The sequence below is a fragment of the Canis lupus genome, chromosome 20 (genome assembly GCF_003254725.2).
Source record: "Canis lupus dingo isolate Sandy chromosome 20, ASM325472v2, whole genome shotgun sequence".
Taxonomy (NCBI): Eukaryota; Metazoa; Chordata; class Mammalia; order Carnivora; family Canidae; genus Canis; species Canis lupus.
Genome location: NC_064262.1, coordinates 21321160 through 21393248, shown reverse-complemented (window position 1 = coordinate 21393248; position 72089 = coordinate 21321160). Strand labels below are relative to the sequence as shown.

The window sequence follows — 72089 nt, the reverse complement described above, 5'->3', positions numbered from 1 at the left end:
TTCCCCTTTAGGTAAGATGTTGTTTTCTCTCCTCCTTTCAAGATTTTTCTCTTGTCTTTAAGTTTTGGACATTTAATTATGATGTGTCTTAGCATGGATTTCTTTGTGTTTACCCTATTGGGGATTCACTCACCTTCATGAACCTGTAGTTTTATGCATCTTGGCAAATATGGGAGGTTTCACACATTATTTTTTGGCTATTTTTTTAGCCCATTTTTCTTTCTCCTCTTCTTCTGGGACTCCATTGACATAAATATCACATCTTTTATTATAATATTGCAGGTCCTTAAGGCACTCACATTTTTTTCAGTATATTTTCTTTCTGTTGTTCAGATTGGATACTTTCTGTAGTTCTCTGTTAAGATTCATTGATTCTTTGGGCACCTGGGTGGCTCAGTGGTTGAGCATCTGCCTTTGGCTAACGTCATGATCCTGGGGTCCTGGGATTGAGTCCCACATCAGGCTCCACACAGGGAGCTTGCTTCTCCCTCTGCCTGTCTCTGCTTCTCTCTGTGTCTCTCATGAATAAATAAATATAATTTTTTAAAAGATTAATTGATTATTTTATCTGTCCCCTCCATTGTGCTGTTGTACCCATGCATTGATCTCTTTATGCTGGTCATTGTATTGTTGTTGTTGTTTTTCTAAAACTTCCACTTGGTTCTTCTTTTTGCCCTCATTTCTTTGCTGATAGTTTCTATTTTATAAGGTGTTCTTTTTTATTCATTTGCCTCAAGCATGTTTTCATTGCCCATTGAAGCATTTTTATCTTAACTGCTTTAAAATCTGTGATAATTCTAGCATTTTTGCCATCTTGGTGTTAGCATCTATTGATTGTCTTCTTTCATTCTCATTTAGACTTCCATGGTTCTTGCTTTGATGTGTGATTTTAAACTGAAATATGGATGTTTTCATAGTATTTTGTGATATTTTCACTCTTATTTAAACCCCTGTTATAGCTGAATTTTTTTGTATGGCTCCAGCAAGAAATAGGAGGAAGCAATGACTCCTTACTGCCAGGACAGTAGAAGCTCAGGCTCTCCACTCAGATTCTGTTGACACTAAAAGTGACATCCACATTATTGCTCATGGGGATAGAAGTCTAGGCTCCATTTGTGGTCTCCACCAACACCACAGGTAGTAGGGTTGGGGTGTATTTCTCATTACCACTTGGCAGGGATGAAAGTCCAAGCTCTCTGTTTGGCTTTTTCTGACATTATCCTGCTGGTGGATGGTGTTGGGAAGTTTTGTTATAATCCAACAAGGGTGAATGTCTAGGCTTCCCACTTGGTTTTTGCTGGTATGGCTGGGGTGGAATAACATTTTTCCTGTGGTGTTTGGCTGGAGTAGAGTGGTTATTTTCTAAAAGTTTTCCATTTTTTTAGGCTGCTCCTTTCTTGATTCTTTGACTAGAGAGTACTCTCTAATACTTTTAGCTTTTGTTTGAAGCTGCTCTTTCTTTCTTTCTTTCTTTCTTTCTTTCTTTCTTTCTTTCTTTCTTTCTTTCTTTCTTTCTTTCTTCTTCTTGTCTGTGTCCATTGGCATTTCTGGATTGCTAACTTCCTTCAGCTCCAAGGAAACCCAGAAAACTCACTTCCACCTTGTTTCTTGGGTCCTAAATTCCCTCTGTGGTCTACCTGCTTTCCTCTGCCTTTTGAGGATGTGTCATACACATGATAAGACTTAACTACATATATATAGTCTGGGAGTTTTCGCTGTATTTAAGTGAGGAAAGTGGGAGAAAACCACATCTTCTCAGAAGTAGAAGTTTATGATTCTCTTCTTCAAAGGTAATATAAAGCCCTCAAATAAAGAGCCTGTTTTTGAGGATCTGACCCCCACATTTTATATCAGTTATCAGCTAACTACCCCTTCACACAGATCTCAGAATCATTGGTAAGTAAGAAGCAAATAACTCAAGTCCCCTTCCACATGGCAGTCTCTCCAGTCTCCTGCTTATCACAGGTTTCCAATAGTAATCCATATTTTTGACACTACCCATTTAATTCAGACATCCTTCTGTAATTAAGGAGGACACGTCCTTGGTCATGGAACTATATTTTGCTGATGGAAACTTCCCATATCCTTAGAGGATCTTGTTCAGCACCAATGATATATGTGCTATTAATTTGTTAGAACTAGAACATCCAGCATTGAACACTTTTCTTTTAATGCCTCCAAATTTTCCTTTGAAAGTTAATTTGGAAGAAACACAGAATAGCTTTATCCACTTTCAAGTCTTTAATTACTTGTTCTTCACAGATTTTACCTAAATGATGATGGCGCCAGCTTAGAGTTACCTTCTGAGTTCTAGAGCTGCAGATCCAACTGGCCACTGGACGGTGTAGTCTGTCTCTTTAAAGTCAGTATTACCCAACCTAGTCCATTACAATGCCTTCCCTGTCCCCATCCATCAACCCTCGTCCTTGTCTAGTGTTCTCTGAGTAAGGAAATGGGTACCATTATGTAGGCAGCATCTTTGGCAACTCCTTCTGTCTTATATATACCCATGCTGTTTAACAACTGTTCTCCTAAAAAGAAAATATATGCATATATACTTAAGTTATCATAGATGTTATTGATATGAGGACTCTATAGCACATAGTTTACAAATAATAAATTACGCACTGCCCTGTTGTAAATTTCATATAGCCAGTTGATTCTTACAGGATGCTTTCATTCCTTTTGGCCAAATTCTTTGATCCATAGTCAACTTAGGGTTGCAGCTGAGTGTATTTCTGATGTGTATATTGGTTGATAATTCCCTTACATTAAAGAGTAAGACACAAGAGAAAAAACTAAGATGTATGTCAAAATTTAATTCTTTTTTTCAATGATGTGAATGACTTCTTTGCTGAATCAGATCATTGTTTTCACATACTGGAGGAATACTTCCTCAGTTTTGTGTAATATTAACAATGAAACATCTGCAGACTTGACACACTTTAAAAATCAATCTATATTATTAACATTTTCTCTATCACTTTAAGTCTAGAAAATCAACAACATATTAAAGCAATCCCTGATTTATAGTGTTTGACAATTACCAAGGATTAAATACTCCTGGTATGGCTGATTTCAAACTGCAGACATGACATAACAGAACGGAGAGTTGGAAAGATTTGTGCAGTAACACCTCATCATATGGTATTTCCCACAGAAACACAAAAGACATAAATAACATGAAGAGCACAGATAATAGTAAAATGTAATAAAATAATTAGGAATTCATTACATTTGAATGTTAACTTTATTTTAGTATAATTTATTTGATCTTAAATTTATATAATTTAATTTTTAATAATGTCTATGTGTAATAACTAAGAAAATTCCTGAAAACATGAAAATTAACTATTGGCTTTTGAAAACCAGTGAGAGGCAACTAGCTCCAGCACACTACTATAAGTAGGCCGTAATGATTCTACCCTAAAAAAAAAAAATCCCGGGATCCCTGGGTGGCGCTGCGGTTTGGCGCCTGCCTTTGGCCCAGGGCACGATCCTGGAGACCCGGGATCGAATCCCACATCGGGCTCCCGGTGCATGGAGCCTGCTTCTCTCTCTGCCTGTGTGTCTGCCTCTCTCTCTCTCTGTCTGTGACTTAAATAAATAAATAATAAATAAAATATTAAAAAAAAAAAAATCCCTTAAACCAATTTACCTTCATCCCTTTCTAGCATTATTGCCCTAGGCTAAATTGCCATGGCTTTTTAATTAGACCCCACACACAAACTCCTATGTTTCTACATCTGCATGTAACTCTTCCCAATTTTTTCCTCAAGTTTCAGCCAGAGTAATTGTTTTAACACCAATATGACTACATTGTCCATTACATTCATTAATTTATTCAGCAAGGGATTACTAAATTGTATGTTCAAGGCACAGTTTTAGTTGACTAAGATCAGTGTGAACATAAGGGCAAAAATTATTGCCTTATGGAAAATATATTCTGCTAGGAGACATAGACATGATACAAAACACAGTAAATAAATGAAATGTACTATATTATACCAGAAAGCAGTGAATGCTACAAGAGGGGGAAAAATGCAAAGCAAGGCAAAAGTGGAAATGGCAAGGCGGTTACCATGTTAAGTCTGGTCCTCAGGATATGCCCCATAAACAAGGAGGAATTTCAGTAAGGACTTCAAGAGGAAGGTAGGGTGGATCCATTTGGATTGGGGAGAAGGGGAGGAGAATAGCCAGTGAGCACACAGAGCCCAGTGCAGCAAGAGTAAGCAGAGGAGGGAGTGCAAAAATTGAAGTTAGAGAGCTAACAAGAACAGAATATAGAGGGTCTTGTAGGTCATTGTAAGGACTTCAGTTTTCATTCTTATTGAAGTAGGGAACCACCGCTGGGTTTTGAGTGAAGTGTGTCAAACTTTTTCAGTGGCTTGCTCTGGCTTAAAACACTTAAGCTGCTTTCCTTGTTCTTCAGATAAAGCCTAATGTTCTTCAGATGGCCAACAGACACATGGAAAGATACTCAACATCGCTCATCATCAGAGAAATGCAAACCCAACCATAATGAGATATCACCTCACACTTGTCAGAATGCTAATAATCAGAAACACAAGAAACAAGTGTTGGTGGGGATGTGCAGAAAAATACACCCTCATGCACTGTTGAGGGAAATGCAAAATGGTGTAACCACTGTGGAAAACAGTATGGAGGTTCCTCAAAAAATTGAAAATAGAACTGTCTTACAATCCAGTCATCTCAGTGTTGGGTATTTACCGAAAGAGTACAAAAACACTAATTTGAAATGATATATGCACCCCTATGTTTATTGTAGCATTATTTATAGCTACAAATAGCCAAACTAAGGAAGCAAAACTAAGGAAGCAGCCCAAGTGCCAATCAATAGATTAATGGATAAAGAGAATGGATAAAGGGTATATATACATATAATGAAATATTATTCAGCCATAAAGATGAATGAAACCTTGCTATTTTCAACAACATGGATGGAGTTATACAGTATAATGCTAAGTGACTTTCACTTATAATATTTGACATGATTTCACTCATATGTGGAATTTAAAGAGAAAGAGAGAGATAAACCAAGAAACAAAATCTTAACTATAGAGAACAAACTGATGGTTACCAGAAGGGAGGTGATGTGGAAATGAGTGAAATAGGTGTGGGGATTAAAGTATGTTTACCGGGATCCCTGGGTGGCTCAGCGGTTTAGAACCTGCCTTTGGCCCAGGGCATGATCCTGGAGTCCCAGGATCAAGTCCCACATCGGGCTCCCTGCATGGGGCCTGCTTCTCCTTCTGCCTGTGTCTCTGCTTCTCTCTCTCTCTCTCTCTCTCTCTGTCTCTTATGAATAAATATAATCTTTTAAAAAATAATAAAGTACATTTACCATGATGAAAAAAAAAAGAAAGAAAAAAGGCTAATCTTCCTGTGGCCTATCAAGCCCCAAATGGTGACACCCTGTGCCATACTTACCTCCTGCTATTCTTTCTCTCTCTCTGATCTTTTTCCTTAAGATCTATTGATAGGATGCTGCTTTCTACCTCAGATGGGATCCCTGTCAGGCACTCACAGCTATCTGACCATGTCATTCTTAATACTTTTCATACTAAATGATTGCTTTTAATTTTGTGATTAGTTGCTTATTGTGTGTATTGTCTACCTCCACTACTAGTCTTTCCTAGAAATATTCAAATAAAAATGTTGACTCTTTTGTTCACTGAACTATCTCAAAGAATTAGATCAGTGCATGGCACATGGTAGACACTCAAATATTAGTTGATTGAATGAATGGATGTTTTACGTAATGATATATTTCAGGTGTTCACCCCAAGCTCTGTCTCATGATACACACTCTGCAATTTTTTTTGTTCTATGAATAGGTAATCAAATGCACGACAGGTGGATGCATTAAAGATTGAGAGAAAAGAAAGAATAAATAAATAAATTGTTGATATAAATGAATGGTTGATGCATTTCTGTATTCCTTTTTTTTTTTTTTTTTTTTTTTTTTTTTTGCATTTCTGTATTCCTAATGCTGAACCCAAAGTCTGGCTTATAGTAAGCATTCTTTGATTTTTTTTTTTTAATAAAAAGATGATCAAGTGAATGTGTGAGTAGATGATTGAGTGAGTTAAAATGAATATATGAATGAATCACCTTGAATAAAGTCAGAAGAGTTCCATCCTCTAAGAAGCATATCTCTTCTGCCCAGAGTGTGTCATTGACCGGCCCATTAGTTCCCTACTTGGTTTCCTGCCATGGATATATTTTGAAGAACATTTTTATTAGCTTTGGAGTCACTTGCAAGGTACACTTGAATTCTCTTTTGGCTTGCCTGCGTTCTTGTTCACACCTGACCTGCCATAGTTTGCGGATCTCCCTGGTTTCCTTAGTTGGGCCACATTTCCAAGTGTCCCTTTGATCTCTGGCACATACTTTTGCTAGGCTTCCAATAAGGTGTTTTTAAACAGTCTCCAGATTTCCTGTGGCTTATTGACTTTTTAAATTATTCCTTTCATTTGTTTTTCCTAACCAGTGCCTACACTTGTTCTTAGATTCCCTTTATAAAATTGAGTAACCACATGATATATAAATTTTCTCTCCCAGCCCAGAATGGTCACAGTGTTGTGATCACTCAGAGATACTTTTTCTTCCAGGTCCTGTCCATCACTCAAAGCCAAGTCTAAACTATTTTCCCTCCTTAATAATTCTAATGGCATTTTTCTAAGAGGAGGTCATTTATCTTATCCAGTAAGCTTATATTTATATCCCTAATCAATATGTGAACGGTGAATAAATACGTCTTTAAACAAGTGTGGAGTATGCTGTGTATACATGCCATAGGATGAATGTGTTTGTGTGTGTATATATACATTGTATAATGAACAGGTACTCTGAAAACCATCTCATTTATTTCTAACAAGGAAAGCCTCTAATCATGATCCCTCTTCCAGCAGAAACCCAAATCAATTCAAATATAAGTTATAAAATGTTTTTGGTTCCCATATACAGAGATCAAATGCTAGTTTGTTTCTTTTTTGTCTTATGTTCACCTTCCAAGACCTATTTGAGGATAGAGTTCAACAACCACGTGGAAGTAGGAATCATTTAATATAAAGAGAAACTCACTTTCACTTTTTCTGACCGAGCATTTCATCAGTCAGGATTTTTCCTACCAAAGATGTTTATTTTCAACCATTTCTTGCTTTATTTGGCTAAAAGGTACGTTTTTTGCTACATTTAATAGTCATGTGTATGCTACCCAAAGTAGAGATCACAGAGTTTTCATCTGAAGATTTTTACCAGACTAAAGTGAACCAAAGAACATGTTAGAAATTCGACCCTGTGGTGTATATATACTTCGCGCAAATATTTTAGCAGACTGGCTAGTCTTCAAAACTTTTGTATGATAAAACACTTACATAGTCAATGTTTATTCAGATTATAGATTGTGGTGTGAATGTAAGAGATGGTGTTTTAAATAGTGAAAACTGAAAATGTACTTTTTTCCACTTCAAACTTTTGAATTGAGTAAGTTGTAGTGAAGAAGCTTTAAAAATTTGGTGATAATGTTTTCTACCCATGATATTGACATATGCACATAATTACCTTTTTTTTCTTTTTGAGACAATTTTATTATTTGTCATGTTGGCCGTGGTGCACCAATAAAGCCAAAATATCATATTAGAATTCATGACAGTTTTCACATTGTATTATCAATATGTGGAAATAATTGTCTGCTCTGAGATTAAATTACATTATTGTGTATCTTTTTCATGCCTAATAAATAATGATGGATGGCTTTTATTTTCATCACCACCTGCAACCATTTAGTCACCCCTTGATTGTTGGAGATAAAATAATAAAGGCAAGTGTTATGTTGCAGGCAGAAGAATGTAGTCAAAACAGTTCTATGTTCCTTGTTTCCATTTGGATTGTCTTAGTCCCTAAAGAGCAATGCATGGTGGTCTATAAAAGAGATCAACCTAGGGGAAAACATAGCAAACAGTTCACATAAATGAGGGGAGAAAGTGGGAAAATAGTTTTTTTCCAGTAGAACAATAATTATTTCTTGGTGCACGATTCTTAATCTGAAAATGAGTTTTTTGTTCTGCTGTGCAAATCAGTTACATGCAATTAGAATGCAAAGCAGAGGCACATCTTACTGTTTAGCCTTTTTAAAATAGAAATGAAAACAGCCCAGAAATTGTAGCAAAGTTGAAAATGCATGCTAGGTAATTTTGAAATCCAAAGACATAAAACCATGCATAATAAAAAGGCCACTCTAAACTCATTACATTTTTTGAAATTGGCAATTGGGAGGTTTAATTTTAAAATTCGAACTTGCATGTTTGGGAACTTATTAACTATATTTTGAATGGTCAGTTGCGTTGCCAACGTTCAGTTGTGTTTTGTTCGTCCTCCACTATACGGTTCCCATGCCTCAAAATTTGGTTTTATCTGTGTCTGACCTGTTCACATTTTTTTAATTGACCAATGTTAGACTTAAGTAAAACTGATTCATGTTTTTTGGTGAAACTTTTGAATTAAAATTATAATCAGCAAATGCTCTGAGTCTTCAGGGGAAAAGAATCACCTCCGAGTTTTATGATACTATTACATTTCATCTCTGAAGAATGTCAAGCTTTTTTATAAAATAAATGTACAGTGTTTATAATGGAAACTAGTCATTCGATCGTTTTAGTTACAACAGTGAGGTAAGAAAGCAAACTGTAGACAAAATCTTTTTGGATATTTGGTTATGAGTCACAGGTTGACTCTTTGCAGAACAGTTTCACATGTTTGGCTCTGTTTAAATCAAAAGATGACAATCTTCTCAGGCATAGCAGAGACTCAGACCAGAATCTAAAGGTAATCCTATGGAATGTCAAGTTACTGCAGAGAAATGGCTTGAACATAGACCAACAGTACATTATATGACAAACCCCAAGTGACCACTTAGGTTTGTGGAGTCTGTCTTTAGCTGGGTGTTCTATTAATGCTCTGCCCAATTGTTTTAGAACATTCATTTAAAAAGAATGAGGGACCTTTCCCTTGTTTATGGCTGTTTTGCCATCTGACTACCCATCTCCCTCTATAATTAAATGCTGTGAATAAAATAAAAATAAACATAATTTTATTTGTACCATTACTCACTGCAGAAATTACCTCTTTACATTTCCTAAGAGAATCAGAGAGCAGTCGTGCTTGCTTCCTTCACATTTGAGGGAGTTATACAGAAGTTACAGGTTTTCTAGATTCTCTGAGCCCGAGGGGAATTTCATGCATTAGCAGGCTTTGAGACATATTAATTTACGGTGGGTGCATATGTATTTATCCTTTCTTGACAATTGAGATTTTGCTTGGCCCAGGAGAACACCTTAAAAGACTAGTCCTGCAAAACAGGCATATATAAAAATCACCCAGAACTTATAACTTGGACATCTGTCTGTGAGCACAAAATTACAAAGTCACTCTAAAGAAAGTAAGATTTGGTACATGCCACACAATTCTTCTATAGTCTTTTTCCACTCCTCTCCATTGTTCTGTGGAAGTCCAAAGAACCGAAGTCTTAACCCAAATGTACCTAGCCGCAGACATCCTGGTCTGACTCCCTGGCAAACAGAGAGTTCTAGAATGACAACCCCATATGATAAGTTTTTTTTTTCTCTTAAGTTATCTCTTGTCTATTCTGATTTTCTTCAGCCTAAGTCTTCCTGACATGACCTATCAGAAGGAAAAGGAGAAAACAGAAAAGAAAAGAAGGGAAGGATGGAAGAAAGTGAAGGAAAGGGCAGGAATGGAAAAGAAAGGAAGGGAGCGTGGGAGGAAGGAGAAAACATGTGGAATAACTGTACCATGAATACACAAAATGGAAATGCTGAACTAGCTCCATTAAAATAAATCAATCTTAGTGCTGTAACTGTTCTTTGAATTTTTTTTTACTTTCACACTTTCTATCATTCTAGTAGTTTGCTAGTTCTAACAATGTTTCCTGAGGCTGTGCTACATATCTGCAGACATTCAGAAGTTTTTAATTCACACCAAAATTATTAACGTTCTCAGCTTACGTATTTGCAAGGAGACATATGAGCAAAATAGTGTACATCCAAGCATGCACTAAAATATTGGAACCTGGAAACTCCCCTGCTGTTAACAGTTGATAGTTCAGTGCTCTGGACTAATAACAGCAGTTACTCTGCACCTCTCAGAAAAACATGTGGGGAAAAAATATTTTTGACTAATATAATTAGTGTGAGAATGGCAATGAGCGTCAACATATTTGAAGCTTCTCGAGCACTCTTCACATTTGAAAAGTCATACACACAGTTTGATAACTTTTAGGCAGTGTCCTATTTATAAACATAATTTTTAACATCGGGGGAAAGCCACTTTGTCTCAAATATAGACAATGTTCAAAGCACTACCACCAGCAAAGTAATTTGGGATTAAGACTCTTAAAATAAACTCACTAACTGAGCAGTAAATATTTGTCCAACTGGATATTCTAAATGTTGAAATTTGTTAGTCATTGTGGTTGAACTAAAGCAGCACAATGAGATGGCTTTCACTTTCCCAGCAGTCGCCTCAAGACGTGTTAGTGTTTAACAACTAGTCCTGGGTTTCAGAAAACACTGTTAGGGAAGCAAAAACAGACTCTTTGGCTGGAGTTATGGAAGAAGGGTGGGACCTTATGAATTACACGACTCCATAAGATGTAGGCAATTTTATTTTGGCAAGAAATGCAAGCTTTGCCTTTTATTTTTACACTCAATTCAAGTCCATGTGCATCCATATCCTTCAAAAGAAGGGATTCATACTCATCTGCAGAGCACAGATTAATTAATAATTAATTGTTCCATTTTATCTTTCAGGTTACAGTACTTACTACCCATTTAGGAACTCTGTGAGCCGTAAAATGATCTGCCCAAAGGTAAGTGACTAGCATCACAGTGTAATTACACAAAGATGAGCTCAGGTCATGTCCAAATACATGAGAATAGAGGTCCACTCTTCTTGATGAATAGTCAAGATGATGTCATAGATCAGCTTTCATCCTTTGGTGGAATGTCTAGTGTTTTCAGTTGTCTTCAAAATATTATACAAAGCACCTAGAAAATAGTGCCTTCAGGGTGCTCCTTTCCCAGGTAAAAGAGTGTGCTGAACTCATCAAAATGTTTCATTAGCAAGACATTTATTTGGAAACTGTGAAACAAAAATGTGGACATGACCGGTGAAATTTATGGCACATTCCATTGGGCTAGTGGATTTTCCTTCACAATAGATGCTCCAATAACAGGCTCTAATCTGCCTGTCCAGACCAAGGACAATTTCATGTAGCTCCAGTATAGCATATTTCAAACTTTTCCTGAAGTTCAGGAATATATCTTTCAGAATCCGTCAGTACTTCAGAAGCATGGCTCGCCAAACCAATCAATCTAGTACAAAGTTTGTTTTTAGATTTCAAGTTCCTTGTTACTGCTTTGTAAGCAGATGTCTTCAAAGATATAATATGGTGAAGAGATTATGTGATTTTTGGGTGTAGCAATTCTGCCAGTTATAATTAAAAGGGCCAACATCCAAGTTTTGTTTTCTTTATAAACACTGCGGAGTGTGTCAGTGGCCAATCTAAAATTACCCACAGAAGAGTGTGTGCTCTCTTCTTTAGCACAAGATAATGAAGATGGTGTGTGAAACGCGCCATGGTTATAATAAGCTGATGGACTTGTGGTCCTACGCGCAAACTTGTCCAAGTGTAATTATAAGAGTTTTAAGAGAATTGTTGCTTCCTAAACTGACTAGTCAAGTGACTCAAAAGTTAATATCACTGAATTAACAACCTGACTTTGAAGGTCTACAATTGCACCTTAGAAGCTAACTACTTGGAATCCATCACCCTTTCTTACAGGGAAAAGACATTTTTTGAGATGGATCTCCATGCAGGGCAGCCTATTTAGCATGTTCTCTGTAAATTGTTTCTGGAAAGGTGAAGCATGTCTAAAAATGAAAAGCAACAAAGAGCTGAGCGTCCAGTTCTTTTTGCCCATGCATGAAGGAGAAGGAGCCAGTAGGAACCTACTCTGATGCGTATGTGGTTGGGAAGATGTGATTGCCAGGCTCTGCCTGAATCACAAGGGCAAGGAAATCAGATTGGGACCCAGAAAAGGACAGGAAACATCTCAAGATGATTACATAAGCATAAGCCTCTATAGCGGTAGTTTTCATGTACAGAGAACAAAATCAGGATAAAAGAATCAAGATATTAGCCTATAATTCTCACAGGGATTAGGAGAATGAGACAGATGACCATCAATGGTAGAACTCTGGGTAAATCAGGGAAGCTGAGAAAAATCTTTTCTCCTTTACGTTTTGGCCCTAATTCTTCATAAATTCCATGGACAAACTGTGATGTCATAATGTCTTCCCAGTAATAAGTCCCAGAATCCCAAAGCCTCCTATTTGGAGTCTTCCTTGGCGGCTGGTATGGATGAGTGACTTGTAGGTCCTTAAAGGAGACAAGATACAAGGGCCACTAAAGACAAAAATCTTACTCAAACCTGTCTCATATTTTGCTGCAATTTCACTTGCCTCGAATGTTCCCAGTGGCTTTGGGCAAATGTCTCCTGGGTCAAACGTACCAGATTGAACTACTAGGTGATTTGTAATTGTAAAAGAAAAAGGTGGAGGAAGGACATATTAAAAGTAATTACACTTTACCAAAACAGCCTTCCAATCCCAAAACCTTTTACAATGCTGAACTATTTTTAAATTTCCTTTTATTTCTGGGATATATGTATATTGATACGTAATTCTAATTCATTACATACTCTCTTCCTGTCAATACAGACACATGTTTCTGTTTAATCCATTCACCTACAGTGTAGTTTAAGCAGCCTTTTCAGACATAAAAAGGAAATCTGTTTATTTAGTATCTGAGTAAAGAGCAAAATCCTTACTCTAGCCTTGAGTAGGGGTGGATGGGCCCCTGCATTCTTAGCCCAACTCATCTTATACCATTTCCCTTCATTCTCTCTACCCCACCTACTCTGGCTTTCTTTCATTTTGTCTCACAGCCTCTGACTTCCATGTGGTGACTGCCTATCTCTCTCCCTTAGCATGGAATCCTTCCTCCTGGGCTCCTCCCTAAGGCAGGTACTTCTGTTTTCCTATCTGATTAGATCACGATTCTTGCATCATGTAAATGATCGTGGTTATAATTTTACGTCACATGATCGATTGTCTGATGTCTACTTCTTGGACTGGTGGCTCCCTGAGGAAAAGAAACGCGTTTATTTGGCTCATTATTATATCCCATGAAATTATCCCAATGCTTCGAATGTAGGGACTCAAAAATATTTCTGAGGGAGGAAAGAAATGTCCAGATAGGTTTTGATTATGTTTTCCTATGTTACCAAGGCCTGAAGTCTATAATATAATATCTGGTGGAGCTCCTAAGGAGTATCGAGGGGACTTGTTTATTATTCTGCCATTACTGGTCAGGTTAAGTGGCCCTAGTGTCTGTAACACACAAGCCCAGCATTTGAGCACTTTGACATAACAGAGGTTGATATTTCACTCTTGGCACCCCCAAATGAGGATTGGGAGTATGGATTTGCTCTGCTCCACAGAGTCATAAAGGGACCTGGATTGTTTTCTACACTGCTCATCCCCTTGTTAAGTCTCAGAGTCCTCCCCTGAATACTTGGTATCTATCAGTCAATAAACAAAGAAACAGAAGGATGACACCAGGAAGTGGATGTATCACTTCTTTCCACACTCTCTTACCCAGGGTACAGTCACATGATCGCACTTGATTGCAAGGCAGGCTGGGGAATGTAGCTTTCCTAGTGCAACACCTAGCTCTGTTTCTGCTACAATTAAGTAAGATAAATACAATTTGCCAGCAGTTACTAGGTACTTCAAGAATCATAGCGTCAGTGAGAAAAGGAGAACCGTGCTTACAACCAAACTCTCACGTAAGGCAAGTGCCAACATTAAATGGATTTAGTGGTATTGTGTCTGTCTAGGAATGTGCTACATGATTTGGTAAATACAGTTTTCCTACTGCAGAGAATCTCAAAACAAGTACATTTTGAAAATGAACTTTGAAGAATCAGCTGGAGGGTATACAGATTTTCATATTCACTTAAGGATTTTTCATTTTCATATTGTACTAGTTAATGTGCCAAAATGAAAATAGCTTTCCACAAAATGGAAGTTATACTATAAAGTTGGAATTGGTATTATCTATTGCTGAATTTCAATGGAATCTCAGAGTGATGTAACTATGAAAGCAGGATCCTCTCTCTGGATGTTTTCCTAAGATTGTGTCAAATAGATCAAGAAAACCAAATGTACACGAGGTTGACTTTTCAATCAACAGACACAAAAAAGACTCTGGTAGATAAACCAGCTGAAAGAGAGAATATACAGTAACTGACTGGCAGTATTGTAAAGACAACTTTTTATGCTTGACATTGAAGATATTCTCGAAGAATAATTTATCAGAAAGAAAATCAACTTGCTCTATACAACTGCCAAATTTACTGTAACTCTACCTAATGCGTTGACATCAACCTTACTATTTGGGAAACGTTTCTCTTTTAATTTACTTTTTTCTCTTTGGGAAAATGTGTGGCATGGACCTGTGTTGTTCTTCAATATAAAAAGAAGACATTAAATTGGATTTCAGGTTCAGTGACAGAGGCAGACTAAGATTAAATGCCCACATCATCTATGGAATCGATGTAATCACGTGCTAAATGGCGACATCCTTTGCCATAGAGAAATGCTTACCAGCTTTGTACTTCGTCTTTGTCAACCTGCAATTCATTGAATATCTTTTATTATCTTTGCTTGTTGCTACTTGTTGGGGAGGGAAGATAGTGTCCTTGTTAGCCAATATTTTCGTCCCTGTATCTCTCACTCTTTTCTTTTCCTCACTTTCTTAGACAATGAAAGGTGATGTCTAAACTTAGTTCTGCATTTCGCTAAACCTAAGATACTGTCAGTTGTAAGATGCGCCATTTTTATTTACCACTAAGACAGAAAACACAGGGCTGCTTAAGCTAGAATGTAATGCTTTCTTATCACCTAGAATTTTTATTCTTTGCTTACCAAAAGAACAGTTTTAGACTTAGACACATTTTTATCATATTTCACACTTGTACAAACATAAAAAGTAAAACATAAGTAAAATAAATTGGTTAAAGTGTTCCTAAAATCTCCACATATTTATAGTCCAACTCTTCTGAATTCATTTTTGACACAGTTGTTGATGTTTGTGTTTTTCCATACACTCTCATCTTCTGTGCCATCATGAACATTAGCATCCTTAAAAGAATGCTCCACTATTATCCCCAAGACTTTCTTCCAAGTTGCTGACAGTCTCTCAGACAGTAAGTTTTCATGAGCAAGCACAGGTGGTATTAGCTTTGCCACAACCACTGCCCTGCCAGCAGTGATGTTAAGATAATTTCCACAAAGATGTGGAAAAGTTTATCAAGAATTTGTTAAATACTACTGATTGTTTAAGGTACATATGCAAGCATAACCCAACAGCTTATCTCAATTCCCTAATATTGTCTAGTGTTTTTGGAATATAAAATATCACTAGCATTACATATATTTTCTTTCTTTCTTTTAGCCTTTTATAATAATATAGATGTTTAATGGTAAAGGACACTCTCAAATTATTTTCACAGAAACAATAAACTGCCCATGAAATTCATGTAGGGAATGTATATTAAAATATTTGTCCCTGGCCTTACTCAAACTTTTTAAGTTTAAAAATTTAATTCTCTGTAGCCTCTCAAAATCAGTGATAATTCATTGTGGGCATTCCTGACATATTGCATTACTGTATTCTTGAAGAGCTCTGAATAAATCAGGTGTTCTTAAATACAACCATATTTTCTACCACCTTAGATTTGTACTTCAGAATTTCTTTTCTTAATTTTTACTAGATCCTCACGTTCTACTCTCTCCCCAAGTGGGTCTTTAACTTTATCTCCCTCACTCTTGCCTCCTCTCTTTTAAAGATAGATAAAGTTCTGCAAACTTTAGCTTAACTGTACTTGGGAGCGCTCAGTGTTTGAAATAAGCTCCCTAGAAATATTTTTGTGAAGTCTTAAACCCCTGTGTATTGTGAATAATAAACAATGATTATCTGGTTTAGATTTGTTTTTGTTTTACAGGCTGGCTTACAAACTGAAGACATTTTGGTTTCCATTTATGAGTTAACACCCCTAAACATGTCCTGTCGAACACTGTAATTGTGTCCTAACAACTTTGCCACAAAAGCAAAGAATTCCTTATTAACTCCATTATTTTTTATTTGTTTTTTTCCTATGTGTTTGTGTTTTAAAATATATTTTCCATGGTAGTGGCTATGTGAATCTTAGAAATGCAACTAGACAGATGTACTGACCATGGTTACCAAGGGAGCAGTTTCCTTGGCGATGGCCAGCCGTCATCAAAGCAGACTACGTTCTGAGTCCTTCCCACGTGACTTGCTCTCACATGCTGTCAAACTTGAGTAGCTGAAGCAGCTCTTTGTAAATCATCAGCCCTCACTCACCCCTACTCACCCAGCACATCACTAATTTTCATGATGCATGCAAGTAAGAGCAGGTGGTAAATTGTTTGTGATGTTCTTTGAGAAGTTTTACAAGAGCCTCAGGCCATCATTCACCATGAAGGATTTCTGGTTTCCCCAACTTTCAGTTTCAACCCAGAATATACTCCAGTCACTTGAAGAAGACCCAAAAACGTATCAGCCAATGCCCTGAGGTCAAAGCTGCAAGAGATCCAATAACAAGGGAGAACTTTTACAGAGTAAATATTTTCTAGTGGTTAAAGGGAGAGGCTTGAAGAATCAGGCATTTCCTTAACCATGACTTCCAGTCAAGCTACATTGCCTCTTCGCCTGTATTTCTGCAAGACATGAATGAGAATATTAATACTTGTTGGTTTTGTGTTTGATCCTCTGATAAAAGTCTATGATTAAGATTGGTTGATTTTTCAATCCTAAAAAAGGTTTAAAAAAAAAACATTTTGTTACTGGAGTGCCTGGATGGCACAGTCAGTTAAACATGGGACTCTTGATTTCGGCTCAGGTATGATCTCAGGGTCCTGAGATAGAGCCCTGCATGGGGCTCCACACTCAGCATGGAGTCTGCTTAAGACTCTCTCTCCCTCTGCCCCTCTCCCCCAACCATGTTCTCTGTCCCTCTCTCTCAAATAAATAAATAAATCTAAAAAATACTTTGTTACATTCTTGACCCCTGAAAAATTTAAAGTGACAAGCTAACACTACAAAAAACTATTGTTTCCCAAATGAAACTTATAATATAGATGGTATGTATTTGCTGAGAGTGAGATCCCCATGTTACATGTCCTTATGTGTGCTGTGTCATTTTCTTTTTATAATAACTCCAGTTGGCAGACATTAATTTTCCTAATTTGTAGGTGAAAAACAGATCTTGGGAGAGAAAATAGTTTACCGAAGTCTAAACTAGTAATTAGTATGAAGATTTGAACTTTAGGCAGATTGACTACAGATCTCACTACTCTACAGCACTCCCTCATATATGTACAGACATCTTCCTTTGTGTGTCAGATTAACACACCACAGATTGCTTTTCTTTTTTTCTATTCTCCTGCCTGCATATATTAGGGTAGTTGCAACCATGTATAAAATCCAAGATTTTGATATATCAGCTTCAAGCTTTTATAAACATAGAAAATGAGTTTTTAATAAACTTCTAACTTTTCACCTAGTCACAAATTTTGGAAACAGGGAAATACCAGTGGAGACATTCATGTCCCTAAAGGTAGTAAAAAACATATTTACAATAGGAAGAATAGACCAAAGGTGCCTGGGTGGCTCAGCTGGTTAGGCATCAGATTTTTGGTTTCAACTCAGGTCATGATCTTAGGATCATGGGATCAAGCCTTGTGTGGGACTCTGAGCTCAGCTCAAGTGGAGTCTGCTTGAAAATTACCTCCCTCTACCCCTCCCCTGCTCATGTGCATGCTGTCTCTCATGCTCTCTCTCTGTCTCTAAAATAAATAAATCTTTTTTAAAAAATAGATAAGTTTTCTTAAACTTAATCAGATTGTTCATCCATGGCATTCTTTTTTCTCACACCAAAATTTCAGCATGAACTTTTCAATACCTTTTAGTTTCCGGGTCTGAGTATGAAAATGCTGGTGGGGGAAAAAAAGAACAGAAAAAGTAACAAAAATACTAATATTAGGAATTGGTTCTGAGTATACAAATATAGATCAAACAGTGGTTGTCATCATACACTACAGGTGTTCTTTGTAGACCTGGCTGGGTCAATGAAATAAGAAGGATTTGAGGACCACCTATACCTCCTTCAACCTGAGCAGGTTTGATGTTTTATATTAAAATTTTATTTGAAGAGAGATTTCTTAGGCCAAAACATTTTGAAAATAGTAGTCTCAGAGAAGAAAAAAAGATGTGATTTTTGTATCTCAAAAAAATATGTAATATATTAGAAGCCATTCTGTTTTTACTAGGGACAAGAAGAAGGGAAATAGAGTTAAATAACATTCCTTAAAAGGAAATGCTCCTTGATTCTGAGAGCATTGACTTCCCACAGAAATAGCATTTATGTGAATCAGACTAATTGAGACCTTCCCTGGGAACTTTACAGGTGACACAGAACTTTTCAGGATGTTTTCATTTTCACCGTTTTCACTTTTACCCTGCTCCGAATGAGTCATTCTGTGTTGCCAGCTATTTCCTACTTGGGGAAGTTCCTACATGCCCCACTCAGTTCATAAACCAAGAATTGGGTTCAAGTAGGAGAGAACTGAACCATCTTTTGAGAAAGGTCTCAATCAATCTGATTTGTGAATTGGTTATATATGATTTTAAATTTGTTTTTAGATGATCCTTTTCCCTTAGTTTATATCTTACTTTTAAAACCTAAATATGAAACTGTCCTCTGCCTTTCAGAGAGAATTTAGAAGCCTTTCCTGATTTGGCAATTGGGCACTAAGTATCAAGTATTTATAGTACTTTTTTTTCTTTATAAAAATGGAGGCTTCCTAACTATGGCCATTATAACTCCATCTTTAATAGCCACGTTGTGGTTTGGGGGTTGTTGGTTTTGTTTTTTTTAAGTGACACAACATGATTGATGTAATCTGGCACGATTCATTACCATGTCAAGCATCAGCAGAACATTTTGAAAAAATATTCATCAAAATCTATTACTGTAGAAATTGCCACTTGCAGATTCTTTTTCTGGCTAATTTCCTGCGTGGTGAAACAACACCTCGTTGACGTCAGAGCACATGCTTTTAGGAAGTGTGGTTATTAAAATAGGTGTTCCTGAAGTCCTGGCATTGCCTTAAGGTTTATCATTAAACAGCTAAGGAACATCAGGTAAAATCTTAAAGGTGTTTCTTCCATTTCCACACTACGTCTAACTAAAAGAAATACAGTGTTATGACTGGTGCGCCTGCCTAGGATCCTACTTCTTGATTACCAGGGATAAAAAATCCTTATGTTCAGGTTGGTTGCAACTTAATCAGACGATGACAAAGAGAAGCAAGGAGCTGAGTCATGGGCTCATTGGACTGTCCATTGCTGTTTTAGAGAAGATATTTGTTGCACAAAGCTCCAAGCCACAAGGCAAAAGTCTAATGCCTCTCTTTTTCCTCTCTAGTGGACACACACTTTGAAGTAGCTTCATTGTTTATGATGTGACTAACAGCGATCCAGATGGAAGTCAACCAAAGCCCTATTTACAAACACTCTAAAACCAGATCATTCTGACAGTCACAAACTCCCCAACGCATAATTCCTCATTCACCTGGTTTATGGTTTGGTGCCCTTCCTACATGCAAGACAGAGGAAGGGCTATAAGTCAACAGATATTCTAAACAAATACATTCCAGAAATACATTATTAGATTAAAACAATCTCCGGTTTCAATGTAAGATTATTTCATTTTGCATTTAAAACATTTTTTAAAAAAGCATCTCTCCAGGGGCGCCTGGGTGCCTCAGTCAGTCAAGCATCAGACTCTTGATTTCAGCTCAGGTCATGATCTCAGGGTCCTGGGATTGAGCCCCAAGCCCTGAGTGGGGCTCCACGCTCAGCAGGGAGTCAGCTTGAGGATTTCTCTCCCTTTCCCTCTACCCCTTCCCTTGCTCACACACACTCTTGCTCTCTCTCTTTCACTCTCTCTAAAAATAAACAAATCCTTACCAAAAAAAACCACTGTTGCTCCAAAAGTACTACTCACTCTATCTGTGTAAGCAGATTCATTAATTACTGCATGAAGCCTCATGTTAGCCAGTATTCAAACATCTCTTCAACTGGTTTTTAAAATATTTGGTGTTCAGCTAATTTCTTAGATTGTAATCCTATCAGTCAGAAATGGGTTCTTTTTTAATCCTATCAATCAGAAATTTCTTTATCTTTGCCATACCATGTATTGTTAAAATCTTATCATTTATAAAAGATGTGAACTAAGGTGAATGTTTCAAGATACATTTTTACACTTATGGGAATTTTTTTTAAGAAAGGCCTTTTGGAGTAGCTTCACAATTCATTTTCAAAAACTATTTTGGCATCAAAAATCTCTCCTGCCTCAATTTCATTTGTGTTACCAAAATACACATCAAATGTTTGCCATGACTATATCTTTTTAGCTACCCCACCCCCAATTTCATATTCTGTGTATCGAGTGTGGCATACAGAAAAAGCACTCATTCACAAATGTTTACTGAGCACAAAGTAGGTGCCAGTCACTGTTCTAGGTCCTGCTGACATGCAGCGAACAAGGCAAAGTCCTCCCCACTGGGCTTGTATTCTATGAGGAAGATAAGCAGTAACCAAAATGCATACATCAGTATATAACGTGTCAGATATGATGAGTGCTAGGGATAAAACTAAAGTGAAGTGAGTATATGGGGACAAGTGGGGACTCTCTACTTCTTTGGTCATTTATTCAAAATATACATTTGGAATGCACTGCACCCACTATGTACAAGGCACGACACTGGGAAGCAGGCAAGACAGACACAAGCCCTGGCTCATATAGCTCATCAGAGGAGTCATAAACTTAAATGTAACCAGATTATTATGCATTTCAAACCCTGGGGGGGGGGTATGGTAATCAGCCATGATGTGGTAAAATCATTACTTTCAAGTGTGCCCTATCCATGTTTCTTTTCCCATTCCATGACAGATATGTGCGAATTCTCCAAAATGTCCTACAAGACCCCTCTTCTATGTATCCTAAGCCCTTTTAATGCCTTGGTATTCCCCCTAGGTTCCACCATAAGTCCCTACACCTCACCTCTTGGCAAACAACCTTCTGTGCAGACAGCCAGTAAAATTGCAAGTACAGCCTGGTTGGTCCACTTGAGCCACAAAAAAACCAAATGTTCTTGTTGTTGAGTATAGCAGTCTAGCCAGGTTCCCTACTGTTCTCTCTTTACCTTATTGTCTCTCCCATTTCATTTTCTCAAACTCAAAGGGCACAGAGACAGAGAAAAAAATGTACTATACAAGCAAATGTCAGCCAGGAAATAGATTCCCAGTCTTTCTTCCTGCAAATACTTACCATCTCTACAAGAAAGTGTCCTGAAGCCCTCACTCTTGGTTAGGAAAATGGAGCATTCCACTTTCATTTTCCACAAGGAGGAAAGGAGAAAAGGCACAACCCTGTTCTCAAAACCTTTAATCTGGGTGGGCAGCCTGGGTGGCTCAGTGGTTTAGCACCACTTTCAGCCCAAGGCATGACCCTGGAGACCTGGGATCGAGTCCCACATAAGCCTCCCTGCATGGAGCCTGCTTCTCCCTCTGCCTGTGTCTCTGCCTCTCTCTCTCTCTCTCTCCCTCATGAATGAATAAATAAAATTTTTAAAAAAACTTTAATCTTTCAGACTCTACATTTTATACAAACAGAAAATTTTATATTATGATATATGAAAAGGAATAAGAAAAAGTAACACCTAATCAAAAGAAAACATAACCAACAGAAGCAGATCAATAGATGACACATTCATTGAAATTAGCAAAGGCTCTAAATACCTTATGCATACATGAAATGGTTTATAGGAAAGGATGGGTATAATGAGAATATTTCTATCAGGAAAATGGAAACTTACCCAAAGAACCAAATGAAAATTCTAACACAAAAAAAAAGAAGAAAAAAAGAATGATAATGCACTATTATTTCTGAAAGTTCATGGAAGAGGCTTAGTATGAAATTGAACACTGAAGGAGAATGGACTAATAAAGACAGGTAAATTGAAAGTATTCATACTGAAGACAAAGACAGGGAGAGGTTGAAAGAAATTAAATATATAGAGAGAGCATTGACTAACTATGGGAAAATGAACTAGTTGTATAATTGGAGTCCTGAAAGGGAATAAAGAGAAGACATGTTGTTGAATTTTTTCCAAGTGATGTGAAAAAATTCAACCCATAGATCCAAAAAAACTCAACAAACTCCTAGCCAGTATACATGCAAAAGAAATCACAGTTTAAAATAGATATTAGGTTAGATCTGATAGGTTTCTTCTCTGAAGCCCTTCTTCATGTCTTCAGCATATACATTACAAAATTTTAACAAGGGAATATAGTATACACATTTTGCAATTCCTTAAAAAAAGGAAATGCTTTTTTTTAAGAGGTTTTTTTTTTTTCCTCTGAGGCTACCATTCCCGGGTACTTATATTGTTAATTCCTGGGATGGTGATAGGGAAAGATAAATAAACAGACCACAAATTGGAAGCTTCATTATAGTAATGTGGAGAATACGCTTTATAAACACAACAAATAGATCAAGCAGGGTTTTTTTAAGATTATTTTGGAGAGAGTGAGAGAGACAGTCATAGGGGTGAGGGAAGATGGAGAGGAACAAGGGAAGCAGACTCCCCACTGAGTGGGGACCCCAACGCAGGGCTTGAGCTCATGACCCTGAGATCACGACCAGAGCAGAAACCAAGAGTCGGACATTTAACCGACTAAGCCACTTAGGCTCCCCAGATCAAGCAGTTTTACGTAAGCTGAGAACAAATGTACAAGTGAACAAGATGATAGGAGTAAAATACCAAAAAGCTTCTAAGAAAATAAAAAATTCAGTGTGACAGAAGGTCAGGATGCTGCAAAGAATGACTAAGAAAAGTATCATAGGCTAATTTGGGGATGGCTTTGTAAACCAAATGAAGGATTTTGAATTCTACCCATTTTTTTTTCTTTTGCAAAAAGTAGGATAGGGTAAACAGGGAAAAAAAAAATAAGGGATGGTCAGCTTTTTAAGAAAATTTAGTTTGCCAGTTATGTGGAGAACGAACTGGTATGAGGCCATTGGTAATGGATAACCAATTAGGAAGCTACTAAAATAATCTAAGAGAGTGGGAAGAAAAAACAGATGTAAAAGCTGTCTGTAGAATTTCTCTCAGTGGAAAGAACCTTCTAATGATGATTAATTTGATGTGTCAAATTGACTGGACCAAAATGTGCCGAGATATTTGTTCAAACATTATTCTGGGTATATCTGTGCCGGTGTTTCTGGATGAGATTAACATTTAAATCAGTAGACTGAGTAAAGCAGATTGCCCTTCCTCATGAGAGTGGCCCTCATTCAATCAGTCAAAAGTCTACATGGAGTAAAAAGACTGACCTTCACACAAATAAAAGGGAATTCCTCCTGCCTGACTGCCTGCCTGAACTCGGACTCCAAGTCTTTTCCTGCCTTCAGATTCAGTTTACAACATTGACTCTAATTGGGTCTTGAGCCTGCTGGGGTTTTGGGGGTTTGTTTTTTGTGTTGTTTTGTTTTTTAGATTTTATTTATTTATTCATGAGAGACACAGAGGAAGAGACACTGGCAGAGGAAGAAGCAGGCTTTCTACAAGGAGCCCGATGTGGGACTCCATCCTGGATCCCAGGATCATGCCCTGCACTAAAGCCAGATGCTCCACTGCTGAGCCACCCAGGCATCCTTAGCCTACTGGCTTTTAAACTGGAGCTTACCCCATTGGCTCTCCTGGTTCTCAAGCCCTAGACTCAGATTGGAACTACACATCAGCAGTCAGGGTCTCCAAGGTGCCAACTGAAGATCTTGGGATTTCTCAGCCTCCATGATTGCTTGAGCCAATTCCTTAGAATAAATCTCTTTCTGTAAGTATGTACATTCTACTGGCTCTGCTTGTCTGGCAAACCCTGACTAATATATACTTGTGTTGAGCTTCTGACCACTTTTGTTTGGAGAAGATATCTCTGAACACATGGCTGGAAGAGTAAGGCTTAGCTACAACTCAATTTGCCTAACTTACCAACCAACCAACAGAAATTTGGGGTTGACAATGAGAATGACTATGAGAGGTAGGAGTAGAACAAAGCAGAGAGGGAGGAAAGACCTATAACATGATGGCTCTTTTTATTTTAATCAATTCACAAGTCATGATGTGGAATAAACCGTGGGCCCCGATGCCAATTCAAAACTGCTGAGGATCCAAGGTCCACAGGATGCTGGAAAAGCAGCTTCCTGCACAAAATAAGCCTACAGCCAAAGTAGTATCTCTTGGGAAAACCCAAATGTCATTTGGAGAGAAAAGGAGGATTTTTTAAAGAGAGTTAGTAGCATTTGGTTAGGTCTCACAGGAATGTCCCAACTCAGCCCTCATTATTCATCCCTTCACCCCAGAGTTCAACTGTAACCCGCAAAAAGTTATGTTCAAGTCCTAATCCCTTGTACCTAGAATATGACCTTAGTTAAAAATAAGGTCTTTGAAGATGTAATAAAGTTAAGATGGAGTCATACTGGATTAGGTTGGTGTCCTTTACAAGCAAAGACTCAGAGACACACACAGACACACACACAGGGGGAGCACCATATGAAGAGAGAGGCAGAGACTGGACCGAAGCAGCTGCAAAGCAAGCTGTGCCAATGATTGCCAGCACCCACCAGAACCTGGAAATGGTAAGGAAGGATTCTTCCTCAGAGCCCTCAGAGGGATCATGGCTCTGCAGATGCCTTGATTTTGGATTTCTAGTCTCCAGACCAGAGCTGTGACAATAAATTCCTGGTGTTTTAAGCTACCACACAAACTGGGTGGAAACTAGTACAGAAGTATGAGTCTCTGAACCATATAAAATTGTTCTTTTCCTAAATATAGATGAATGTCAAGCCATTTCCTATAATTTAGTCTATTAGCACTTTTTAGAGGATGAACTATGCTAGAGACATGGCAATTCACATTTCCAAGGTCACTTAGGTAGAAATAGGCAGAGCCAGAATTGGGACTCAAAATCTAGCTCGAGAGCTCATAGTTGGATCATTTTGACACAGTCATTAGAACTCCAGAGTGTAAGTGAGTGATAAGTCTGGAAGGATTGGTTTTACTTTTTATGTTTGGTTTTGCTGTGCTTCTTTTTCTTGTACTATCATCACTGAGGAGCAGGGACCTATTTTCATCTAGATCTGATGAAACAGATGTTGATGAACATTGGAGAGAAATGGGAAGATGTTGTGATAGACTTGGCCTCCATGTCTACGGCATTACAGCTATTTTGAATCTGGTTCTGGTTTTATTCTATAGAGCCTTGTGGCAAGCCCTTTGGCTGAGTGCATTTGACAGTGAGACTATGCATTTTTCCAGGTGCCACATGGACTATAAATATCTGTTTCTTGGTTCAGATCCTTGGAGGGGCTTTATGTGGGAAAAAATACATATGTAGTATAGTCTCTGCACATCATCCACACACTGATGCAGCAAACTCTGAAGCAGGCCAATCATTAAGTTTTTCACAAAAAAACACCACCTCATTAATTCATATGTGGCCTCACTTGGCCTCCTCTGTCTCCCAGAACAACCAGAAGTTCTACCTGTTAGTTATGCAGGTTTCTTCAGAAAACCCCTGTGTACTCGCTTGAATTTTTGAGGTCAGTCAAAATTGACACTTATGGGAAGGTGATCTCATGCAAAATCTTTTTTCATGTTGGTTGCGCCTCTTCTTGCTGACCTTCCAAGACTTTTGTTACCAGTCTCAGGGGTTTCTAAACTTCCTGAGGTGGAGAATATTTTAACAATCATTTTGACTCCCCAGAAAAATACACACAGGGTAAAACATTGCTTATGAGTTCATGGATTTGATTAATATTCTGAAATCCATCTTGGACCACTTACCTTTAAAAGGGATTCTTCTCTTGAGCTTCAGGACCTAAATAAGTAAAAACAGTGTGATGATATGATGTGAAAAGTCGGGCTAGAAATTTTTTCACTTGCAAGTGAAAAAACCCACCCTTAACGAGCTTAAATGCTAGAACAAAACAAACTAGAACAACATGGTAGCAAAAGTACTGGAAGAGATAATGGTTCACATAAATCTAGGGGTAGCACTGGCGTGGCTTGATATAGGTTGCACATGATTTGACCAAGTTCCGCCTGTTGTTTCTGCTTCCTCTGGATTGGCCCTTTGCTGAAAAAATGTAGTCCAAGATGTCTGTCAGCAACTGTTGGGGCTATTTTCTTAATAGAAAATAGCCATCCAAAAGAAAAGAAAATATTTCTTCTTTTAATTATTGATTAAGCATCCTTGGTGTCAGGGATTCAACCATCTTGGTTAAGGTGTTCACTTGTAAACCAGTCACTACAGCCAGGAAGGGTGGGCTCACTTTGGCTTTCTCATTCCAGAACTTGGAGTGAAATCAACTTTCCCAGGTTTAAATGGGCAAGGAGAACTTAAATAGAAGTAGTTCCTAGAAGGCCAAAAACAGCAAATGTCTACCACAAGGATACAAATCAGGGTTGATATCTGAAATTTATACACGAGTCATGGTTGAAAAATAACTCATTGGTTCCCGGATGTGGATGGCCATGATCAAATCATGTCCCTGAGTCCCAACAACATGTACCACAGTGAGCCAGTATCAGTTGGTCACTGGTGAGGAGTCTGTACCCTTCCCTTCCACCAGTATGTTTTAAAAAGATCCCACTGAAGTCATTTATATATTTCAGAGTACTTAATGTGGCCCAATGGGCCTGCAGCAAAAGATGCATTTTGAATTATCTAATGAGTAAATGGGGCATTTAGTTAGACACAGTCTAATTACTTTAGGTCTTTGTAAAATATTAATTTAAGGCAACTGCAACATTAAGGAGTAAGTTTGCCAAGTGGTGCTCAGTGATTTAGCTTTGCGACTGCCATTAATATCAATAGAAGTCTCGCTGCTCGCTTGCCACCCATTGCTTTGGAAATGTACCCTAAGGTATAGAAATCAGCTACTGTGAAATTTTTTTTCAATTAATGTTCCAGGAGGAAGTGTGGCATTTAGTTTTTGTATACAACTGTATCACCTTTGCTGATGGGCCATGGTCTCATGGGGGCTGATTGAAGTCCATAATCTCAGGTTCACCTTCCATGCTCTGCCGTATTGCTGTTGCTGAATGCCTGGTGGCAATGAAATCCCCAATTCAAGGATACACCTGTAAGAATAAAACTGATTTTTTTCGACATGTGAACATGATTTGCTTTGGAATTAAAATACCTTTTGGAGAAGATACATTGTGAAGATACCACTCCAGATTCGTCTGCGTGTTTTCCTAAAGATGACAGGTAGTAAGTGTAAACCACGTGACATGAACCCTGAATGACTCTGAATTGCCACTTACAGAAGAGTACATCTGAACCCTGGAGTTACCTTACTCTGGGCTGTCTTGTGTAGGACAACCCCCTAGCTTTTGACTTGGCTGGTTTGGTGCCGATGGACGGGAATGAACTGGTAGTTTTGTGGGCCATTCCGAAGCATCTGACTCTGTCTAGAGTGCCCTCTCAAACACCCATCAGTGGCTTACTTGCCTGACACTGCTTTATTAGCCTCATGAATGAGTCCTCCAAACCTGTTGAGGAAGCTCTTCTGGGAAATAAGTACTCATCCTTTGCTCCTGACCCTTACACCATCTCAGCGCCCAACTCTAGAGAGGAGCGGCATCCATGATGTCATGGTGTGCAATGAGCAGCTGTTGGGACGGGAAGGGGTATGGAAGTGTTGTAAAGTTGAGCTGGGCTATGCTGGTTCCCTGGGAGAATCGCTGATAGGGAAGTAGCTGCAGAGCAAGCAGCTTAGTTCATAGAAAGCCAAACCCCTCAGAAAATGCAGAAGCTTTCCTGCTAGGCTTTGCAGTAAAAGTCTTCCCAAACCATTGCACCGATTCTTTCGCATGGAAACCACACGTATCGTGTAAGAGAACATGGAGCAAACGCATAATTTTGGAAACCATCCAGGACCATCCATTATCATTCATGAATTTATTTATAGCCATGCCACATACCTTCATGTCTAACTTTATGCAATTCCTTCTCTTACAAAGTCCCTGGTATCATTAGTGTCTGGATCCCTTTGCAAATTGCAAGAGCTAATTTAATTTGGGGGCGGGGAGGCTAAGTCTCTATGCTCCCTTTCAACTCCAACAAATATTTCATTGTTTGTAATGCCTCTTAATACGCTAAACAATATTTATGCCGCACTCTACAACATTTTATAACTTTCTTCTAATTGCCTTAGCAGTCTTTAAAACCAGAGCTTAGCACTTCGATAATAAGCGTATTAATTTGTCTAACGTTTAAGTTCTTACAAAGGAAGAGACAAGCATTAATTTTGTTTAGTTAAAACAAGCTTTGCTTTTGAACAGCAGGTGGTAATTGAAACAAAACAAGGACTCATTAGAGGAGCGTCTGGTGGCTCATGATACAAACAGAGCACACTAGAAAACCCAAACACAAGAGCCCTGAAATAAAGTGGTCATCATCTAATTAACAGAACATGTTTTAATTACCGAGTAAACCATGCAGCGCCGTGTGTCAATTTAACTGATGTGCTAAGTGCCAGTTTACAATATCAGAAACAGACAAATAATTGGAATCTAATTACATGCAGGTCTATTGCACACCAGCGCCTCCAGCCCATCTTAATAAACAAGTTTTTACATCAAACCATGAATAGCAAATACAGCCGTGCTGTTAATTGCTACATTGTGATATTGGGACTTTGCCAGCTCTGACTATTAAAATAAGCTCTTGTGTGGATTGCAGTTTCTCTGCTACGCTTTAATTAGAATCAAATGAGAGGCAGAGATCGGGCTGTATTACTGCAATTCAATATATGTAAATAAGATAACTGGCTAATCTTTTTATTTTATTTCTGAGCCTCCATGCAATAGGCGGTTTAGTTATGGTAATAGGTTATCACTTTGCAAATGAAGTAGACTTGCTCTGTGAGATGAATCAAGAAACATGTAATCTTTGCTAGAGAGTCTAAATATTCCCCATCATCGCACATGGGATCTGGAGAACTTTCTTGCCCAAGATATATGATGCTATATTTTTAATGCCCATATTGGCCTAGTTTTTCAGCGATAGCTTTTGATGTTGTATTTCACTTGTCTAAATAAACGCGTGATCCATAACTTGCTATTTACAATGCTCAGACAGATATTTCAAGATAAACTCTTTTAATGGAGAATCATTTGTTTGAGTACTTGAAAGGTTGCAGGGAAGGTCTACATAAATACTGTATAATGCAAATTTTAAATTAAGACCGAGGCACAGATAATGCTCATATTTCATACTGTATATAAATGTGCTGCTTGTCAGAGAGCTAATCAAGGATTCAGAAATACTGAGTATGAAAATGACATCTATGGTAGGGACGCTGATGGGCCATTTTTCTGTATTTTCCAAATAGGGAAGAAGATGGTATAGCTATTGTTGAAAAATTACCAAGTAATGATCTCCTGGGAAGATCTCCTTATGTTTCATTAGAATTGTAATTAGAAGTGGCCGTGACCTTGGGAAACCTGCTTCAGGAGCAAGCTCTCCTCTCTTTTGTTTAAGAAAAACCTCTAAGTTTCCCTTACTCATGGGCCCGAGGCAATGTTAACTGAACTCCACAGAAAGAACATAATAAAGCATTTAAAATGCACTTCTCTGCTGCAATAAACCGAAATAAGCAAATACAGAATGGATTATCATCCACTTAATTTTAGTTGTAGTTTGTCATTGTGAATTAAAACCATCCAGAGCCTTCTTTCTTGGAGGTATTTTGTGCCGTTTCCTAGATTGAGCCAGTCCTTGGAAATACCTTCTGATGAAGATGGGGGGTGCTTTATTAAGTACCCAGGACTTCTAAGACAACCCTAAGCCATTTTCAACTTCTGCCTTGAAGTACGCAAGCCAAGCCACTCATTGGCTTGAGCTAAAGTCAGCCTAAAACAATGCTCTGCAAACTTGGCGCGGGTCCTTGCCTATTTAAATTTCCATCACACCATTGTTGAAGGCTCATGCCTTTCACATGGTTCGCCTGGTGGACGTGTTCCAACTCCCAGAAGGGAGCAAGTGCACCACACAAAATACTGGAAGAGCCCACATGTTTCCAACACCTCATCGGATACTTTAGTGCAGGGGTAAAAACATTCCTGGTACTCATGTTGTTGGCCAAATCACAAAGGATTTCAGGCTGGTACCTCATCCATCTCAGTTCATAAATGAAATGGAGCCTCCTGGTCAATTGTCACAAAAACAAAAAACAACTCCACGTATCCCCTAGTTTTCTCTAGTCCTCTGTACCTTCTGCAAAACTATGCCAACCCTGCTAACAATATATAATCAAAATGTTTAAAATGCAGAGTAAATGTGTATTAAAAAAAACGTACGGGGGCTGGAAAAGGAATGTAATAAGGTTAAATTTTACAAGCATAATTCCATATGTTGAAAGCATCTTGTAGTTATGTCAAATACAGATGAAGCTATAAATTACCCCAGAATCAAAAGTGTCAAGTTTCAGGCTAATGCTGAATATATATATATATATATATATATATATATATATATATATATATACACACACACAGCTTCAGAATTCTTATTAAAATATGAAAACATGCTAAACATAGAAAAGCTAACAACTGTACCAAAAGTAAGACAAAGTGTTACTAATGTCTGCCAACTGGTATTACTCACCAGAGCAATCAATCACATATGAGCAAACCTCTATGGCAGGCAACCAGGAAAGCTGAAACCCACCTCTCCCCCCATGGTTGTCTTATTTGTGGTTACTTTTGCAAGGATTCCACTTTATTCCATTTGCTTGCTGTTAACCCTGAGAGGGCATGGTTAGCAAGGGGAAAACGTTTATTCAATTATAATGTCTTTATTTCTACTTAAAACACATACGAAACTGTCAGCAATAGACAAATTAGTACTTTGGACTGAAGCATGTGCTTAGTTTATTCTATATTTGAATTCTAATAAATTATGTCCACGTTATTACAAAAATTATAACTGACATGCTGTCAGTGCAGTACATGTATATGCCTAGCAATATACATAATGCTTTGAAAGCTGTCACATTCAGTCCTGTTGTAAACATCACCCTCATTTGCTAAACAGTGTTGTTATGGCTTTGGTGGGCTATAATTTTGCCCCCACATATGAGTCCATGATTCTGAATATGTCTCAACTCTACAGAAAAATAGTGTCTACCCTAAGAGTTGTAATGACCTATCACAAGCTTCCATGGAGCATATGGAAGTGGTTTCTTTCTAAACCACCCTATACCAACTAATAATATGGGCTTATCTGGTGAACTAAAAATTGGTAAACACTTTCCAACCTAAGTGATGGCAATGTTTCCGGCAGACACCTTTAAACGGGTCTCCTTCAATATTTGGAGAAATAGTATCTGCTTTTGCTAATTTGGATGTAAGTGGTGGCCCTTCCCTAAAAGTTGAAATAACTATCACAAAGGTAAAAAATGTGACTTCACAAAGACAGTGACAAAACAGCATGTATTCACTGGGAGAAATGTTTTTGGTATTCATGCATTTCTTTCCCTTGTAGCTCATGAGTGCCAGCTGTGTGCCCAACACCATGCTATGCTGGTGGCCAAGGCCCTGCCTGCATAGAGAATATCATCTGGGGAGAATTCAGACAGCAAGAACCAAGTGTGAGGATTATGACCAAACGAGCAGCACTGGGTCCAGGCCCACGGTGCTAGAAGCCAATATTCAGTTTTCAGCAGAGAAACAATTGGGTAAGAGAGCATTTTGCTGGCCTCCAAAGCCTAATAAACATGAATTAGTCACGCTTAGGCCAGAGACCATGTATGTTTTTCTTAGAGCTCATGGTTGCAAGCAACAGAAACCAGTTCTGCTCATCGAAGTAAAAGGGAGTTTATCAGAAAGAAATTTGAGGTGCAGATGCACAGAATTAATGGGCAGTCAGAGAACTTGGCTTTGAAATGGACGGGAAGAGAAGGCTGGACAACAGGAACTAGGGTTTAATAGTAGAAATGGCCATGGTGAGCTGGCTGCTGACTTCTGATCAGTCTTTTCATCTTCATGTTATCTCCTCAAGATCCAAAGTTCTGGGAAACCATTCGCAATTGGTTAAGCTTAGTTCTTATACCTCCTCCTAGGCTGTCTCCAGGTCAGAAGAAGGTGAAGGTGATCCCTGACTTGCTTGCAGTGTGGGATCATCACATGAAACGGCCCTTTCACCAAGAGTACGTGTAAGAGGGAAGAGCTCATTTCACCTCCCCCTCTCAAAATGGCAGTACATCGAAAGAGCGGGAATGGACGTGAGGCTACAAATGACCACAAGGTACACTCAGCCACTTCTTGTTTATTTGTTCAGAACCTTGAAGGAAATGTCCGTCCTTTGAATTGATCAAATACTAGTAGTATTCTTAGGCTACTTAATACTTATCGTATTAATAATATTATATTATCAATATGATCAATAAGTATCAATATACTTATAGTTATATTGATCTCCATGACCAACTAATTTTGGATCAATATAGGTGGTGAAAATGGCTCTATCACACTTTAAAGGGGGGAGTTTCTGAAAGTATGGGTTTTAAATGCTTTAATTGGTCATGATATTTAGGCAAAAATATCCTCAATATAAATTTCTAAATTTATGAATTCATAAGCAAAGTGCAGTATAGGGATAAGAAAATTATAGCATTTGATGTCAGAAAATCTGCCAACTGAGAATCTTAATAAGTTCTTAGTAACTGTTGTTTCATTTGCATGGAAGTCACACAGACCAAAGGACATATATGTAAGTCCTTAAAAAGAATTGTTCTAAATTCAATGTGGAATCCTTGATTAGATCCTGGAACAGGAAAAAAAAAAAAAAAAATATATATATATATATATATATATATATATATATATATATTCCAAATGAAGTCTGTACTTTAATAATATTATTCCAAAGTTATTTTCTTAATTTGATAAACATTCTATGGTTGTATACAATGTTGCCATGAGGGGAAGATGGCTAAAGAATAAATAGGAGCTCTGTAACCTTTCCTTGCAACACCTTTGTAAGTCTAAAATAATTTCAAGATAAAAAGGATTTTTTTCTTAATTGCCAAATTCCATGCACATAGTAGGTATTCAATGAATGGCAGTTACATCCTACTCATCTCCCTCTCTTGATCTTGAAATATTTATGTTGATTAGTTTCCTGGGACAATTTCCTATTGTTCCTTCTTTAATTAATCTCTCCCTAGGTGCCAAGAACAAAAAAGGAGAGGGAGAAAAGAAAAACCTCAGTCTAATTTTGCTCTGCTTTGTTATGAGATGAACTTATTCTTTAGGAAATGTCTAGACATCTGTCATCCCAGGGCATCCTAATATTGGCACCACAGAAATACAGTGTTAATGATGACAACGTATTTACTTAATGAGCTCTATTAGGTAGCTAGTTACTCCTTCTTTTGCTTTTACTTCTAAACAAAACTAACACTGTCACACATCTCGAGAATGCTATAGTTCATCTCTAACGGATGGAATTTTGTTCTTATTTTGTTAAATGTTACATTTACATAATTGTGTATGTCATTGATGTTTATGAGGATACACCAAAAAGTAAAAGTTATTCTACCTAAAGAATAGAGAATTATTAGCCTAAATCCGATATAGGTTTCCCTCACAGTGATAACTCACATTATCCAAAATCAGGAACCAAATAGATGTTAGGTAATGAGGGCAAGTTTTCTTATTCTGCTCTAAGATTAGTCACTTATTCTTCGCACAGAAGTTACACTGGTGTCAGGGATGATTTTTTTTTTTTTCTGTTAAATCACAGAGCATGTAGCTTTAGAAATTTCTGACAGTAGGCCAGTAACATTGCTTATGGTTGTTTTCATTTTTTGCAGTTAGCTGCCCTTAAAGTTTTATGTCTTGGTTATGTTATTCAATTCTAGTTAAAACCACAAAGCGACTCATGAAATAGCACCTGGTGATTGAAGAGTTAACGATGGAACTTACTGTTGTCGAAATATTCTTATCTCTAGACACAAAGATATTTATATGAAAACTGCATTCTTTGTGACAAACCAGAATCTTATTTTGCTGTGGCCAAATGTAATGGACATCTGTTGTTTTTGCCTGCCCAGCACATATTCCTCCCTTTACTATTAGCAGAGGCTGCATTTTGGGGGAGGTCCCACCCCTCTAATCCCCTTAGTGCATATGGTTTTGGGAGGACTCTCACCCTCGCCCACACTTGAAGGGTGGACCCGTGACTCAGACCAGGCCAGACATCAGAGTCTTTCCTCTTGGCCACAGAGACTGGCTCAAACTGAGTGTGTGATCCCAGCCAGACCAAAGAGATGCAATTCAAAGAATCATACTAGAATGGCTGCAAGAAAGAAGTTCTTTTTCCTGGAAATGAATCCAAGAGGATGTCAACCTGGAGCTACTGGAGGTAGCCTTGTGAAAAGCCTTGTGGAGGAAAAAAAAAAAAAAAAGCCTTGTGGAGGAACAGTGGAGACCAACTCTAGTGGCATCATTTGAACAATACCTGGATCCAGCCATCCTGAAGAGAAGATAATTTTTCCATTATTCAGGAAATCACCCTTTGTTTTTCCCCTTAAACTAATCTGAATTAAGTTTATGGGTCAATGTCTCTTGCAACAAACATAATTCTACCTAATTCATGAAATGTTTAAGCATATTCTTCTTCCTTAATGAATCTAACTCAGGTGAAGCTTGGATCTCCATTCATTTAATTAATAGGTATTGAGCACATATGGTACACATGAATGAAATGGGTTAAAAGATTTTAATAAGATGTAACCTCAATTGAAAATGTGCAGAAAATTTTGTAGAAATTGGTTGACTTTTTAGGGAGAGAAAAAGAGAAAGTCTAAAATTTCTGTTGTCTTTTCTGTAAATGGAACATTATACTTTTTTTCTCATGGGAGGTAGTTGAGAGAATCCCTATAACACACTATTTAGGAGCATGGGTTTGGGCATCCAATGACCTGGTTTAAAGTCTGGTTTTGTCTCTTACTCACTCTATGACCTACAAATTACTTAGCTTCTCTTAGTATTGGTTTTCCTGTCTGCAAAGTTAGCACAATTGTACAATTCTTCAAAGACAGAGAAAATACATCCAAATTATATATTATGTCTGGTGCATAGCATTAAATGGTATTTAAAAATAATTACATAATATGTGATTCAATATAGTTTTTCGCCAATTTTAGAATCTTTCGTTTGGTATCCAACAAGAAAAAGATTAGTTTAATTTACATCTCCAGCCCATATTTTATTTCTGTGCATCAGATTCCATGCAGATACACAAGTGCATACTGGTTATGGCCACTTGAGTTTTTCGCAGGCACATGAAATCTACCATGCTCAAAACCACATTCAGTATTTCTCCCTTCCTCTCAGTTCACATCTCTTTCTGTAATCTCAATTTCAGTAAAGGCACCATCATACACCCAGAGTCCTGCTCACTCCCACATCAAATCAGTGACCAAATTAGCCTGGAAGCCTTCCAACGGTCTCTCTGCCTCTTTCCGTTTACCCGACATGAGCTGCTTTCCACATAGTAGTCAAAGTGATCTTCTAAATTAACACACTTCCTGAAAACTAACCATGGTTTCTCACTGCTCTTAGGATGAAGGTCAGCTCCTTAGCATGGAGGACCACCTTCCCTCGTGGTCTAACATCTCCACCACTCTCCACTCTTAACCCTTCCCAACCACAGACACCTCACCATTCCACAGTCGAGCCCCAGAAACTCCTCTCATCTCTCCCATGCATGCTCTAATTTACCTTATGGATTTGTACATATGATTTCTCTTGTCTGAAACAGTATTGACTTTCCTCTCCTTTTATACCTTCCATGGGGATACCTTTACTTTTATGTCCCAACCTACCTGTTACTTCTTCCAAAGGTCCCAGCCTTCCTCCACTCATGACTGCATTGGGGGAATACAGTGGCACCTGCACTCTTCTATCACAACAGCTGCCATCCATTATACTTTACTTCTATATGGATATATAGATATAGATATGGTGTGGATAAATGACCAAATTCATTGTCTATCCCACTTCCAGGTGTTCTTCACCTGACTTGACTAACCTCCAAGTGATCCATTAATAGAAATTTGGGGGTGGGGGGGCAAGTGTTTTATGGACTTAGTTGGGAAAAAAATTACATTTTTTTTGCTAACCTCAAACTGAAATTCATCATTTCCTTCCTTTATGAATGGAGGCAACAAAACACAGTAGTGGCAGCAGCTGCGACTTTGTCAACAATAGAGCATAGATATTTCATAACACATTACAGTTATTACTAATCTCTTAAAATATTTATGCTCATCACTATTATAGTAGTCATAAGACATGCCTCAAGAATTTATTTAATACATTAATAAAGAAACACATATATTATTATATCAAAAATTTTAAATTATTTAGACAATTTCATTATCATTGATTTTCTTTATAACCCTATGTATTTAATGCATTTAAAACTAATATCCTGAGAAGAGGTTCGTAGGCTTCACTAAACCTCAAAAGGGCTCTATGGCATAGAAGAGGTGAGAACTCTTGTACCTGATTGAAAGCTCTGCAAGGCCCAACCCCATTTAGCTAAATCCCCACCATATCACCAGGGCCCTGCACAAAGCCTGGTAAACAGCAGGTACACAGTAAATAAGTACTGAACTGAATTGAAATGAAAGCTGAATCAGTTTTAATCTCATGTTATTTGGAAGTCCACTCGCCATGAATCTGGATAGTTCTCTCGTCCCTGGAGGACAAGGTGGACCCTCTGGTAGCGGATGGCTTATGTCCCATTCAGAGATGTGTCAGGTGACACCCTACAGTTGCGTGGCATGAGCTCTTGCTGAGAATATGGCATTACAGTTTACAAAGACATAATGGAGCCAATTCCTTCCCTATGTAAAAAGTAGCTGGCACAATTGACCTTGAATGATGTTGAGACAGGTGAATAACTGTGTGATCTATTTTATAAAGTCCTATTTTAAATTTGACAATGGAGCCAGTTTTTCAACTGGACAACTCTCATGCCAACATCTGCTCCAAGCTTTGTTCTTTTATGCATAGTGGGCAGCTTGTGCAACAAAGGATCTTGTCAGCCAGTGGTTGTGCTCTGGGGCCAGTTGACTGCCACTCTTCTCAATTATCCAGACTAGGTATCGAGGCAGCAGAAATGCTCCTTGATCAAGTCACTCCAAGCACATTTCAATTGACAGTGTTGACTTTGGGGTGGGCTCCACAATTCTGTTCCTGCAAAAGTATTTAAAGAGGTGATGCAGATCAAAGACTTCTAAAATCTATCAAATATATATCAAAAGACCTCTAAGAGCTCTTTCTTGAAGTAAAATTAGACTCATGAGTCTATCCATTCAACATGGTTTTAAAAATTACTGGGTGTCAGGAATAGTTGTTTTTGAGGTGAATCAGTGAGTATATCATTGCCAAGAAGAATTACAACAAATCTTTCTGTCTGGTGTGAACTTTTAGGTCTGAACCAAACCAGTAGGAGCAGTGAGGACTGGCAGAGAGATCTACTTCACCTTCTATTTGGTACCCCTTTGAGTCCCCAGAGCCACCAAAAATGACTCTCACTCCAAAGAGGAAGAAGAGCAATCCAGAGATGGTGTTTTTAAGAGCGTCAACTGTGGAAGACCTGGGCCCTACCTTAGACCCCCTGAATCTATGGGAGTGGAGCTGCAAATCCTTTGAATGCATACTAATTTTGAGAACTATTGTTCTGGATGTTTTAAGGAAGTGAGGAGGAAGTCATCTCATTTAGTGAGATGGTCTCCAACATCTCAAAAACCTACTCCCCAGATGGCTGACATCTCCAGGTGGAGGGTCATAAAGCAGAAGCAAGAGTATGTAGCTGGGAAACTCATTATTCCCCCACTCACCCAGGGAAGTTGTCTTCAACTTTCACCCACAGTGGTGAATAGGTCCATGGAGTTTGTCATCTCCAACAGGTTGGTAGGAACTGTTAGAAGTGCTGTTTGAAGTGCTGTTTGAAGTTGTAGATTCTGAGTCCACTGTTTAACTCAATAAGAAAGAGATTTCTAACCAATTATCAGTGTCAGCCATTGACTCTCCATGGGGGCATACCCTTTATACTCTTGCTACCCATCACTGCCTTGCTTCAGCCTCCATTGTTTTCAGGAAGGAAGGAAAGGCATGCCTGCAAATGTCTAACTCAGCTCCAACTCTGAAGAAGATGTAGGGTTGGATAGGAAGTAAGCAGCTTTTAAGATTATACCATTGTGAGTTTGCCTGCTTTGTGGGGTCTGTCTACTTTTGCATCTCTCCCCTATGGGACAGATCATTGAAAAGTGTAGTCCAAGAAGGGAAAATAAAAGCAGAATTTTTTTGAAGTAAAGCAAGATAGATGTACAATCTACTATGACCTGTCTCTCTTTTATAAGTTGAGTGTCAATGGAAAGCAGTTATACCCTTACTGCTCTCAATAAAAACACTACTTACTTTAGTGGTGAGTTCTTTTATGTAGCCAGGGTCTGCATTTTTTTTATAGAAGACCCCCTTAATCAGGAATATTTGTGTCCTAAGGCAGTAGAAAACAAAACTGGTAACTGGAATCATTCACTGTTAGGGAAAATTTGTGTGAAACACTTTGTTGGCTATTGCTTTGCTTTGTTTCTATATTCTTTGACCAAAGCAAAGTTCCAGTAACCTTTGCATGAATTGCTCAGTTTTTTTAAAGATTTTATTTATCTGTTCATGAGAGACACAGAGAGGCAGAGACATAGACAGAAGGAGAAGCAGGCTCCCTGTGGGAAGCCCAATGCAGGACTCAATCCCAGGACCTTGGGATCACAACTCGAGCCAAAGGGAGATGCTCAACCACTGAGCCACCCAGGTGTCCCTGCTCAATGTTTTTAATGAACTCTTAGATACAAGCTTATCCCTAATGTTCAAGGATATAGATAGCAAATACCCATGCACTGAACACCTGTTTTTAGAAACAGTTCCACTCTGAAGCCCCAGAGTGCCCCTACCTGACTGGATGCTCCCATGGCCCTACACTAATCCTTCCAGAGACAACCACTATTTAGCTACCTTGAGATGTTCTAATTACCTAAGGAATGCAATAATTATAACTCCTTACTAGGCACACTCTTGAAGCATTCTCATTGAAAATACTCTGGACTGGCAGGCCGTGATTGAACTCCTGCTTGTTCTCATTTATGTTCTTCTCAAATGGCTAAAATAGAAAAAGCTCTGGGTATTACAGTAAACCATCTTTCATTATTGGGTGAATGGAGGAAGAGGTTCTTGCCACTAAGTTTCCAAATATGACCAGAAAGTTTAGGAAGCCCATTCATGGTAGGACTTTTCTGGAAGGGATTACTTTTCAGAAACAGAGATAGATGGATATATATAGTACAGTAAGTTAAATCCAAGTTTCCTGGAAATTGTCTGAAGAGAGGATTTCAGTCTCACCCTATTGAGCTTTGTTTTTTTGTTGTTTTGTTTTGTTTCGTTTTTTTAAGACCAATGCTAGGGTCCCATTTCAGACCTTCTGAATATGAATGTTTAGAGATGGGGTCTAGGTAGGTATATTGTATATGTTTATGTGTTTATTTCTACACATATACACACAGGGTGAATCAGATGTGTGATCTTGGTTAAGGATCACTATTCTAAAAGAAGCCTTAGATTTCTCCCATCTGGAATTACTTGGCTATTTCAGCCTTTACCCAGACACCATGGAGAACAGTGAAAGAAAGCAAGCTCTGTTCCTGCCCTCAGGAAAGTTACAGTGAAATAGAGGAGCAGTGTTTGCAAATGAGCTGAAAGCTGAAGATCCATCTGAGTGCTTCAGGGTAGTGTGTAAGTAACAGAGAGGTCCACCAAGTGTAGCTGAAAAATGTGTTAGCAAATCTGCAAGCAGGCAGCCTGGGATTGTCATTGCTGTGCAACAGTATAGGTCAGGCCCAGGCTCTTCCAAACCATCCTTAGGAAGTTAGCATTTGTCCTCATGCTCAATGCTTCATGTTGTCAATATGTCTGCTCCTTCTCCAGAAATCATATCCATGTTTCTGGCACAAAGGAGAGAGGGGACAAAGGGTATTTGGCTAAAATTTTGAAAAGATATACCAGTCAAGTCTGGTTTTTTAAAATTAGGAAAACAGTACCTTTCTGGAATCCCTACCCAACAGATTTCCATTTACAGCTCTTTAGCCAGGACTGTGTCTCAAAGAAAACCTAGCTGCAAGGGAAGCTGGGAAGCTGGGGTGTTTTTCCCAAGCACACAGTAATGCCAAATAAAATCAAGAAAAGGAGAATAATACTTGGATAGGCAAATGAAGCAAGTCTCACATCTCCTTTCATGGAAGGAAGCATGGACCATGAGCGTGAGGGCCTTGTCCTGGAAAAACTAAGCATACTTCAGTTTTTCGGGAGCTCACAACCTATCACTCTTCCTTGCCCATTTGACTTATTATTTGGATTAACGCTGTTGGTAATAGCCATCTCTCAATGATATATTGATTTCCTAACTTTCAGAAGGCACTCTTTTCAGGTGCGTCTTTTGACACACACATACATTAACAGCAATGACTGTATCCTCAACAGATGCCTGGTCTGTATTAAGTAATATTTTTACCCTGGTCGACATGGACATTAACCATTATTTCTACATACATTTGCCTCATTTAAGAAATGTTATTTGGTTAGCAGGCTCTACTGTTTTTAAAAAAACAACTATCAAGTGATGGTGCTTGTAACTGACTATGAAATTTATGTCTGGTACAATCCAATTTTGGAGGAGGATAGATTAAGGGGAGGGGTGGGGATTAAAATGCTCTCAGGTATTATATTAACTCTGATTTTGTCCACATCCAAACTATGAAAAATATATTACTGTGTATTCCTCCTACATTTATTACATTTTGTTAAATGTAATCATAAGCCTATTCTAAAATTGCCTTCCTCCTATAACCAAATTTCCTGGGTTTAATTGCTTCTTAAGGACCAGTTAATTTGGGTTTTTCTTTTGCCCTATCAACATGCTGTCCCTCACTTCCTCCAGAGATTAATTTTAAATTCTGGAGAAATTTTTGGTTTCACCACTGTGCAAAGCTATCATTCTGAATGAACTGGGCTGGAACCACTCAGGATCCCAAACCCCCTTAAAGCTGGTAAGAGAAGTGAACGTTGAACATCAGAAATGTGATCGCTGAGTATGCTCACCCATGTCCCATAACTAAAGCTGCCTGCCGGAGTTACATGAAATTAGGTTTTGTTATTGGCATTCAACATGAGCTATTATGTTTTTCTAATAATAACTTCAATAATAATATAACCTTTGTTTAACATGGGCACCTGGTGAGCTAAATGAGACCCCAGTTGTTAGTGAAATACCTACCTCAGTATAGGAGTTAAAAGTTAATAAATTTATAATATGAGTAAAGAAAATAATGCCTCACTTCCCTCCAAGGAATTCAAAGCACTGTGTGGGTACCATTTCATTAATCTCCGTATAAATCTTAGGTGCATAGTAGAAAAAAAAGATTGCAACTTTAGAAGAACTTGACCATGGAGTTACAGTCCTCTGACTCCAAAATAAATCCCAAATCCATCCACTTCTCCCCCATCTGTGTGCTGTCCATAAGGTCCAAGCTGCTGTCACCTTGCCTAACTTACCAGGTCATCAACAAATCTTCCTAAGCCCATTCTTACCTCTCTCCAGGCAATCAGTGGCAGAGCAATCAGAATGTATATTTTTTCTTTGAAACCAAATGATGCCACTCCTAAATGTCAATCACTTCAGTGGATCCCCTCCACTCTGCTTTCTTTTCTTCCAACAAGCCAAGTATTTGCCGATCTCACAGTCTTTTTACTTGCTGACCCCACTCTCTACCACACCAGGTTTTGCAATGGCTGTTCCATTCTTCCTTCTCCTGGTCTTCTTAGTCATCTTATAAAAGGCACCTTAAAGTTCCTACTTAAAGGAGCTCCCTCCTCCATGTCGCTCTCTATCTCACAGTATTTATTCCCTTGACAGCTTTTACTCACACTGCATTTATCTTTTTATTTGCCTGTGTGTTCATTGTTTGATGATCCTTCCTTTCACATCACCCGCACCTTGACTGGAAGCTCCTGAGAGCAGGCGCTACCTGCAATATTCTGCTGGGGCTTCTCCAGGGCTTAGCATGATGTCTGGAGCACAGTGTGTTCATACATATTTTTTAAATGAATGAGTGAATGTTGAGGTAGTTGTTGTCTGTACCCTGAAGAACTCCTCTAACTGTTCTGTTTTTCATCATCGCAACTAAGTTCAGAAGAGGTGCGTGTGTTTGTGCACAAGCATAGATATACATTGGCTTAATCCGTGTTTTCCACCCAAGCTATCTGCTGAAGTCAATGGGGCCAAGTTCTCTCTCTCTGCCACAACACCCATATCCAATCTCTGTCCCTATAAAGAGGCTCATTGTCATCATTCGAGGCTCTTATTCCCTCCAGGCAAAACCTTGGTGCACAGTGAATTGACCTATAATAAAGAAATTCCTTCTTTGAATCCAGGAGCTAAACTACTATGGATTGGACTTACCTAGGGTAAGAGGTGTGAGTCGTTAAAAGAAAAAATTCAGGGGACGGTATCCAAAAACAAGCAGGTAGAAATAAAATTCCATCTGCAAAAGTCATTAATGCCATAGATCCGGTTACATTAACGAATTTCATCTAAGGTCCCTTTTGACCATTGTGAATTTATCAAATTCCTGATGATACATCATAAATCTAATTGTGTCTTTAGAGACGTTTTTTTCCAAACCAAATTTCTTCCAAGTGTTTGGGTATGAATCAAGCTTTGACTTTAATTCACTGGTAAGAATTAGCCTCCTTAATAAACTTAGAATCTGAGGCCACTGCAACGTCACCACACTCAGACTCTCAGCTGCTAATCAGATTCTCACTTCCTTCACAGAAGGCCACAAATGCTTTGAAGCTGAGGGAATCAGGATCATTTCTGGGAGTGAGTAACCTCCATGGGAGTATACTCTTCATTAGACTTTCATATGAGCCATTTCCAGTCTTATTCATTGGTGAGAGAGGCCCAATGTGCTGAACAGTGTTTGGCCCTGCTGCAGTGGGCAGTGGGCAACGATGGGGCCAGGGCAGCAGAAGCCCCCCAGAGCCATGCCAGCCCCCATCGCCAGCTTGTCATGATTCACTGCTTCATCCCTTTTTTTGAACCAGGAAATAGACTTAGACGTATCTGTTGTATATGTCAAGGCCCCTCATTTGTCAAAGTATTAGTGGTCCAGTGTCAACATAAATATATCTGTCCATAAATCTTGACAGGTATAATGATTTGTTGCATTTGAAAGGCATGACTCAAACATTAGACCCCTTTTTGATTCCTAACATGATTATCTTTAAAGCCAGGCATTTCAGATGCCTTCTGAATTGACTTCTGTCAAGTGATTGAGTAGCTCCCGCTGACTTATCTACTCTTATGAAGTTAATACCATCATGGCCCCTGCTGTCACCTGCCTGGAAGGCCACCTGGACGGTGGCAGAAAATATGTGCTTGATATGCTCATTATTCTTTGTGGAAATGCCTTAGTTCTCAGGCTTTTGTTTTATTTTTGAGTAGGACACTCTTGTCATTTGTTTGTTAGCAGGGAAATGGGTTTGGCACATTGGTCAAATGAAGGATTTCCTAGCACTCAGATAGCCAGGAAACTCATAAAACTAAAACATGAAAGTAGTCCTCTGCTGTGAGATAGCAGATAGCTTTATATTCACTGCAGTGAATCTGCAAGCCCAAAAGGAAGGAAATGTCATCTGGTGGTTAGACAGAAAGGCCCCTTTTTTGTACGATAGTTAGCATTTATTGAGTGTTTATTACTTGCCAAACCCGACACTAAGAGCTTCCCGTGCTGTATCTCTTGTTGTCTCCCCCAAACCTAAGAGATACTGTCAAACTCAGCCCAGGAGCAGTCCCGTAACTTGCCTGAGGCCGACAGCTGGTAAGGGGTGGAGCAGATATTTGACACCAGCTGTCTGACTCAACAGCAGTCTCATTTGCAACCCTAAACTCTTAACCAAGCTGCAACCTCCATGCCTTTGGTTCACTTTCTAAGGCACAGAGGCTTGCTTAGTACGTTAATGTACACTGCTCTGCGATGGGCACAGTGATGCTGGGAAAGCTTGCTAAGATCACAGGTGTGTGCTAGCAGGTGTCTGACTTGCGTCCGAACCTTGATTTTTGCCATTTAGGCTGTAGTTTGGAAATTGTCCTTCTTCTGGTGCAATTACATTGTAGTAAACTTTCAAAAACTGGCAGGTTAGAAATAGGTAATTAAAAAAAAAAACTACCACTATTATGATCATTTTTTTAAATACTGAATCCCTTGATTCGTAGTTCAGTTTTTTTTTTTTTAATTCTAACTCTGTTTGCAATCCATTCTCTCATCTTTCTTGGTTTTCTTCCTTCCCTTTCTTTTTTATTCTTATTTATGAAATCACTAATATTGAAAAATCTACTCTGTTGATCCCTTTAGGGAACGCTTTCATCTAAAGCAGAGGTCTTCCTGTTTTTCTGTGATTCCTGTGAACCCTACCTCTGTTGTTTGTTTAGGACACACCAAACCAAAATTGTTGTTAAGGAAAAATGAATTCAGTGCTAACTCTGCCGCAATAATTCCTTTAGAATACTCACTTAGAGGCACATCTTCCTACTTGAATTTGATATACCCTCATTAAATACCTTCTATGAAGACTCAGGGAAAACAAAAAATACTCGAATCTGATCTGAATCTGCACAAAACCAGGGCGGGGGGTGTATGGATGTATACATGCTTGCGTACACGCAGGGAAGAATTTCTTACACCTTAAGTCAACAGTTATAAAGCAATGTATAAATTGCATAGAGATGCTAATAGGTTTTAGGTTAGGAAAAAGTATTGATCATATATAGGAGGGCTTTGTAAAAGAAGCATGATAATTGTGATTATTGAATATAGTGACTCAGTCATAGGTAGAAACCCTTCCAATTGGCATTGAGGAAGAGAAGCACGCAGGCAGGGTGAATGCATGGGCAAAGTGAGATGGATGTAAATGGGCTCCCTGGATAGGAAGGATGGGTGGTATGTGTCCCATGGAGGAATGCCGACTAACTCTGGTAGTGTTAGGCACTCTGGGTCAGGAGCCACATTTGTTTCTGGAACAGAGGTGTGGCTTGAATAAGCGGGTACTTTAAGCATATTAACTTGTCATCCATGTGAAGGATGATTTGAAATAGAGAAGAGGGTAGGAAGATAGGACACTGCTCCTGATCTTTGAAAGGCCAATGCCTCTCTGGTCCTCCAGGTCCCCTTTAAGTGTCTCTTTGTCAATGAGGGTTTCTTTGCCCTATACATGCTCATCATTCATGTTCTATCACATCCCCCAGGGAAGACAATTTCTCTACTCTCAACAATGCAAAAAAGAATAAGGCCTTTTGTCCCCCTGAACTGAGCAGTCCCTCCCACAAACAACAAAGTTGCATCAGGTATGAATTTTTTTTTATTTAGGTTTACTGTCACTTCCTGCCACCTTTCATCCCAAATGTGGTGGAAGATGAAGGCCCACAGGCCAGGAACTGGTAAAAGTCATAGAGATTTCCACTCCAGGTAGGTTATTAAGAAGTGGTACCCAAACCTTTACTTGCACCTGAAAGATTTGTGACAACACAGATTAACAGACACCACTCCCAGAGTTTCTGATTCAATAAGTCTGGGATGTGGCCCAAGGATTTGTGTTTCTAACAGGCTTCCAGGTGAGGCTGATACGGCTAGGCTGGCACCTATACCTTGAGTGCCAGTGACAGGCAGCCAACTGAAGGTGGAGGAGAGAGAGGGGAGTATGCCCAGGCTGACTCCAAGTCACCACAGAGCCTCCTATCCGTCAGAGCGGGAACTGCTCAGAAACAAGGCTCTGGCCACTGGAACTCCAGCAGGAACTGGTTGGTGCATGACCCCATCACCACAGGCTGTCCCAGCAGAGGGCTGGCAGGTCCTTCTTCACAGGGTTGGACACGAGGATATCTCCCAGCATTATCAGCTGATCACGCACATACAAAAACCTACTGAACTTAAAATACAAATGGCATTGGCTGCACTAGCCCATTACCCCGTAACCACTCTATATCATCTAATTTTCAATTTTAAAATATAAATATGTATTTTAAAATCTAAATATAGTTTGTATTTATAAAACATAAACTATAATTTAATATAGTTTCATTTCAACTCACACATCTCCGATACCATCGTTCATGGATTCCAAGTCACATGTTTTTTTCATATTTTACTCTCTCTGAAATCCAGATGCTTCTTTTAATCACTATCCACAGGTCCTTTGTACTGACAAAGGATGTATGAGAAGAAGCAGAGAAATGGACAAAGAGAGAGGAAGGGACATATGGAGCATCTGGACACAGGAGACTAGCAAATGCACCAATTAGAAAGAGAAGGAGAGAAAGGAAGGAGAGACTAGGAGAAGTGATGGAAACGAGGCAGGAAATAGAATGCCAAGCATGAGAACTTCTTTCCAGAGTTACCCAGAGTCCTGGAGTTTCTCTCTGTATGTTGCCATAGATCATGGCCACTTTTCTCTGTGTGTGAAAGAAAAATGTACGGAGCTCCTGGGTGGCTCAGTCAGTTAAACGTCTGCCTTCTCAGGTCATGATCCCGGGGTCTTGGGATGAAGCTTTGCATGGGGCTCCCTGCTCAGTGGGGAGCCTGCTACTCCTCCTCTCTCTGTCCACTCCCACCCCACCCCCCCATCCTACTCTCTCTCTCTCAAATAAATAAAATCTTTTTTAAAAATCTATCTAAATGTATCTGAAAGAGTTCTTTCAACAAGTATAAAATAGAAGTTCTATGTGATGAGAAAGCCTTGTGTTATATTTTAATTAAAGCATGTCTTTCTTCCTTAGTAGTACATAGAGTAATGGTGCTTCTTATAAGTGTACAGTCAATGAAACAGAGTGATCTAGGCAATAGTATGATGGTAAAAGAAAGAAATGCTCATCATAAGGTTGACTTTTCTTTGGAAATTTTCCAGGTGGCCATTTCCAGCCTATGCTATGTAGTACTTAGCATGACGTGTATCTGCTCTTTCAATAACATTGCTGTTGTTTCCCTGCCCATCTTTTTCTTCTAAACAGGGGTTAGCATTTTCTTTTTCTGTTAAAGGGCCAGATAGTAAACATTTTAGGCTTTGTGGGCAATGAAGTCTCTATCACAACTACTCAATTTTGATATTGTAATGAGAAAGCCACCATAGATAATCTATAAACAAATGAGCATGGCTTTATTCCAATATAATTTTATTTTTTTTTTAAATGGCTAACAGACTTTGGGCCAGATTTGGTCCACAGGCCATAGTATCCATCCCTAATATATAGGGTAGAAGACAATATAAATGTATATTCTTCATCTACCGTACTGAATCAGAAAACATTTATTTTTAATAATAGCTTTATTGAGTTATAATTTGCAAACCATACAACTTACCCATACAAAATATATAATTCAGAAGTTTCTACTATATTTACAAATATATATACCCAACACCACAGTCAATTTTAGAACGTTTTCGTCACCTCGAAAAGAAATCCTGTACTTAGCTATCATTCCCCTATCCCACCACCACCACCCTGGCCTTTAGCAACCATGACTCTACTTCCTGTTGTTATAGACCTGTCTGATCTGGAAATCTCATATAAGTGGAATCATACTACGTGGTCTTCTGTGACTGGCTCTTAACAAAAATTTTTTCAAGGTTCATCCATGTTGTATACATATCAGTACTTCTTTCCTTATTGTAGCCAAATAGTATTCCATCATATGATATACCACATTTTATCTTTTCAACTGGTGGACATTCGGGTTGTCCAAAAAGCATTTTTGAGTCTTTTAACTCTTCAACTGTGTCATTAAAAACTCTAGATTCAAAAGTATGCCTAGACACACACATACACACACACACACACACACACACACACACCAGGAACCCCCTGAAGTAGAAAGTTATGATGAGTTAAGTGTAATTAATCCTCAATTTTATATATATATTTTTAATAGAGGTTTCTATGGTCATAATACCGTGTTAGCAAAGTACCATATTCTAGCTCTACCTTCTACTTTCACCTAATAATATTAATGATGGGAAATATTTGCTATAGGACTCTTTCTCACTTGGAGTTAAAAGCAAATATTTTATTTAGTAACTATCATGTGCCAGGCATCATCTAAGCACCTAATAGGGTACACAACCTCTCTTTTCCCATGTTGTTGACCCTCTAGCACAGAGAAGACATTAAATAAGCACGTATATGTAGATATTGACAACTGCTCAGACAAAAGAGTACAGTGAGGTGGAGAGTGCCTCAGGGTGGGAAGGAAAGTCGCTGTTTGCATTTGAGGTCAAGAGAGGCCTTCCTTGAGGCCTTCCTTGAGGTCTCCCCCAAGAGAGAGAAGTGTTTGGGGTGAGACTTAAAGAGGGAAGAGGTGGCCATGGAAACATCTGGGACAAAGGTACTCTGGACCTGAGAATGTCCTGAGGTGAGAATGGGCTTGACATGGAAGAGAGTAGAAGTGTCGATGGCTGGAAGTGGATGAGCCTAGATGAGCCAAATCTTTAGCATTGGACATAGGGTGGTGTCATATGGAATACTTCTCTTTAACTTCTCAGGATGACCCATAGAACCTTTTATGTAGCCACTAACGAAATCTTGGCCTTGTTAGAAACCGTGAATATTCCAGAGCTCTCAACATAGTTAATGGATGTTCTGGTTATTAAGGGAATCTCTCAGTTACCGCCCTCTGTGACATTGGCATTGGGACTCTACAAACTACATTTTTCTTTTACCAACTGATCTCCTAGTAGGTTGGCCAATCAGGAACACTAAAAGTAAACTCAAAGACACAGGAAGCAGAAGGAAGGGCCTTACTCCTTTCCTATGAGAGCCACTCCTGCAGCAGTAGTCAATTGCAGGACTTGATTTAGTTTCCAGAACCAGCGTCACCCATACTCCATCAGAGGTTGCAGCACAAGAAGCAGTGTCTGCTCCTCAGAGGTCTGAGCTCCAGCTCTGGAAGTTGCTCTTCTGAGCTCTTGAGGTACCAGCACCAGCTGGGCAGTGCCCTTCCTTAACCACCTGGGCCCCACACTCTACAAGGCTCCTCCTCTGAGCTCCTGGGTGTTGATGACCCCAGCTCATCCCTTCTCTCCTTGCTACAGAAGTGAGTGGTGACTGTTCGTTGCCTGCCTTTATTATCCAAATTACCTCCATGTCCTCTTTTCACCTTTTCAGCCCATCCATACCTCTTTATCCAGTTCCCTATAGTAGTCCCTATATTAAATTATCTCCACTGAAATAGCTAGTGTGGTTTCTATCTTCCTGATCAACCACAGCTAGTAGTTTGCAGGGCTTAGTATAAAATAGTAGAGGAAAAGTACCAATAAAGATACTAAAATATAGGTTTCTTTTCTTTTTTTTCTTTCTTCAGTGGTCTCTCTCTCTCTCTCTGTCTCAACTCCTCGTAGGGCTTTTTGTCTGATTTTTAATATTCTCAGTAAAGAGAAATTAAAATGAAATCATTAGCATGATTTTTACCATTCATCTTTATATGTTCCAGTTCCAGTTTTAAATGCAAATGTCAGAACATTTAAGTCATACACAGACTCACCAAAATTACACAATTTATATTTCGTAGCTCTTATATGTGCATGTACTTCGTTCTTACCACAACAGTAGAAACACGATACAAAACCAACTCGACTATTTTTATTTTGCTTCTTGATTCACCCACATTCTTCCAGTACTCCATGGAACTTGAGGCTGCCATAACATACGCCCTTTCTCCTCACTTTAAGTCTCAGTGAATGCCCATGTACCAAGGACCTACCCCCACCCCAAATTCTGTGTTCCAGGAGCTTCTCAAAGGTTATATGGAGGTAAGGTGGCAAGAAGGGAGGAATACGCATATTACATATATTTCCTCTGTCCTCATGCATGGTCTGTGATCCCATTGGCTTTCACTTGCAAAGCACAGATTCAAGCTAAAATTACTTAAAATTTCATGGTGGAGACAGCAGAGTACCAGAAGCAGCACAGACCCTTCTACACTATGATCCTGAATTATTCACTTTCCCCTGAAACAGAATGACATGGTCTACTTGTGTATATCCTGGAACATCCCCACATTTTCTTCAAAAGCTGGATACTGGACATTTAAGAAGGATGAAAATGGTCTTCCCCTGCATGCCATCTCTGACATTTTTCAGAAACATTCCTTGGCCCCGAAACAGTCTTCTGTGTTCTCTGGAAGTTACAGGTTTAGATTTGGTCACTGCAACACAAGTTTTTACTCTCTTCCCTAGAGCTAGGGCATACCTCATGCAAATTTCAGCAAATGTGAAAGCCAGGTCTACTAATGACATCAAAAAATGCAGGACATCAGACGGATTTGGCATAAATTGTCTGCACATTTCAACCTCTAACTGAACAAAGTCATAATTGCAAATCTCCCGGTTTTCCTTGTCAGTAATAATGGTCTCTTACTTGACCAGCATGAAGTCAGTATTACAGTTCCACAAGCTCTGAAAATTGTAATTTTCAGTGAAGAGGGACAACTTCCCAGCCCTGATTTTTACACAAATTATGTTTCCTTTTCTGTGGCAGCTTTTAACTTCCTTGTGTAAATTTAATTACTTGAGGGGAAAACATACAGGCATCTTGGGTGACTATTTTAATGACCATCCCTAATTTGTGTAGGGTTTGAAACTTTATATTGGGTTATTTTACAATGGGAAAATGATAGTATGCTTAGGAAGTATACATGCTTCCTTCTGGAATTCTAATTTCAAGTCAGACATTACTAGAAAACATCAAGTTAACCTTCCGGAGAATACTCTACGAAATGTGGTGTTAGAAAATGAGAGGAATCGGATTCTTATGTCTCTTCTCACCAGTTCGAACCCCAAATTACGTAAATAAAATGTTCCAAAACTGACATGCAAAACTATTCCAATTTCTTCTTTGCTTTCTAGAAGAAAAAAAAAAAACATTTTTTAGCAGAAGACCCTATCTGGCAAACAGAAAAAGAATGCAAATTAATTAGGCAGAAAAACCTTTCTCACTAAAGTTACACAGAAGGCCCCAAAACACATTAGACATTTCTAAAGATCACAAATTAGCAAACACTGAGTGTGGGCTGTAGAAAGAAAGAAAGAAAAGAAAGAAAAGAAAAAAAGAAAAGAAAAGAAAAGAAAAGAAAGAAAGAAAGAAAGAAAGAAAGAAAGAAAGAAAGAAAGAAAGAAGAAAGAAAGAAAGAAAGAAAGAAGAAAGAAAGAAAAGGAAGCCTTCTCAGAACATAAGGTTCTTAAAAGACATTTTGAGAGGAATTAAATCTCTCTTGCACCTTTAAAGTCTCTTTCTCAGCTATCGATAGAGTTGGCTAGAGATGGAAGCGGTTCAGGGTGACACACCCTTCACTTATTTGGGGAATGTGATTTTCCACCCTGCCATTACCTGGCACCCAGACAAGTGTTAGAAAAATATGTCATCATAAGCAGCCTAGAATAAATACTCAAATCCTCAGGGTTGTTTATCATTTCTAAAATGTCTTTCCCGGATTTTACAACCCTAGCTTTTTGTTACATTTGGGGAAGAGATGTTGTTTGACACACGCATGGATGGCCAACCCAAAGGTCACCGCATAGAAGCCAGGGAGCATTACGGCATGTGGCTTACATCGGATCCCTTTTAGGTGGATTCCTGGACTGAGGGTCTCACTGAGGATCCATTAAGACCAGCCCAAATATTTCACTTTGCTTGACAGAATTATTTCTTTCAATTACGATCTTCATTTTCTTGGCCAATGAATGAAATGAAATAGTGTCCTTCCCCTGAAGTTGACAATACACAATGGCATCAATTTTCTGACATTTTCTGCTTATTGAACACATTGAGGTGCAGAATGCCACCATAGGAGCCAGGGAAGGAATAGAAAGATGACTTCACAAGTGTCTGTCCCGAAGGTTCTTGCCATGCAGTGGCAAGAGCATGTAACACTGACCAATCAAGTCAAATAATTCTGCCTCTGGAATGCTGCTGACATTTCATGGTGACTCTTTTGATATGGCTCGACTCCATTTTATAAAAACCCTGTGTACACAGGATGTATTCAACATACAACTAAATCAGGCTAATTTAACTTTCACTATATCAGACTTGAATTGAACTAAATCTAGATTATTCTATATGTCACATTGGAAAGATGCAATGATTCTGGCCATCTGGAGAACAGCTTCACGTAGGTACTATTTTGAATCAATTTGCAATAGATTAATAAGCTTTTATTGAAGAGAGAATGTGTGCCTGTATGTCTGTTTATAAACAAGTCCACCAGCCAAGACATACGTGTGGAAACATCATCACGCGTTAGATAGCAGGACGTCTGGTACAACAAGGATCTGGCATTTTGCATGACCTTAAAGGGTGCCTGGAGGCTCCTAGTTTTCAATGACAGCCTGCTCCATTTGTTAAATAAATAACAATACTTAGCTTTCGTATTGTTATAGTCTGCCTTTTGAAACATTTCGTGTAGCACGACTTTGCCAGTACAGAGCTGGCTTTTTAAGTGATTTGTCTGTAACCAGGCAGTTTTAGAACTTTTACTTCCTTAGTCGGTGCTAAAAAGCAATTCAAGAAGACTTAAAATTCTCCTGGGGGCTGATTTTATAGCAACAGTGAAAACGCACAAACGTTGCACGAGCAGCCAATTTCATTCCTTGGTGAGGAAAGCGGCATGGAGAGTAGAGCCTCAGCACAAATGGTTTAACGCCATCATAAAAACCACTAACCATTGGGTATTCACATGCTTTTTATCACGAAGTTTTTATGGAAAATGATATTTGAAAGCTACTAATTTGGCAGTGATTTTTACCTTCCAGCACTTACAGTGGATACAACTTCCCCTTCCGCTTGAAGGGTCAGAGAATGCCTTGACCCAGCCACACTGGGACAGGGAGATTAGCTTTCTTGTCCACGGCCTTTGTGGTCATGAGCTCACGCACCTGCAGGGGTGGCCACTGGCTTTCAGTTCCACTCCTTAAGTATGTTTGACCAAAAAAGAAACTACACCGGCTCTGTAACCCCCCCCTTTTCTCCTAGAACCGTACCATGGGCCACTTGGGGGGTGACTGGTACTAGCATAAGACCAATCTGTGCCATTGGGAGAATACCACTATTGGTCTTAATATTGGCCATACATAAAACACATGGGAAAACCTGTTCTTCTCAAAAAGAAGTCAAAACAGACTGCACATGCACATAGATCAGAGAGATGCATCCAAAAAAAAAAAAAAAAAAGAAAGAGAGATAGAGAGAATGTTTGTGCCTGCAGTCTTCATTCCATCTGGCACATGATCGGAGTAAACTTATTTGGGCAAATGTTGGGCTCTGATCATCACACTGCAAACCCTAGAGCCCTTACGTACAGAGTCGACGAGGCCGTCGATGTATGGGTGGACAATGCGCAGGGGACACACACAGCCACACACTCTGCACACACCATCCAGAAAAACCTGGGCCTTTCCCAAAAGGAAGTGAAGACAGACCGCACACGCACGGAAATAGCGTTTGTGCCTTCCTGCCATCTGGAACAGGAGCCCGGCAGGAGTAAACCGAGGGGGAGAATGCTGCTTTTTCCCATTGGTTACATTAGATCTGGATGTACCCAAACTCTAGAGGGTCAAACCACAGCCAGATTTTTCCCTCAAATGTCATTTTCAATATGAAGCTCCTGATGAAACTCCCGTTAATACCCACTGGTGGCTGGTTTATTTGAAAGCTTTGAAATGTTTGTGTGTGCATGTGTGTGTGTGTGTGTGTGTGTGCATAGAAAACCTTTGTGTGTGACTGTGTAGGAACTCTATTATTAGGGTTGTTTCTTTTACAGGAAAGGGAAATTGCCTGCTCAAGAAGACTTATAAGCGTTTAGTGGGGACATTTTTTTTTATTGTTATTGGATGTTGCTTAGAATTGTTTTATTTCAGCCTTTCGTCCTACCAACGAAACCAGGTTGCCAGTCCCCAAATCACTCTTTACAAGTCTTACTTTAGAATCCTATGAGGTTCTTAATAAAAGTAACCCTTCCAAGAACAGCTGAATCTGGGTCTTTGGAAGTGAGTCCTTAGGCATGTGCCCTCTTAGCTTCACACCCCGCTGTGGCATCCCCAGGTGATTTCAGTACGTAGCAGAGGTCAGAAGCCCCAGGACCATGGCTTGTTCTATAGCACAGCTTACATAATGCAAATTTCACAACTTTCACGTTTCCCTGTGTTCTTTCTCTATGTCCCCCATGTTCATCACAACACGTAAAAGTTGACCTAGGGTAATCCAAAAGAGAAGAAACCCAAACACAGTCTCCAGCAGACAAAGCGAACTTCATAAAACTTCGGCCACCTCCATGGGCAATCCCTGGAGACTCCCAGCTTCTCCAAACAATAGTAAATGACTGAAGCATGATGAAACTCAGGAGTCCCCAGAACATTACAAAAAGAGAGAAGGTGCATAGCCTCTTCCCAGCTCAACAGTTATTTTAGCACGGGAAAGGGCCGCGGGTTCTAATAACAGTACAACCATCCCCCAGGTGACTGATCTGCTTGGGAGGAACCCTTCCAATTCCTGTCGTTGCTCATGGCAGACAGATCCAGAAGGAGTGCAGGGGCTCTGAGATCCTACTAATGTTCTGTTTCTTGAGCTGGGTGCTGACCTTGAAGATGTATGTTCACTTTGTGAAGATTCTCCAAGCCCTTAAGTTGGTGATCTGGCCCTTTTCTTTCTCTATGTTCTACTTAGTGATTCAGAAATCACATTGAAAAAGGAACAGTCAAACCATGACAATTCTATAATATTGACTCGCATAATCCAAGCCTCTCCTCAGCTCCCCGTTGCCTTTATACTTTAGAAATAACTAGGAGTACTGTTTAATCACTCTGGCCAGTGTATTTATGCTGAGACCAAAGATAAGGATGATCTGCTATTTATTTAGCAAAATAATTCAACAGGGATGTGTTGATCATCTGTTAAAGCTGGTGACAGTTCTTTTTTTAAGAATATTTTTATTTTTCATTTTATTTGAGAGAGAGCACACAAACAGGGGGAGTGGAAGAAGCTGAGGCAGGCTCCCCTTTGAGCAGGGAACATGATGCAGGGCTCCATGCCAGGACCCCGGAATCATGACCAGAGCTAAAGACAGACCCTTCACCTACTGAGCCACCCGGGCACCTTAGTGATAGTTGTAAACAGAGCAGTAAGCAGGCTGGTATAATGCCTGCTCTCATGCCACTTATATCTGTGGAAGAAAAGCAGTAAATAAGTAACTGGAGAACTATTGGCAAACAAAACAAAGACCACCAGAGCTGACAAGTAGGCAAATATAATTTTTTTTAAAATTCAATTTACTAATTTGCTAAGCAAGGGCATAGACATCAGAGACACTCACTGAGTAGTTGTGCAAATGAAGGACTGGTTAGGAGCCCGTGAGCACAAAGGTCCATGGGGGAAGTAGTCAAAATAAGCCCTGCTGCTCGTGATCAGTAAAGAGTCTTGGTGATGGGGGCCCCTCAAAGTGCATGTCATAGTGCTTCAGTCATGATGAAGGACAGCACTCAGTGTTGGGTCCCTCTAGGCAGTTGCTGCTGAAAGTGGAGCATTTTCCTTTTATAACATATGAGATCATTTTACACGGTGATACAGGGTTTGTAGAAAAACAAAAGGCAGAGTAGGACCATAAAGAGTGACTGGGAAGATGGGTACAAAGCGTAGTTAAAGAAAACTTCTCAGAGGGAAGCATTTTGAGCAGAGACTTCAGTTTGGGGGGGGGGGGGGGAAGAACAATGGGTGAAGGGAAGAGCACAGTCCAAGGTCCTGAGGCAGGGACTTAGTGTAATGCCAAAGGTCAGACTGCTAAGGGCAGTGGGGAAAGGTACTCCAGGAAACAATGGATGAAGGGTGTTAACATCACTGAAGATGGGAAACAAACTGAAACCTTAAGTGTCTTTTATCTTGCCATATTAAAAAAAAAAAAAAAAAAAGGTGTGTGTTTCTAACCCTCCTATATCCTACAGGGGGCTCATGATTAATTACAACCAATCAGTATAATAACTCTGGGGTCAGTTGTGTCTTTCTGGGCACCAACATGCTGCATACCATACCAGGAAGTCACCTCTCCCTAAGAGTGGCAAGCAGATGTTAGAAAACTCATTGTGCTTCAAGCAACCTCGCCAATAAGCTGATCCGAAGATGGTATGGCCAAGGTAGTCCGCTCGTTATTCTCTCTAGCTGGGTAGTTTCCACTTAGGTCTAAGCGAACAGGACTGTCTATTCAACATGAAGAAAACATCAATGAATATTCAATCCCGGTTCTGATTTTTGGCAGAACCCAGCAACATGAAGAAAAAAAAATCCCTTTCTTCTTCTTTCCCCTGGGGTTTTGCGAATCTCCCTTGAAAGGGGATGGAGAAGCCTCTGCAGGAAGGCCAGTCCCATGCTTCAAGAAACTGCTTTGGTCTCTTTATGTATATTAGAACAATTAACATCTAGTTTCGCCATACAAAGGACTTTTCTCTCCTTTTATGTTTTAGTTCTTAAAATTCCCAGAATGGTGTACAGTAAAACTGTTCACTTGAGAAATTAAGTACCGTATGTGATAAGACAGTTGGATGAAATTTTTAAGCTGTCATTAAAAATGATTATAATTAGGACAAACTACAAGAAAATGCTTTAAAATTGAGACCCGAGTGAATTAAAAATTAAGGGGTGTATTATGTATTATCATGTTGAAGGGCTGGGTTTTACACGTCTAACACCCATTAACACTAATACCGGTTGTCTGCATAAATCCCCACGTACTGAGACAAGAAGGCACCCCTTTCGTTTGTTTTTGCTAACAAGATAGCACTTTCTGTGCTCAACGGGAATAGGGCAAGGAGCAAATGTAAACAGTTTACCTTTTCTCTGCTCTGAGAATTTCTCCCAAGAAGTTTTTTCTATCCTGAGAGGACATTAAAATGTTTCATAACAAGGCTGAGTTTTCTCTCACCCTGAAGAATGTTCCAGAATCATCTAGGGTGAAACGCTAACTGTGTCATGTTCAAACACTTTTTCTCCCTTTAAGGGTGAAGGCGTCCTAATCCACATTGACTTGGAGAAATTAGAATTGTAAACTGTATTCCTGCCCGTGTACCTAAGAGACGTGTAAGCCACTACTAGCAGGTCATGAAGGAGGTACAAGGCAGGTCATTACTTGCCTTATCAAGTCACACATCGGTCATCCCACTTCCATGTCCCATGGGTACTCATCGGTTATTCTCCTCTCTTTGATGTCTTTCCATCTTTGATGCCTCACCATGCCATTAGTTTCTGTCTCTCTCAGGATTCCCAGGCACCCACCTGTGAGGAAGCTGAGATCAAAGCTTATACTCTCTTACGCTAGTGTTGACCTGCTGTCATAGCATTATTTCAATGAGCTATTACACAAAGACGATCCCAAATGTTGAACCCTTTCTCTCCTTGGAGTTAGGGAAGGAATGGCAGAGATACGAAAGGAAAGGAAGGGGAGCAGGCAAATAGCTCTCTTTTGCTACAATACCTTGAAGAAAAAAGAGTGAGCAAGTATAACTGAGTATCAAGGACATGCCTATAAGTCCACCAGTAACTTATAATTCCGTGAAGGCAGGGCTGCCATTTAGTAGCTGCTCAAGAAAAAATTGCGGACTGGCTGTGTGAGGCAGGAACTCTTGAGATTAAGCAAATTCAGACCTTTGGTATCTACAGAATTAATACTGATAATTTTGAGTATACAAGAGACAAATACTACAATCCTTAGTACTTGCAATCATGCAGACACACTGTCAGGGGCAGTCTCCGAAGGTGGCCCCCATCATTCCCACACATTGACAATTCACACTTTTATGCAATATCCTCCCCTTGAGTGTGGATGAGAACATGATTTGCTTCTAACCAATGGGATATAGCAAAGGTGACAGGCTGCATGTGATTTCATGTACACAATTACATAAGATCTTAGTACCCATCTTTTCTGGAATCTCTCTCTCTCTCTCTCTCTCTCTCTCTCTCTCTGTCTATCTCTCTCTGGCTTTGTCTAAGAAGCCCATTGCCATAAAGTAAGTGGAATATTGGTAAGCCCCTCTGACAAGGAACTGCAAGCAGCCTCCAATTGCTGACAGCTAGCAAATAGAAAAAAAAGAAAAAAAGAAAAAGTTCTTAGTCCTAGAGCCACAAGGAACTGAATTTGCCTAGAATCTCAGGAGCAGGAAAGTTGACCAGCCAAGCCTCCAGTTGAGAAGTTGAGAACCCAGCCCTGGCCGACACCTCGACTGCAGTTCTGCAACTATGAGATAATAAAAGTCTGTCACTTTAAGCCTCTAAGTCTGTGGCGAGTTGTTATGCAATAATACGTAACTAATAGAGTTACTGATTTGAATTGATGTAGAAGCAAGCTGAGTTCAAGAGCTCATCTCTTCATTGATGAGTATCTTAATGTCACTTTATTATCTTACATTTTGTTTCATACAAATGCCAAAATTCTCCCTAAGAGTGCAAGACTTCCTTAAATTTTTGCAGGGATACTTGACTGCAATTTTTGGCCAAAATTATATTTGCAATGGTCTCAGAACATATTCTCCTAAATGTCAAGTGTCTGCCACATAAGCTCACAGGAGAGGTGAGACCTTTTAACAAACAGTCTCCTTAACCCCAAGTAGACATTTAATCACTTCACCTACAAAGGAGTTGGCTTTTTTCTTTTTTTTAACTTTCTCATAAAAGATCATAGGTGGGTCTGTTGTTCAGGAAGATGTAGCTAAAAGAGATGACAAAATAAGTATAGGGTTCAGTGATTAAACATAGTGATACACTGTAGGCTGGCACAGGTTCTCAATTTCCAAAGCAATACCACTGTCAGTGATATTTAAAATATTTCCAGGGGACACCTGGGTGGCTCAGTGGTTGAGACTCTGCCTTTGGCTCAGGGTGTGATCCCAGGGTTCTGGGATCAAGTTCCACATCAGTCTCCCCGCAGGGAGTCTGCTTCTCTCTTTGCCTGTGTTTCTGCCTCTTTCTGTGTGTCTCTCATGAATAAACAAATAAAATCTTAAAAAATAAATAAAATATTTCTAATTCAGCACAAAAGAGTTTTGGTGGGTTACTTAGATTGCTTGGTCCAATTTCCTTTTTTTTTTTTTAAATGTCCCTCAAGGTCTATCAAAGCTCTTTTGAACATTAATTTTGTATATTAAAATACCCTGTCACCTCGGGGTGCCTGGGTGGCTCAGTCAGTTAAGCATAGTTAAGGACCTGAGTTCAAGCCCCCCAATGAACTCCATATCCAGCGTGGAGCATACCAAAGAAACACAAAAAACCTCTCACCTCTTTCTTCTCTGTTAACCCCAGAATTATAAAATGAATGTCTTTATCTCGTTGAGTTTACATGTCTGTGTTTTTGTTTTGTTTTTTAACCACAGCAGCTCTCCCTATGATTCCTGAGCTGGTTTCCTCCAGATGTGACACATTACTCAGCCAATCCATGTGATACCACCTTGTTTGCTATCGTAGCAGAAGGATAGACTAGCTTTTGTCTTCAATCCACTTATTCACAGAAACATCAGTTTCTCCTTCCAGTATGGAATTTTCAGGTCACCGTTATCACTGAAACCATCTATTATTAAACACTTACTGTATGCCAGGCACAGTGTGGGTGCTTTCCACACATTTGGCTCATCCATAGATCTATTCTGTGGGGCTGGTGTTTGTCTTCTTGTTTATCAGAAGGAGAAACTGAGGCTCAGAGTCTCTGTCACTACAAGCTTCCATAGGACCCCAGTATAAATCACATGTGACCATCTGAAGGGATCATTTGATTCAGGCCTAAAAACACTAGCGCTTGCATCATTTAAACAAAATGAAAACTTAACTAAGCCTTTTTCAATATGAAAATTATACCAATATAATTTGGCATTTAAAATAATAAAAGCCTTATTTATCCCAACAGCTTTTCCCAGTGGCAAAATAGAGGAACCTAATACTGGCAGACACATTCAGTGCATAGCGTGCTCAGATCTTGGTTCTGATCTCAGTTCCTTTTTGGTTCACTCTGCCACCTTGGACAACTCCACGGTCTTAGCTCTCATGGACTCATCTGTGGGAGGAAGGAAACAAACTAAAATTTCCTCTAAGGAGAGTGTCTAGTTCTAAGACTTAAAAAGTTTTATTATATTCTATTTGGAAGAAAAAACATTCCTTTTTCTGATGACAAGAGGAACACCACATGCATAGTGTACACACACATAAACATACATTCACATACACATACGCATATACACGTTATTTTTAAGTACTACAGAATAAATTAGCTTTCTCTCTCCTTGGTCACTAACTATTCCAGAGCTATAAGTTCACTTTCACTGATCCTGGTGTTTGGATCTCTACTCTTTGGGGGTGGGGGGCGGGGGGAGGCAATACCTGAGTTATAAGCATGAGGCCTTTGGGGGATGGCTAGCCACCTCCCACCCCCACCAATCTGGCTGGACTTCAAGATTAAAGCAGACTGATTAGCAAGGAACCCCTTTCTCCAGGTCTTAATATGAAGTTCCCAGGAGTTGCCAGACATAAAGTGACTTGATGCCAAAACATCCAGGTGGGGAAGAAAAATTAATAAATTATAGGGATATTTTATATATACAATTCCAAATATGGCTACACGGAGTTTGGAAACATCTGGGTGATGAATTGAAATTTTACTTTTGCTTCAGCTCTTTGGCATAACGTAAACACAGCCTGCGAGTCCCTAGAGATAAATGGGAGCGTTGGAAACCGCAAAAGGTAGATTGAGAAAGAATCAGATTTTAAAAACTGTGGCCCGTGATGCTTGCCAAATGGAAAAAAATATTCTAAAAATCCGAAGCAGCCCAAAGCATTTTCTTTCAAAGTAAAATTGAAGATACAGTGTCCCAGGTAGCTAAAATTAGAAACTATTTTGCATATTCTTTCACCCTTTAGTTGCAAATTTGGGGAACTATGTATTTTTTTTTTCATTTTAGTTTATATTTGTTTTAAAGACCTATTAATGTGCTGTTGGTTACAGTTTTCTCCTACTGATTCTACATGTGAACTAAGATTTTGGGCATTGGAGAACTATTTTCTGAAAATAGTCTTCAAAAGTGCTATTTCTTTAAAAGTACCAGCTGAGGATATATGGTATATAGTACAGGCAGTTACAGTATGAATTTTAAAGGCTTTCACATCCAATTACTTGCAATAACTTAGTTTCTTTCCCAACCTATAATAAATCATGTGTATATAAACGGTACAGAATTTAAATATGTGCAGAGTTTTAGTATAATAGTATATCACTAGGAATCGGTATTTTTGTTATATATAGTACTGTTTAACATATGTGAAGTAAAATCTCATTGATTTGGGTTTGCTAATTCAGAGTTTGTGGAGCTGGCTTAAAGTTGACTCTTCATTAGGGAAGTCGTTCTTCATAGAAAGCTCAAATTAAGGGTGTAAATAAGACTGCAAATGGGAATGTATAAAGTACTTAAGAGTAAATTTAAAGTACTTTAGAAGTACCATTTGCATATGAAATTGTTATGCTAATTATAAGTAATTCTTATTAAAGTAGGTCTCCTAAGAAGATCTTCTAGGCAAGTTCCCTTAGTGAATTTAAGTTACAGAATGTGGCAGAAAGTAATAAACCAGGGTTTCTTTTAAATACTGTATTCTTTAATTCAGAATTTTCATTAATTGTAAATTACTTTTTGCTAATTAATCCAAATTGCTAACATTTTGCTAGCAATTTCAGTTCTCTTCCTAACTCTCTTCTGTAAAGTTCTAATATTGTATTTTTCCCAGTGGTTAGAATTGACATGTAGATAAAAGGTTTTTTTTGTTTTTGTTTTGTTTTGTTTTGTTTTGTTTTTTTAATTTAGAGGGAAAAAGAAACACTTCCTAACAGAAGTGGCTCAAATTAAAATTGGTTGCCTCCTCAGGTAAATGAGTTTCCTTGTCAATAAAAGAGTACAAGGGAAAGCTGAATAACAGATTGAGAAGACCTAGTACTACACTAGTGGTTAGACCTACCATGTAAATGATATCCTTTTTTTTTTAAAAAGATTTTATTTATTTATTCATGAGAGACACAGAGAGAGAGAGGCAGTGGAACTCGATCCCAGGACCCCAGGATCACACCCTGAGCCCAAGGCAGAAGCTCAAACACTGAACCACTCAGGTGTCCTATAAATGACATCTTTAGTCAAACAAAGGCCAGTTGTTGATTCCCTGAGTATTCATATTTATGTCCCTGTTGATATAACACTGAAGCAACTCCATGGAAAATGGAGACAGTGTGGACGTCGATTTGAGTTTCAGCTCCTCGAAGCAACAATGATGGTTGAGAACTCTGACTCAGCCTATTGGGTTCTGAGAAACCTCAAAGGACTACCTTGCTCTCATCTATTCCAAGACAACACGTACAAAGACCTTTCCTCTCAGATAAGACCCATCTCCATCTTTCCTTGTGACTCCCAGATGATCTTTTACTTACCTACTTCTATAAAACCCTAAACTCATTTCCCTTTTGTGTGTGTATGTGTGTGTGTGTGTGTGTGTGTGTGTGTGTGATAGTTCTCATTAAGATATGCTCTCCCTATTGCAATAGCCTAAACAGAATCAACTCTATTTGTCCTGTGAATACAATTTGGGACCATGGCTTGGATAAGATTTGACCTCATCTTCAGATCCCTGCTTACTCTAGCTAGGTAACCAAGGACAGTTCTTTCCTGACTGATGATCCAAGGACCCAACAGTGAGTCCAGTTCTTAATCCTGTGCTCTGGATCCTTGTCCCTTGGCAGCAAGGTATGGATTTGATTTTTATTCTTTTTGAGTTCTCATTTGACTTCAGGTGCTTACTGGGGGCTGACCACTTGGTGATTTCTGTAAATAGATTAATGGTTTTTAGAAATCTTGTCTCTGTGGGTTCCTGCCTACAAATTGGACTGGAACCTTTTACCTTACTTAAATTGTCAATCTTTACCAAATTTTCAATCATTATAGCAGCTGACTACCATCCTCCAAACTAATGTTTCCAATCTTTCCTCTCCCCTCCCTCGCTTAGCATCACCAAGAATTTAAACCTGAATGGCCAGATCCCTCTCAGACTCTAAAAATCTCAAGAAGTTCTGCACCTTGAAGCCGAGAGATTTGAAATAAACGTCAAAGGAATCATCACAGCTAACTATATGTAGTCCAGAATTCTTCCTGAATAAGCCATATCTGGATTATTAAGGAAGCCTGGTCATGCATGTGCTTGTACCAGAGGGTAACCATTAATGTGGACAATGTCACCCACAGCATTAACACCATACCTGAAGAACATCAAGAAACTCATAACTGCATAATCAAAAGAGTTTCCTCCACAGACCTCTTAGAATCTACTGGATGCATTACCCTCAGAATTCAATATCTGACTCTTTAACTGGAATACAACCTTTTATATTAAATTTTTTCTTTTTTTACTTTAGGCATTCCTCTTTTAAGATGCCCGATCTCTAGGACTCTCAAACAACTGATCTTTGCCACCACCTCTCAACAGATAGTCCAACTGGGTTGGAGAAATGAAAGCAAGAATCCTCAAGACGTGATTTTTTTAGACCCTGCTTAGCACCCCTCAGGAGGTTTTGGATCACCTCTTAGTTGTTCAGCAACAAATAATATTCACTCCTCTTGAACAAAAGGGAATACTGACACTGTTGAACACTGCCTCAGCCCTATGCTCCCAGAAAGCAGCAATGATTGATAAGTCCTTCCTACTCTTCGGGTTTTGAGAAAGAACTACCCACCAAGAACCACTCTGCCCCCACCTATTCTGAGCTATGACTCACCTTCATCCTTCCTCAGTGACTCAGAGAAGACTCATCTCCATTTGTCCTTGTGACTCTCGTAAGATCTGGGATGACTCTCCTGGTTACCTGCCTCTGTAAGACCCAAGGTTCCCTTCCTTTTCTTAGATATATTCCTCATTAATGACATGCTCTCTGTTGCAATAGGCTGAATAAAATGATCTCCTTAATTGTCCTGTGCATTTTGTTTTTCACAGTGGAAATTTCTGTTGAAACACGTATAGGACCGCTTATACCCTGTAGGATGGATGATGCAGCCTATACAGAGAGGCATGGAGGGAGAGGTTCAGAGTAAGGTGGAAATTCACAATTCTTCAGATTTCATCAGTGGTTGTTCAGGGCATAGAGTAGTCCTCCATATAGTTCAAACTAATGGACTAATTGCCAGCTATCTCAGCTGGGGCTGTGTAAACACCTCCACAAAAACTCCAATCCTCATTAATTTTATCTCTTTCCACAAAACCCAATTATTCATGCCCAGAGAAACATAGGACATGAAAATTTCCTGACTGCATGGCTATTTATTTTCTGTAGATGAAACTGAATCACTTGTCAAACTTAAAAAAAAAAAATTGTCCACTTTCTGCTGCTTATCACTAAAAAGATGTCAATCTAAATCTGCTGTACAGGTCAGTTCCTGTGTTCTCATGTCAAAAAGATTTTCTCCTCCTTCTACCTTCTGTATTTTATGAGGACTGGCAGTAAGAGAAAAAAAAAAGATCGTAAGATAAAAGAATAGCGGAGAAAATGTAAAATTAGAGTAAAATATGTAAATTGGAAAACCAAAGATTGCCCTCCATAATGGAAGATATCATCATAAAGGAGACCTTATCTTCATGATCTACTTTGTCTTCAAATTAAAAGTACAGAGGAAAATAGATCTACCTTTTGACTAAGAATACAAAGTCTAAGTTGCTTACATCACTAGTGCCGTTCAAGTCCTGTTTTCAAAAATGGCATCCAGAACACTCTGTCTTAAGAGGATGAACTGTTATTTCTGTAGCTTTTAATAACTGACAACTCCACATTTAAATCTTAGGCTGTACATAAACTGTCAGCATCCAAATTTGCCCAGACAAACAGAATTGGAAAAAACAAAAATAACATGGGGAGAAAATGCGTTATTAACAGCTGTGTAAATAACAGCGACAACATTAACTAATAAAAGGAGACCAGCAATCTCAGTAAGAACCAAAGAAGGAATTCAAGTTGCTGTAAATAGATTCAGAAGGGTTGGCTGTGCTTCGACTCCTTTCCAAATTCAGTTTTCTTTCAAAGTTACTGTATCAAGGAGCTTAGAGGGAAACCTTTTATGGAAAACTCTTATGTTAAAGAAAAAATAACAAGTAATGATAAAGTTTCTTACCTACCATCATGGAGAGAGGAAAAGGAAAAGGAGGCCCGTTATTACCCTCATTTCCCTAATCAATTGCCTGATTTATACATTTATATTTGAATGGGATGGCAAAACTGCTCCAAGTGCAAAAACGGAGTGAAGAAGTTTCTTCACTCCCCTCAGCACAGCCAGTGACCGCACTCTGCTTGCTGGCAATAGAAACGCTTCCAAACTTGCTCAAGCAAAACAAGGGATTTTGTTTAAGAGCTTCCAGGGGAATCACTGGGAACTCAACAGTGGGAAGTACAATTGGATCTTGTCAAGAAATAATGATTGTGTACCTGAAATTTGCCAGGCATCATTGTACGTGCTGAAGGCCAAGCTGAAACAGACCAGCAGAGGCCCTGCTCCCATGAACTTGCATTCCAGGTGGGGAGACAGACAATGAACACACAACCACATAAATAAGAATGTCAAATACAAGTATGAAGAAGAAGATAAAATAAGTATGTATTATACCAAGTAAGATAAAACAAGAGTCCCGGGAAATGAGGGCTTCTTGCAGTTGAGAGAGCTTTCTTGAAGAGGGGACATGGGCCTTGAAATCTAAATGAACTGGAAGAGGCTATAGCTGTGTGCCCTGTAGGATCTAAGGGAATGGCTTTGGTTGCAGAAGGAACAAGTCAAAAGCCAGAAGACTAGAGCCTGCTGTCCAATAGACATAGGATGTGAGCCACATATTTAATTTTTAAATTTTCTAGTTGCTGCATCCCCCCAAAGAGGCAAAAAGGAACAAACAAAATTAATTTTTACAAATTTCATCTAACCTAATGTATCCAATACATTATCATTTCAACATATAACCAATATAAAGATTACTGACGTAGTTTACATCTTTTATACTAAGCCTTCAAAATCCAGCAGGTGTTTTATACTTAAAGTATATCTCAGTTTTGGTGCTAAATTTTCAATTAAGTAAAATGTAATCTTATCAAAATAATAAAGTAGTTATTTTTAATGGAAAAATATTTTATACTGCTTCATTTTTAACTTAAAATGTAAATTTATCAAAATTCAGTTCCTCAGTTGTATGAACTATCTTTAAAGTGCTCCATAGCCACATTTGGTTTATGGCTAACATTTTGAACAGTATGGCACAAGAGGATGAGAAATTCAGTATAGTAGAGGTAGATGGGGTGAAAAGAAGGAGAATTGGCAATGTAAGCCTGGTCAACAATGGTAAGGAATTTGGAATTTTGGCTTTTATTCTAAGTATAATAAACAGATACTAGAAGTGTATTAGTTTGCTATTTCTAATGTGACAAATTACCACAAACTCAATGGCTTAAAACAACATAAATGTATTATCTTATAATTGTGATGAAAAAAATAAAAAACAAGCCTACAGGTCTAAAACTAAGGTACCAGGTTCCCATTCTGACCATGAGCAGGGCTGGTTGCTTCTGGAAGCTCCAAAATGGAATCCATTCCTTGCTTCTTCTAGTTTCTCGAACCTGGTGGCATGGCTTGCCTCCCGGTCACATCACTCCAACACTGTTTCTTCTATGCTTGCCTTTTTCTATCTGGCCCTCTGCCCCCCTGTTCGAAGGACTCTTGTGATTGCATTGGGCCCACTCAAATATTCCACAATAATGCCCTATCTCAAGATCCTTAGCTTGATTACATTTGCAAACTCTCTTTGGCCATGTAAAGTAACACATTCACACATCTGAGGATTAGTATGTGGACATCTTTGAAGAGCCATCATTCAATCTATCACAGACAGTTTAAGTACAAGCAAAGTGACAGGTTCTCATATAAGCTTTAAAAAAAATCACACTGAAAAAAAAAAAAAATCACACTGGCCATTAGGTCAAGAACGATCTACCCATAAAGAAGTAAAAATAGGCTAAGAGGCTTTTCACAGAAATCCAGGGTGTGAGTGAGTGAACACAACACAGAGATATGCTGGTTCTTGTCCCTCTAGCACATCCCTTACTCTTCCTTTGGGTAACTGCTTACCATCACTACAATCAGGAGGGCTGCCCAGCCTGCTGGTACCCTAGCAAATAAAAGGGATACAAGCCTCAAGCCTAGCCAGTCATCACCATCCATTCACTCAGCCATGATGGTTAGTCCAGGAATGAGCATGTCACTCAAAATGAATTTTTCATCTTGAATCATTCAGTTTTGAACTGGGGAAAAACTCATCTTGCCCTATAGCTCATGGCATTGAAAGCACACAAATCAGTAACTGCAAGTAGCTGACTTTTCTACATGTGGAAAGAACTTAAATGCAGGGGGAGAGAATGGCACCAATGCATAGAATAAGATCTAGCCTGGGAAGAAAAGGGAATCTTGATCACACAGTTTGTGTCCCTTTATCAAGAAGTGTCTGAAACCTCACTCTTGGGCTCTCTGATTGCATTAAACAAATACATTTCCTTTGCTGCACATTTGAGTTGAATTTCTGTCACTTCTGACCAAAAGAATCCTGGGTAATACCAGGTCTCAGAAGGAATGGAAATTGGAAATTGATGCTTTTATTCTCTCTCTCTGGGACTAATGTTCTCTCATTCGTCTCTACATTTAGATTCTCCTTTTCTCCCCTTTCCCTGAAAAACCTCACTCAGCTTGTCTATGCACATGACAAAGATGGTCTTATCATTATAATAGCCTTCCTGAGAATATCCAACAGAAAGGAACAAGGATGAATTCCAAAGAGAAATTTCCAGGACAGAGAATGTAAATGACTCAGCTTGGGTCTAGTGACTACCCAAGGTTAAAAAGGCCTATCTGTTGGGGTAGTAGTGAGGACATGTCTCAGAGCAGTAGTTGACTATTACATGCAAACTCCTCTCTGCCCCTCTTCCTCATTAACACCTCCCACAAAGAGCATGTAATAATACATGTGATTAAAGAATGGACATCTAAAAACTCCTTTATTTGGTGATTCCTACCTCAGGTGGAGGCAAAGGCTGCTCTTTCCATTGCCCAAATAAGACAAGAGATTTCTGGGCTCTAGTTATAAGCTAATCTGCTACCAGTTCATCAACTTAGTTTAGAAATGACACTTAATATGTTGGCCCATAAATCTCCAAGTTTATTTTTAGGACCAAGGATGGGGATATTGAGCTGTTCGAAAGGAGAAAGATGAAGTAAGCTGATGACCAGACTGATAATGAAGGTTAGAAAATCTTCCAGTTCAATAAAGTACTACTAGGCTTAAGATCACTTGCAAGCTATCTCACTGACACTATGGTTCATTTTTTACTGTATTCCCTATTAAATAGCAATGTGCTGGAATCGTTTCTTAGTGAAAACTTGCCCAGTTCAGAGAGTTGATGATGGTTGAATGTTGATCAAAATGATAGAGATTTTTATGAAGGTTGCATCCCTACCACCCCTTGCTTATTCATTCACCAATTCAACAGCTATTTACTAAATCTCTACAATTCAAGTACTGTTCTAGGTACTGGAACGTAAAGAACAAAAGACAAAAATCTCTACTGTTGAGTAGCTTCTATTCTTGTGGGAAGAACAGATAATAAACAAAAGAAATAAAATAAAAACTGTGTTAAATGCTGGTGAGTAAAATAGTGAGCAGTAAACCAGAGGGCTATATTTTCTTCTGTCTGGGAAAGGAGAGGACAGAAGGTATATGTTGCTTAGTTCAAAGATGGTAGTCACAAACTAGCTACAACCTCACAATAGATTTTTCAGCTGAGTTCCTATCTAGGGGACCAGGTGTCAGAAATATTATGGTGGAAAGGTCTGATCAGAAATCTGACTATTCTGGGGCCAAGAGAGAATGGTGTTGATTACTGACTAAACAGATAAGGTAGTTTATATATCTTATAACTCAAGTAAGTAAAACCGTTGGTTCACCACCCAAATTTTGCATGCTGAGTAGGTTTCCCATTCTGACCATGAGAAGCAGTGTCAAGGAGAACTGAAATCTCGAGCAGTTAACTGGGAGGGGAAATGCCACTGCCATTCACTTGGTTCTTTGACAATTGCTTGGATAAAAAGTACCCTCTATCGTTCATACTGCCATTGACTTCTGACACGTTAATATTGAATCTCATAAATAACAAAACATAGATCTCATAATTTTCAAATTTGAGAAAAGGTTAAAATATGAATTTGCTGCTATTTGGCTACAAAGTTTAGACAATGACCAGGAATCAAAGTAAGCCGAATCAAAATGTTAATGTCTTCCCACAATTGCAAATTGATTTTTATAAATATACACACATTTTCAAGCAGTGTTTTTGGCGTTGTCTTTTCCATTAACGTGAATGAAGATAAGGGTTTAAAACAGAACTTAAATGAAATGTTCTCGTCACGGAATTTAGTCCAACCTATAATAAATACGCTCTTGAGCACCAGCATATGAGGCAGCATACTGAGGTCTGTACTTCCTCAAAGCTCCAGACCCACATATCTACTTGCCCATTGTCCCTTAGATGTCTCAAGGTCAGTTCAAACCTGACCTAAATAACAACTAACTGATGGTCTTCCCTCAAAAACACCATCCCTCTCCACTCTCCAAACCAGGGTTTCATCAACCCTGCAGAAAGCTTCCTATCACCTGCCATACCCAATCTCTATGCCAGGCTTATCAGTTTAACCTCCAATATGAAAGGCTGGCAAACTATTTTTGTAAATGGCCAGATAGCAAATGTTTCAGGCTTTGCAGGCTACATAGTCTCTGTCACAGATACTCAATTCTGCCTTCATAGGTGAAAGTTGTAATATAAGCAAGTGGGTATAGTTCCAATAAGACTTTATTTTACAAAAACAAGTGGGTCAGATTTGGCTATTAGGCTGTTTGCTGATCCCTGTTCTAAACCATTCATTCACCCCCTCTCCATCTTTGTTTTATGCCCTGATTCATGCTACTCCTGCCACTTGCCTGGACTTTTGCCATGGTTCCCTCACTGTTCCAGGGGCCCATCTTCTTTTATTCATCCAGTCGTCAGCCAGGCAGCTAGTCACATTCCCAGGTAACACAAATATACACTCCTCTTTAAAAATCTGCACTGACTTTCCCTTGTCTCATCATTATAAACCTACAAAATCCTGGGGGTGCACCTTCCGCTGCTTCCTACCGCAAGTGTCCCACCCCACCCTCTGCTGACCTGCTCTCAGTCCCCCAAGTCACCGTGTTCTCTTCGGAGTCTCTCCAGAGCCTTTGTTCATGACTTTTCCTCTCTCGGGAAGTAACCCCACGAGGCCATAAGTTCAACAGGACAGGACTTATATGTGATTTTGCTCTTTATAGCATTAGTGTCATGCCTGCCACACACTAGGTTATCCTAAGAGGAAGAATTTTCTCCTATCCCCACCTCACAGAGATGACCACATCCTAATTCTCAAAACCTGTAAATACATTACCTTGCCTGGCAGAGGGACCTTGCAGGTGTTGTTAAGGTGAGGCTCTTGAATTGGGGAGCGTACACTGAATTATAGCCAGGTGGGCCCAGGCATCCTTATAAAGAGAGAGAGGCTGACGCCTCGGAGGCCAAGCTATGGGAGGCAAAGCCAACGTTGCAGCTTTGTGGGTTCAAGAGCCAAGCAATACAGGGAGCTTCTGGAAATTTGGATGAGGTAAGGAAATGGATTCTTTGGTGGAGCGTCCAGAAGGAATGCAGCCCTGCCATCACCTTGATTTAAGCCAGGTGAGACTGATTTTGGAATTCTGATTTCCAAAACTGCAAACTTATAAATTTGTGTTTTTTATGCTGCTGAATTGGTGGGAACTTCTTACAAGCAGCAATGGGAAACTAATAAGGTATGCTCGTAAAACATTCATGGAATGAGTAAAGAAATGAGTGAGCGAGTGATAGTAGGGATTCATTAGTAAACAAGAGAGACCCAGAAGTCCTCATTTCATAGTCTGATTGATGTAGACATAAACAAGTAATTACCAATATGCTGAGGTAACAAAAAAATTTTGGACTGTAGATAAGTGCAGAGAAATTTCTGTCTCTTGCCTTCTTGAATCTTTCGCGGCCGGTAGGGTGTTAGGGCAGCCTCTGAAGTTGGGTGAATGCTTAGTGGGAATGACCACTATGGCCGTCCAGTGGAGAATGGCAGCCTCAAGGCCTTAGGTTTTCTGTCTGTGAAAAACAGAGAGCTAAGTAGTCTTTTGATTTGTCCTTTAACAGCTAAGACAACTGAAATTATTTTATTAAAAATATGGGGAGGCTTTACCCCGGGGTGGGGAGATTCCCTCGGGTGCTCCTTCAGGCTTTCTTGCCTTCTGCAGGCCTGAGTTTGGACATCTTAGAGAGCTTGTCTAGCAAATAGACGCTCCTCATGAGGCGATGAGAGGGGCAACCAGTCAGGTTTCTTCAAATTTGCCAGAACTAACCTGTGTGCCAGTGTGGCGG

At 39.1% G+C, this 72089-nt stretch overlaps 1 long non-coding RNA gene across 1 annotated transcript; it reads left to right on the top strand.

The window, feature by feature from the left end:
- Positions 1–31852: 31852 nt before the first annotated feature.
- LOC112666110 (uncharacterized) lies at positions 31853–38081 on the top strand. Its single transcript, XR_003140742.3, has 3 exons — positions 31853–32069; positions 32454–32638; positions 37840–38081. It is a non-coding gene; the product is annotated as an uncharacterized LOC112666110 (long non-coding RNA).
- Positions 38082–72089: the final 34008 nt, after the last annotated feature.